The sequence below is a fragment of the Rhea americana genome, unplaced genomic scaffold (assembly GCF_003343005.1).
Source record: "Rhea americana isolate MKP2758 unplaced genomic scaffold, rheAme1 scaffold_68, whole genome shotgun sequence".
NCBI classification, from domain to species: domain Eukaryota; kingdom Metazoa; phylum Chordata; class Aves; order Rheiformes; family Rheidae; genus Rhea; species Rhea americana.
This window is the reverse complement of record NW_028186845.1, coordinates 685,295-752,993: the sequence shown is the minus strand read 5'-3', so window position 1 is coordinate 752,993 and position 67,699 is coordinate 685,295. Positions and strand designations below refer to the sequence as shown.

Sequence of the window (67,699 nt, the reverse complement as noted above, 5' to 3'; positions counted from 1 at the left end):
AGGGACAGTATCGTATTCCCAGTGTTACATACAGGGAATTCRATCTTGGGAGCAACGGACTTGGTCAGAGCCAGGTTTGAGTTGGGGCAAGGAACTGAGCTCTTCCYTGTGTACTCAGAGAGGTCTGGATCTTATTTAGAGCCAGCGGATACAACTGCAGAAATTTAATTAACGTTATAAAACCTTTTAAACAGAATTTGTGGCAGAATTGCCAAATCTGCCCTTCAATGGGTTGGATGCCTAARTAGCCTCCGTAGGGAACTGTCAGAAAATAACAAATATTTCTTTGCCCAGGCTGTTGTGAGGACCATGGAGGAAATCAATCTGGCACTCTGTCCTCCTTCAGGGTAGCCTTGAACCMTAAAGAGAAAATTAATTGGCAGCCAACTCCCAAAACAAAAATCTAGGGACGCTCCAAGGAGCTGGAAGTTGCTTGGATTGAAGCTGGGAGAAAGGTGATGAGGTACCTCAGCCCCCCACAGGAGCACCACATCGTGATGGGCCATCTGGGCCATCAACATCATCTGCAGGTGATGGATTTGGTCCAGGGCTATGGGGAGCCCTGAGCAGAGTGAGGTGCATAGGAGGTCTCCTCCATTTGCAAAATGTGGACAGCAGTTGTTTATAACAAGGAAGAGTGACCATCTGCAGCTGTGGCAGCCTGGAAAAATAATAGTAAAGGAAGTGGCAGGTGGAGAAAAATATGCACCCAGTAAGTTCCTCCACAGGGATGAAAGGCAAAATGAAAGGGGCAGATGGAATTGCTCTGTTGAGATAATTATGATACCTGCATTTTTCAAGGACTCCCTTCCACTTYGTCTTAGAGGAGGGACCTCATTCCTGGCAGGCCAGCATGCCACAGGAACAAAATTGCTTTCTTCTGCAATTGTATCATCAAAATCCAGACGGGACGTGCTCAAGCCATCCAAAAAACAGCTTAACAAAAATGGCACTTCTTTTGGAATTAGACAGAAATAGAGGTGTTATATTAATAGATCATTGCCAGATGTCAGACAGCTTTTTTGTCTCCCTTGGGCCGATATAATACAGGAGAAATTTCTATCTTGCTCATGGAGCCCCTTTTCACCATCCCCTTCTTAGATACCATTTCTTAAAAAGACTTCACTGAAAGGTACAAGTCTAACAGAGAATACAAAAAGGGAAAGTGTAATTTAGTGATGGATTAATTTAGTCTCAAGGAGTATTATTATTAATGTCTGAGATCCTGGTGTTTATTGACAGGTGCATTTGCTCTACCCATGCAAAGACCCTGCTTGGGGTCGGACAGTCCTGGGTTAGAGCTGCGCCTGTCTCTGTCATTGCCGCGGGGGTAACAGTGGTGGAAAGAGAGAAAACCCTCTGCTCTGGGGATCACCCAGGCAGCGGCTGAAAGAAGTCTCGGTCTGCTAACGAGCCGAGCACCTCTCATCTGTGTTGGGAGGCAGCAAACAYGGAGTGAAAGCTGCTTTTGCCTAATGCTTATGGGGGTCTGGGCAAAAGCCACCTCCAATCAGTTGTCTACAGCAGGTTGGGGTAGAAATACATCAGCCCTGAGGCCAAGAGCTGGCATAGAGGGAAGGCACATTCCCAGATTTCCTTACCTTCAAGGGGCCTATTAGAATAACGGAGATTCTGTTCTTCATTAGCAAGCACAAAGGAAATTAGTTGTTTCCACAGCATCAAAACAGCTAAATCAAGCTCAGTGTGCTTCAGTATCCTTAGGCCTGACTTGCTGGTGTCCAGCACTGTGGAGAGACAGTGGGAGCAAGAACTAACCTTTGGAAGAACAGACACTGAAGCAGCTGCAAACAAATCCTTTAAGGACTCTCCTGACATAAATAAACATGGAAAATAAATGATGTCCCCGGCACTCTGCCCTCAACTGATGGGAAACAAGCTGCATTAACATAGTAGTTCAATAACCTGGAAGAGCTTCAAAAGAGAACTGCTTGCAAGTCCCATGAGCTAATTCGAGCAGGGGAATGGGAAGTGTTGTCTGTAACCRTACAAAACAAGATTATAAAATGTGACAGAGCACTTAACAATGGGGTGAGAAAGTGCGCAAAAATCGAATTATGAGTGATGATATTTTTCGTATGAAGACAAGCAGAAAGGAGAGGGGGTATGTGGGGTGCGTGTAAYGCTGAAGGCTAGGGAAGGACCCTGGGTTTCTCTGCTATACTTTGCAGCTGTGACCTGGGAGAGTTGCTTACATCTTCCATCCATCATACAAGTAGCAACAGTGCTTTCTGCAGGGGAATGCACTGATGATTAAGATGAGGGCACATAAAATCTCTTGGGAGTCTTCAAGATGTAAATTCCATCCCTAAAGGTGCAGAAATAAGTGCCCAGCATATGAAACAGGCTCTCTTTTTTGTCTTTATTGTGTTTGAGCTTTTTAGGAGTCATCTCTGGCTTCTGGGCACAGGGAGCTGAAGCAGATGCAAGATTCATAACAGCCTGATTGGGATCAATGTGCTAAATTGGCTGCATGAGTACTGGGCTGAGAAACGCGTCTAAGAGACCCTCTGCTTCCCTGGTGCAGCCTATTTTTCTTAGGGAAACCCTGGCCTTGTGCATAGTGGTGTGCTCRTGCAGCACGCGGGGCTTTGCTCAGCACTGGGGATGGGTGATGACAGCGCGTCCTGTCCCCAGAGGCACGTGTGTAGCTCTGGCCGCCTTCATCCCAGCAGAGAAATTTTGGCAGGTAGTTAGTAGTTGACAGCATCCACAAGTACCTGTTAAACACTAAGCACTGCTCTTCAACTAATTGCCAGGTTAACACGCAGGTCCTGGACTTCAGAGGGTCTGTGATTACGTAGCCAGTCCTGGGATGGGGACAAGAAGAGATGGGGAAGCAACGGCGAATGTCTGGCTCCATAAAGCATTCATTTTCCGGGTGTCCTGCATAGGCACGGGTAGGCACGGTGCTGTGGCGTCCAGTGTGGAGAGGCTGCCGACGCTTGGGGTTGTTGGGTCTTGAGGTGCTTGAGTAAATGTTTAATGATGTGGGAAGCGAGCCCTCCACCGCATGGGAAGGGTCGATCGAGGCCAAGCTGCGCCAGGCACACCTGTGAAATGACTTTTACTTTTCCCCAGACGCAGGCACCTTTCCTCTCTCGAAGAAAACAATACGGATTTTATTTTTCAAAGTGGTAATTTGTCAGATTGCAGAGCAGAGACCTGTGAGAATGAAAAGCTCACTTTCATTATAGGAACCTCCCCAGGCTTTCACGGGTTTTGTCTAATTCCCACAGTCCCCTGGAGCCATTTAGAAGTGACAAACCACTTCTCATCTGGCAGAGGSAGAACCTGGCACTTGCTGGGCTGACAGAAGAATTTCTGCCTGTAGGTTTTTCCCTTGCTTTCTGCCCGTGCTGGAGATTGTGTTGGGGAAATGCTGCACATCAGTGTGTCGGACACTGTTTCCAGCATTGGGAGATGTGGCTTGCTCTGCCACCTCCTCCCCATGACCTTATGCAGTCAATCTCTCACCCACGTTGTCCTATTCTACAGATGGGAAAATGTTGATTCTGTTCTTCTGGGAAGTCCTTTGACAAATGGAAAGCGTTGTGCTATTGTGCTTTATAACGACTGGTGGCCACCGTGCCTTTCGTCGTGCAGTTGGGGCGAGATGTGTTCCTCACCCTGCGTAGCTGTTCTCCTCTCTTCTCTCCAGCGGACRTGGTGGTACACCTGCTCAGCTGCAGCGTGGGCTGAGAGTGTTTGCGGTGTCCCTAGCAGAGACCGTTGCATATCTGATTTCAGACCGCTGCCTTCCTCTATTGCTGAGTGCGTCGTGCTGCATGCTGAGCTGTATGATGGGGCAAACCAACCCCCTGCTCTGGAGACGTGCCGAGGGGGGAGCAGAGTGACGTGTCGGTTGAGTGCCTTGCAGGGAAGCCCTTGGAAGGTGGGRTTGGAGCAGAGGGCCACCGCTGTCGGCGCCCAGTGGCGGCCGTGCTGCTGCGCCGCTGCCGGGAGGGCGAGACGGGAGCGGGCGCCCGCGCGAGATACGGCAGCGTCTCGGGGCTCCTGCCGCGAGCCCCCGGCTCCTCCAGGCTGGCTGGGGTTTTTTCATCTCTGGGGGCAAACGCAAGCAGTAATGCCACCCTGAGGGGCAAGAGCAGAAGGAGGAGAAAAGGAGCGGCGTGGGGCATCGCGGGGAGGAGGGCTGCTCTCCCCAGCGCAGCCGTCGTGGGCGGCCGCCCCGGCTCCGTGCGCCGCAGAAGGCCCCGAGCTTTGCTGCCAGCCCGTCCTGTCCTTCCCTCAATCCCGTCTGCCTCCTGCTTCCCACCGCGTCAGCCTGCCTCTTGCTCCGGCCTTTAATTAGACAGGACAGGGCGTTACCGTGGATATTCAGCGCTCCCTGAAAGCTCGGCTGTTAGGGAAATGTGATGGCTCGGAGGGGTTACCGCTTCCTTCATTTAAACTGATGCCATCCTCCGGCTTCGCCAGAAAATTCCCTTTGTTCGTTAAAGGACCTGTCTGCTCAGGCCCGGATGGCTGCTTTTCTCTCGGCTTTATTCCTTGGTGCGCTGCCAGCTTTGCGGCGCGGGCTGGGGGCCGGGGCAGGGCGGCGGGACGCGCGGGGCCAGCGCGCAGGCGGCGCCGGGGAGCCCCGGCCGGCAAAGCGGGCGCGGAGGAAGCGGCTCCGGGCAGCCGCGGGGCGGACGGCACCCAGGACCGTACCCACCTGCGAGGCCTCGCCGGGGGGAGGGAGCCGTCCCGCTCCCCGCGGAGCTGCTGCCCACTGGCTTTCCCCAGCTGCCTGCCCAGAGTCTGCGTCTCGCCGGCCCTGCCGAATCGATGCACTTGGCCGCTCTGTCCTGTCACTCGCATCTCCGTGGGGTCTTGCGTGGGCCCTTGCTGAGCTCAGGAGGCTCCTGTCCTTTCCCAAAGGGGTTTTAATCGTTTTGGGACAGCTTCCGTGAGATTTAGGCCACCTCGTGACAGYGCTGTGTCTTTCTTGCTACAAATGAGCCAAGGCACTTTAGCAACAGCTTTCTGTTGCTAAACTCTGTAAGTAAGATATTTTTWAAGCCACTCTAAGGATAGCAAAAGCACAAGGCCAGCAGCTGGTGGGGGTACGGTGCTCAGKGCAACCCGGTGCGTTACCACCGCTCAGCTGAGTTACGGTAGCTTCCTGCTGGTTGCAAGCACTGCACAGAGTCTCCTGAGTTACCTGGGCAGCAGCTTACGTGCGTCGTTAAAGTTCCTGTGTTTGACAGCCTTTTCCTCTTTCTAACATTGTGCTAGCACTGCTCCTTTTGTTTTGACCTTGTATTAGCTCTTGATTTCTATAGATGTAGTAGAGTTGTTCCGTGCTTGTAGCGATAAGGACCTGTGCCCGCAGCAGGGACTAGCCCAAAGAGTCCTCGGGCACTTTGGCCCACGTGTGTAATGGAAACGAGTTGGGGTTGGGACTTGCCAAATATTTAGCTGATGCAATAGGAGTCCAGGACAAGAGGCAAAGGAAGCTGTGCACGGCTGAGAGCAGTGGGAGAGCTTTGGGCAGGCTGGGGGAACATCGCCGCCCTTGCTGGCATGGTTCCCCGGTGCTGGGCTGAGCTATTTGAAGGGAAGAAAGCCAGATTCAGAATTGCCACACCACTCAAGGAAGGCATTTTACTATCAATGAAGGCCTAAATAATTTTACATAGTGACTTTTAACATTCAGGTCCACTTGAGAAAAGCTGTTGTTTGGAAGAAGGGATGGTCTATTAAAGCACCGCTCAATCAAGCCAACTAACAGCAATTCACTGCTGCAAAGGTTGTAGAGGCAAAGCAGTGTGGACTTGCTCAATCATGCATTTTGCAGCCCTTTTTTCTCTCCACCTAAAGCTCCTTTCACAGGAGAGATTCGTGAGAAAAGCAAATCTCCAAAAGTTTATTTGGTGACTCAACTGATCTGTGTCTGTTTTGATGTCTTCATGTGGAAGGAAGCTCAGAATATTCTCACAGAATCACATTTTAACTTAATTCCTTTGCTGCTGATAACATCACAGAAAGATCAGTGGTCTCTTCATTGAGAGGGTGGGAGTGTATTTTATGGAATCAACCTCTTGCTCATTTTTACTGCATGAGAGGACACTGTTGTCAATGCCATCGTGGGGCTGAGCCTCCCGTTTCTATGTTTTCTGAGAGAGCGGCTGGTGCGTGTCCTAGGTGTGTGTTGCCTTTTTCTGTAGGAGGGCAAGTTTGGGGCCTGAGGAACAAGGCATATTCGTACTGCAAATGCCACCTCCGTGTGATCAGGGTTCTGGTGGGATCAGCTGTTGAGGTGCCAGACACCTTCTTCCAACAGCCACCATAATTAATGGTTCCCTCTTATCTGGAACTTGACTCCTTTCCTTACAAAAAGCAGCACTGACACACACACACACTCACACACGCACACACACACACACACACACCCTCCCCAGGGAAGGTTTTGGAAGACTGTGTCTGATGACTGACATGAATTTTCCACCAGCTGAGCAGCATGACAAGGGTTTCATCCCCCCAAATGTCTTCCCTGTGGCGCATTCAGCCAGCACCTGAGGTGTCTCCTGGTGACSCCCCAGTATTAGCAATTTGCCCCTGGGCTGCAAATGCCAACTGCCTGCTCCARCCACAGGATCTGCATGCGTGACAGAGCTGTGGACTCACACAGGTCCCATGCAGGAGGCACCGCAAAGCCTTGCTCCAGTAACGGGAGCAGCGTTCTTCTCCCCGTGAGCTATCGRAAGGGCCAAAGAAAGCTGTGTTGTGGCTAAGCCAGGTAAAGCATGTAGCTCCTGAGGTACCGGCACTACCAACCTCTCCAATCCCCCTCACTTGCTACTGCTGTTCCTGGGGGTATGACCCCCTCTTTGCATCCCTCTAGGCTAGAGTTTTAAAGCTGGAAGCTTGTTGCCAGCCAGGTGCAAGCAGGACAAAAGAAGGTGTTTCAGGTGCAAAAAATGCATCTTGTGTGGCTAATGCAATAACCCCTTGCAAGCACGTGAAATTTATACCTCATCTCTGCGGAGGGGCCCAGCACACAAGTTCGCTAGTGTTTTGTCTCAGCTTCCCTTGATCACACCTCACACCTATGCTTGGATAAACCTCCTTAATTTCTCTCTCTCTCCGTCTCTGATTTTTATCTGAGCCAGAGCAAACATATATGTCATTTTTCCTAAGAGAGGAAGAATCCTCAGGCTTATTTATCTCCCTAATGATCTACATTAATCACAATTCCTCCCCCATGACCACCAGCCCTGTAGGACCAGAAATGCAAATGTCTAAACCTAGCAGTAATTACCTTTTCCCTCTCTGTCCCACAGGGCTTCACAGCTAGATCTTCTCCCACCTTGCTACCAGTCCTCTGTTTTGCAGATGTTCAGCACTTAAACTTCCTGCTTCTGCATCAGCCCTAAAGATGAACTTCTGCACTCAAAAGCTTATCTTGATCTGTTTGTGGGGTTTCGGGTTTTTTCTGCCTCTGGACRTTAATCAAGTCAAGCATTACCTCCTGAGAAGGTGCAGCACATGAAGGTGCAAATCTGTTCCCTCGCCAYGGGGATGTGAGCACCACGGCTGCTGCTGTGCAAGGGGCTGTAGAGCTGCTGCCGCTCCCCCAAGCTCCGGAGTTGCAGACTGGTGTCACCCCAGCAGCGCTCGGCAGAGGGACTCGAAGCCAGGCCGCGACAGGGTACAGGGCAGTAAGACCTCCGCATCTCTGGAGGTCCGTCTCTGTCTTGCATTTGTTACTGGTTGATCAACAAAATGGCACCTTGTGCCCTGGTCCCTGGCACATTTCTGCTTTCCCTTCCCCTGATGCCTCACTGACTTCCCAGAAAGGACTCTTGACAATAACTTTTTATCGCCAGGTGATGAGTGCACTTAATTTAATTCCTTGCCCATTATTCCAARGCAATTGCAAGGCAAAAGCCTCTCATTAGAGCGCTTGGCCACAGCATGGGCCAGGCTTCAACACACTGCGTTATTGGTCTCCCTGCTGAGGTAGCTGCTTATTCAGGAGCATGCCAGAGCTCTGGGGGCGGCTGGTCTCATGGCAGCACTGAAAAGTAATTGCCAGGCTTTTTACGACTGACCTGCTAATGAGGCAGACTCCAAATACGAGTACGTTCACCCCAGACACTCCCTATTCTGCACTTGCTGGCTACAGGGATCAGGAGATCTTTAAGATATTAGTTTTGACCTATAAATCCCTAAGCAGTTTGTGACCTACCTACCTGCGAGGCTGCTGCTGCCGCCCCAGGCTGTAGCACTGCAGCTGAAGTAAGCAGACGCGCATTCGCGCGGCGGGCCGTGATGGGGCACGCTGTCCTTGGCRAGGGCTGGGGTTCGTGTCCTGCTGGGCAGGCAGGGCGGTTTGGGCTCACCGCAAGCCAGCTGTGATGCTGCTGTGGTTTAGTTATGGTGGAAAATTATTTGCAATGTACTAAATTATGTTAAGAGTGTCTGAATGCATGTTCTTGTTTATTAAGTATTTGTATAAATCCACCTCAACGCCCCTGGTGCAAGCTCCCACATATCCCCGTTCCACCTGTGCTCCTGTGAAGGGAGCAGCATGCTTTTCCCATGGTGACCTCTTGGGTTTTGTTTTCCCTTGGTTTGGGCACATCTTTGCCCTTGTAAGACTGAACGGTATATGCTGCCCTGGTTGCATCTGCGATGTGAAGCAGTCCAGAGCTATTTACTGCAGAATCTTGGCATCTGGGCAATTTTGCTGTTATGCAAAATTTACCACTGCACAAACAAAATCTGGTTTCCTTCCTTTAGCCATAAGGCTGGTGACTGATAGCTTTCTCCTATTCCGCTGTGTGTAGGAGGCAAATTGATTTCCTAGGAGGATACTTCTACCCTGCGTCGGCTCATGATTCAGAGTAGTCCCGCATCATGCTCCCTGAAGCCATCCGAAAGGATCGGTTGTTGGGTTTGATGGGTTTTGCATTGGCTGTTCACGGCCTTCAGGAATGTCCTGTAGCTGCTCAGACCTTTGCCTTCCCACCTGTTACAACAGGAGTCTTCCATCTTTCACAAAAGGCTTTCAAGTCMTCTGATGAAATGTTTTACATAAAAACAGGTACCGGTGATTGCTTCGTGAAAATGGACCTTTTGGGGCTGGAGGTGACACAAGCCAGTGAAGTAGGCGTGCACCGCTCTGGCGTGTGGCAGCCAAAATGCAGCCGCAGGGAGCTGGTGCCAGCCAGGAGGGGAATTGCAGAGGGAGGGAGCGGAGGGGCGGCCGGCAGGCCATGGGGACCGCGGCGGTTTCTGTCCCTTCGGTGAATCCGCGCGGTGAGGAGGCCACAGGCAGTGCCAAGCCTCCCGAAATGCGTGCCCTGGGCAGGCTCGCCAGCGGCTGCTGGGGGCTAGCCAGCGTGCCAAATTCCTGAGCATGAGGGAGGGCTCGGAGCAGGGATTTTGCTGTGAGCCTGCCTGTGCCTTGCCTCCCCACTGCTCAGACGCCGTCAGGCCGGCGGCCCTGGCCCACCTCCGCTACGGCAGCAGAAGCAGCGCCAGGTCTGCATTACTCAGCCATCAGCAGAGAGCCAGCGTTCCCGATAGGTGAGCAGTGAAACAGCTAACGACTCCTGCCATTTGACAAATGTTTCCTGACACAGCCTGGGAGGTCATCTCATTTCCCCCAGAGCAATTTGTCTTCCCTTCCCCAGAGCTTTTGCATTCAAAGTGCGTCTTGGCGTCTGTGGCTTTGCTGGAGCCAAGGGAGACGGCAGAGCTGCAGGCTCCTGCGAGATGCCGCCTTTAGCTGCTGGGTACCTTTCGCGGGGTCTAGAGGGCAAGGCAAGATTGAATTCAGCTCGTTGTGYGCTCTCCGCTCAACATCTGCTCCAAATGCGGGCAGCCCAGAGAAGCTGGCTTTGGAAAAGGCCCTCTCCTGCTGATGCCTGCACACTTGATAGGGTGAAAAACAAACAAAGGGTCTTGGAGAAGAGTCTGGGGTTGGTGCGGCATGAGAGGAAACCCTTGACCCGTGGAGGCAGCAAGAGAGTGGTCCTAGGTCCGTATGGGGCCATGGCAGTGGGACCAGCCTCTGTCACTGCCAGAAGCCTTCATCCTGCTTTTCCCTGTGGGAAAGGGAGCAAGGCACAGTGAGAAATTCTGAAACCCTCTGCAAAAAGAAATTCAGAACTGGCGCTAGAAGAACTCCCCAAATGCCGTTTCTTTCCTCCTTTCCCTGCACTGCACACCAGGAGCAGCCCAAATCTGGGCCAAGCCGACACCGCTCCGGTTCTGCGAGCACAGCGCCCAAGTGGGCCGCAGCCATCGCCTGCGCAGGACGGGAAGCGCTGGTGGCATGGTGCAGGGGCTGCTGCCCGTGCCTGGGGCTCGTCTTGCAGACGTGGAACCCCTCCCGTCCCCGTCCCTCCCTGTCGTTGGAGCAAAATCCCCCCTCTGGTTTGGTTAAAGCAGCCTGGCCCGCTGCGCGGTGGCACTTCAGTGGAGAATTAGCTTTCTGAGCACTCCTGTTGAGAATAACTGGTCTGTCACTACCCATTTGCCAATATTTTGAGTCAGATTGAATGTGACAGCTGAAGAATTTGCATAGACAAAAAATCCTGATCCAGAGAGCAACTCYCTCCCTAGAAACACCACAACAGAACTTTGCTCTGTTGATCTCTCCCTCCTCGAGAGAGGTCCTGCCAGAGCCCACCAGGATGGACATGGGCAACATGCAGCAGGCAACCTGGAWGAGGCGTTTGCTTGGTGGATCTGTGTTTCTCAGTCTCTGCAAAGAGCGTTGCGCTTAATATTGGATGTGCATTGAGCACAGGATTGAAACTGCTGCAAGCTCCAGGCAGTTTTGTCCAGGAATCAATATTTTTTTGGCCTATACTAACTAAAATACTAACTTCAGCCATTTAAAACAAAAGAAAACAACCAAAACCAAAACAGTCTCTAAGCAACCAAATAAACAAGACCTCTAAACCAAGATCAAGTAAGACGGAATAGTCTTGCATTTTAATATCAGAAGAAATGCAGTTTCTTAGCTTTATTTCCCTTGTGAGAGGGCTAAGTCACTTCCAGCCTACACCAGCCAATGTAGGCTCATTTCTGAGGACATATTCTGTTAAAGGTGCAGATAAAAGTGGAAAGAAGCAGCAGGAGCCCTTGGAGCAGAGCAAAGGGGCTTGCACGTCCCTGGAAAGGCAGGACGAGGAGTTGGGTGGCTGCGTTAGAGGTTTCAGCAAAGGGAAGCTGCTGAAAAGCAGTGGGGGAAAGGCTGGAGGCAGCTAAGGGACATAGGAATTGGTGCCGAAGGGCTGGACTGGTCACTGCTGGTAGAGGAGATGATGCTGGTTGTAGGCAGCAAGGGCGGCCCAAAGGTGGTTGATGGGTGCAGAGTCCTCAAGTGTCACTTGCACTTTTTCTGCAGCAAAGCCAAAGTCTYTGGGAGAAATAAGAGGTGAGAACTAAGTCTTGGAAAAGCTAGGCACTGTTCTAGGAAGAGCCATGCCATTCAGAAAGCCAATGTGTTTTGGAAACAATTCATTTCGTGATTTTTTTCTCCTTCTTGTGCTGTGAGATGGTTGGGGTTTGTCCAAATAGCTCCCATGCGAATGAGAGATGGGGGTCTGCATTTCACGTTTCATAATCTGTGTGATTTGATTAATTCAGCTGTATGCTAGAACCGCATGAAATTGGCCAATTTTGCTGAGGTTTAAAATAGGTTATATCCATCTCCTAATGTCAGTTTTGCAAATAACCACTTGGCGGCTTCTTAAAATGTGAAAGATAGGGGATAGGCTGCATACTGCCAAGGAGAAGGCATATTTAAAAGAGATAATATGTCTTCTGTGTGAGCTCAAATGAGGAAATAGATGTTTGTAAAGCTCTCTAAAGCATGGTTATGTCAAGAGCAAGAAGATCACATTTGTTTTTCATTTGCATGCAAGGTGAAGAAAGGACAAGGCTTTTTTYCCTTCTCCTCTGACTGCTTACAATCTGCCACCATGAAAACTGGTGATAATTGCTGCGAAATGTCCCTACCAGCTCAAGGTGTAATTTTGAACCCTGAGTAGCTTTCGCTCTGAGAGAAATTCAAATAACCTGATTTTGACACCTTGGCAACTCATCACTGGCACAAACAGGGAAATGGAGAGTGGGTGCCAGCCGCAAAGCGGCGTCGATGCGGGCTTCGCGCGACCCTGCGAAAGGGCACCCGTCGCCTGTGCAGACACCCAAGTGACTCGCTCGTCGATTCACCTTTCTTTTGGCCATCAGTAGTAATTGGCTTTTGCACCTCTGGCTGGGAAGTGCTTTAAACACTTGTTCTTTTTTTTTCCCCCTTTCCTTTCCAGAAGATTTTCTTATTTTTSAACGAAGAAATATGAGAATATGTTTGGAGCTGTAGGATGAACTTTTGGTAGCAGCAGGGAGGGGAGGCCGTGTCCGCGGTCCACGGCTCCTTGTTGTGTGCTGGCGTGTGTGGCACGCTGCCTGCTTCGAGCTCAGCAGCCTCGCGGCGCTGGGGGGCAAGCCGTGTTTGCACCCCGCTCCCGGCTGTGGCCCACACGTGGGGCGGCTTGCGGAGCCGTGACCGGCCGGTGGCGGGCTCCGTGCAGCCAGTCTGGTAGGACGCAGCCTACTGCCCCATGTTTCTGCACGTCTACAAGTCTCCGTCTGCCAGCCTCTCTGGAGCAGAGGAAATGCCTCTGTAATTACCACGGCTTTGATTTTCCCAGCGCAGATTTCCCTTGGTGCCTTTGAGGTCCTGCCTGCACAGATAAGCCCSTCTGCCTAGGCTGCTGTCCCAGCAGGGCCAGGGCCTCCCTCGCCTCCCCTGCCTCCATCACCATGCAAGACRCCGGCTCAGGCGGGTGGAGGACACYGTATGTCACCTCTGCAGTGCTCTTTCATGTGAACATCTCGGRGGGGGRGGKTGCAAACGTTAATTAATCCAGCCTGCCARCTCTATCAGTAGGAGAATTCTAATAGTAGCTCCTCTTAATAATGCATAAACTGCATTGGGGTGGGTATTGGTGATTTTGAAAGCACCTCAGCTGGTGATTTTGGGGCAGGGTGGCAGGGATGGAGCCCCCAGGCAGGAGAGTGCATCAGGACGCATCATCCCAGGGCCACGGTGCAGAGCAGGCATCCCCTTTGCTGCTCGTCCCTTTGCAACTCCTTCTGGTCTCCTGGTTTCCCGGCTTACCTTGTAGCTATGGTGCTACGAGGCTGTGCTTTCACACCAGCACAAACTGGGATTGGGAGCTCCACTCGTTTGAAGGCGTGTGGGAGTTCGTGCCCCGGCTAGGGGATGCCGTACGGCTCTCTTGGGCCGGCACAGGCAGCGCGGGGAGGTGCCCCCCTTGCTGGCAGTGCAAGGCACTGGTTTGGTTTGTGGGAGGGATTTGGAGRAAGCTCATGGTTCAGATGAGCACTGAGCTTACCATCCGGATCCGCTGCCCACACTTCATTTTGAAGCCATTGGCTGTGAATAGATGCTTCGGCACTGTGTCATTGCACCAATTTTGTCTGTTTTCAGCACTCAAAATCATTACGTGTTTAATACTAGCGATGATTTCATTAGTGCCACTTGCAGAATCTGATGTTAGGTTGGAACACATCTTTACTTCTGATCTCCCTCTARGCACAAAAGGATTGAGCTGTGAGCGTGCTGCCTTCTGTGCCATGCACGGAAAGGTRGAGGGAGCAAAGTGTTGCTGCACAACAGGAGGGTGCACCTGCCTCCCCTTTCCAGGGGAGCACATTTGCCTCCACCTCYCCAGCTTTGCTTCTGAGCAGGTATCCTTACATTTTGCACTTGCAGTTGCCTTGCACTGAACATTTAAGTAACAGGGGGACTGCCCTGTAGGGAAGCTTACTGGAAGCTAAATATCCATTTGCCTGCGGGGGCACTGGTGCGCTCGACGCACATTTGCGGTAGGAGTGCTGGGTCTCGGGAATTCCCTGCATCTTTCCCCTTTCACAGAGTAATGCAAAAATAATCAGCTTAAGCACATCCTGCCTCAGTCACGGGGAAGGGAAAGGGTACGCTCTGATGGCAATCACACTGATCCCATCTGATAGCTTAAAAGCACTGATTCAGCAATCAGTAAAATAAGCGCTTGTGTACTCTGCTCAGTAATGATTAATTTATTCACATGCCTAAAACTAAGCACCTGCTTAAATCCCATTGACCTCAGCRGGTCTTAGACAAATGCTCATTGCAGCAGGTTGAAAAATAGAGATAGTGCTTGCACTTCTAGGCTCTATTGTTTTGACCTATACATTTTTAATAGTAAGTCCTGCTGTGGGAATAAATGCAGTGAAGAAATGAAAAATAAAAGCCTGGCTGTGAAAATGCCTGTGGTGAAAGTCTTGTTAGTTCCATTAGGATAAGGATTTCACCTACAAATTTGTCTTAATTTTACTTTATTGGAAGCAAAAAGGGAGGAAACTACATGAAAAATTGTGGTGCAGTGCTGTATGTATTGTATAATTAAAAAAGCTAATAAACATTGTTAGAAAAATCTASTTGTTAATTAAGCAAATGGTGATTATGGGCTAGGAGTACTACCAGCATTTCCTCCCAGTGTAGCTGGGAGAGGAGGATCTCACCTGGCCTTTCCTGTGGTTATTTAGAAGGGGGCTGTGGTGGTCAGCACTTGGTATCAGTGTTTGAGACCATCCCTAACAGTACTTCTTCTCTTTGCTCAGYGCAGTTTGACACAGTTTAATGACACTTCTCCATCCTAAACTTGGTGTCTTGGTCCCAGAGAAAACCAACAGGGCAACGTTCTCCATGTAGCTGGCTGTGAGTCTCCASGGCAGAGGAGAACCGTCTGGCTGAAGGTTTATTTTCTTTCTCACTGTTCGGCTCTTAGGCTCGTGTTGCCAACTCGCTAACGGGCTCTCCTGTCCTTGACGTGTGCCAAAGACCTCTCTTGTATATTGATGGCCACCAAGAGATGTTTTTCTCTCACAAGCTCCTCTGTTACAGCTTCTAAATGAGCATGTGTAGCTTGGAGGAGCTATATAGTGTTACCTTCTGGGTACACTGGCACAATGTTAAAATGCCAGATGCTGAGAGAGATTCCAGTATCCCTGTTTTAAAACTGCTGCTCTTGGAGGAATTGGTGCCTTTTTATGTATTGAATTATTTATAAATATTTTTATTGGTGACTGGATTTAAGGATTAAAATGTATATGTGAAATAAAGGTTTTCAATAATGAAATAAGATAGCAAAAAGATAAAGCCATTATCTGCATAATTAAAATGATGAATAGCTATTGGATTTTACGTAGCTGCTTCAGCATCTCAACTAGTTTATTAGACTGGCTAATTAGCCTGGAAACTCTTGCCAGGTTGGGTTTGTGTGCGTCTTCCTGCTCTTGCTGAAGATGCTGCAGAGCCATCGGAGCAGCAGCCTGCTCTGTCCCTCAAGGATGTTAACTCCTGCTTTTCCGCACCTGCCCTGTTCCTCCTGTTATTTCTGGGGCTCAGACAGTGGGACAAGACAGAAGGAATAAATATTAAAACCATTTAATGATCTTTTCTGTTGGATACTTTCCTTAACATATTCCTGGCTCTAGGTTTCAAGGAGCTTGCAGCCTTCTGAGGGCACRTTGGTAAAGTTTTTCTATGAGAAATATGAAGTATTTTCTACTTGTCTATTAACTAATCTGTTCCTTGGCATGGCACAGGGTGAAGCTCACACGTGGTGCCGCGGCGGGAGAGGTTGGGAGCACGTCCCTTTGGGTGGGGAATGCTCCCTCCTCGCCCGCAGACGCAGGGCTCAGAGCGTGCCGCCGGTGGGTGCCTCTGCGTGCAACTCAGTCGAAACTCCTTAAACAATATCACGGGGCTACGGGATCATGCATCAGCCACCTAAAATGCAGCATCTTCCCCCATCATGCATTTACTACCTGCGGCAGGTTGCCTCCCCTATGCGGTGGCTGGGATTGCTGTGGATTCATGGTCCCACAGACATGCTCTTGGATGGAGAGGCCCTCTGCCTATGGCCTCCTCCAGAGAAGTAACTGGCCCTGCCAAGAACAAAAGGGATGATTAACTATCCCAGCTAATTAACCAAGGTGGTGGGGAAGAGCAAAGTCTGAGGCTGCTGCTCAGGTTTTCTCAGGAGGCTTCTGGAGATCTGAGGTCAAAAATGCCACAAAATGAGCTTGAATAATGATGTCCTCAGACCACTCTTTAATTAAAGGAAAACGTGTTTTTCGCCACTTGCTGTATCAAGTCCCAGCTGGAGCCTGCAATGTGGTGAGTGAGCACATGAAAAGAAACAATCTCCTGCAAATTTTTCATTTTCCCTTGAAGCCCAAAGCCCCCACAGTAGCTAGACCCTGTGCTCAGCCATGCTTCCAGTTTCCATTACCTTAAGCAACATGAAAGACGTCACTGCTAAGCCTCCCAAGTTCTGAGAGAATAATTTAAGCTTCTTTAACCTTTCCACATAAGATCAGTTTCAAAAGAAGTCTTGCTGTAAAGTCCACTGTTACATAACGTTAAAATGCTCTTACGCACTCCAGGTCCAGCTGTGCTAACGGGAAGCCTCCAGCCTCCTGCTCCGACTTCCCGGCTGTTCCTCGCCTTGCCACTTCTCACCATTTTTCATGTCCCCACAGGCTGTGCCTGCCCAGACACTAGGAGACRCTGGCTTTGCCTCTGCAGCCCCAATCCAGAGGGGGCATTTGACTGTGTCTGGTCTCCGGGTGGCTGTGCCAYCACAGGCACAAATTAGCATGTGCCGATCTCCCTGCTGTGACCAGGGCTTGTTGCGCCAGCCAGGGAACGTCCGGCTTGTGTCTGTCCGCTCTCCACGGCAGTCAGTGCTGCGAGCAAAGGGCAAGTGTAGCCCTGGAGCAGCARCGAGAGCACAAAGCAATGTGCTGAGATGGTTTTTCTTGCTGTCCAAGTCAAGCATGTCTTGTATTTACTGTGCTTATATTTGTTACGCTAATAACATTTGTTACGGATAGTTTTCCTATCCAAAGAGCTTGCTTGCATTTCCTAGTAGGAAATGCAGCTGTTTGTCTCTCTGTTGATGTACTTACTGTTGGAAAACCTTTGGTGTCAGGTTGCCCAAGATGGCAAAACTTTATGTCAGATGCTTTGGATGCCACCAGGAGGACAAGCTCTGGTATGGAAGGTGACTGTGATGCCATGCAGAGGCTGTGTCCCAAGGACCTTGCCTTGAACAACCACCAAGACACGGTGGGGATAGGACCGAGGCATCACTGCTTGCCACGGAGTGCAGRCTTGTTGGATGCTCCTTGGGGTGTGCTGGCTTTTGCAGGTGGGCCGAGCTCCTGAACATGTGGCCCTCCATGTTCCTCCGTGAAGGTCAGACTTTTCACAATACCATTTCCCCTTTTAAMCTGCACTCACTTTAGAAATTTCTGCAGTGTAGCTTTCTCTTGCAGCTTTCCACTTAGGCCTCTCTTTGTTGGGGTTTCTCTGCTGACATCTGTCTGCAGTTATCAAGCAGTCTGTGATGCTTCTTATCAACATGTGAAAGCTTTCTTCTCCCCCTCTCTGCCTGTTTAATCATCCTCCTCGCATGCTGCTTTTTGGCACATGCCAGGGCTTGAAGAGRTTGCCTTATGGAGCCTTTTCACAGTAACACTCAACCAAACTGGTCCTGAAGTTGCTTTGTCCATCACTTGCGCTGTGAGAGCCTCGAAGCTACTTAAATACTCCCTGCAGTAAAACACGGCTGCTTGTAATATAGTAACTTATACATGAAGTGAACAAAAAGTCCATTAAAATACGCCCTGCTGAGCTGGTGGGCTGGTATTGTAGGCATCTGGTTGCTGCTTGCTTTGTGGTCACGGCTTTTAGTCAGATTAAATTGTGTCAGAGCAATCTGAATATATTTTCTTCTGTTCCTCCCTCTCCATCCATTTGTCAGTGGATGTCTTTAGATGACATGTTTATACTCCCTCCATGTGCAAAGACTGCCTGTGTTTTAGGCGAGGTCTTACTGGAATGAAGGAGAATGCAGAAAGAAGMAGCAGCTTCTCAGAATTCTCTCACTTGGGGTAAAGCGGAGATTAGGGTGTCCAGATCTGAGGGGGAAATTCTGGGACCTTTCGAACCRTGGGAATTCTGCCCCTGGTGTCAGAGGCGCAAAGATTTCACGCTCGCTTTGCTTGCCATGTTTCTCCCAAGATCTGCCCTAACATAAAATGAGAAATTATGAACCGAGGTGGCTTTGAAAGGATAATGCAGGAGTTGCCAGGATCAGCAGATCTCCGCAAGCTGGAGGTGTACACTACCTTGATGCAAGGACACTTGCTGCACCTTCCCAGCATCTCCTGTTTAATTACACTTAAAAATGAAAACAACTGTGGGTCTAGCAGTGAACCTCCTTCCTGGCCAGGAGTACAAATGRCAGATGTGTTTATCCAGGCCACTCAAGTGGACGGATAGACTCGGGTGCAATAGCTTAGCATCCCAGTCCAGGAACCTGGGCTAGGCCTGGGATCAGAGCTACACCAATCTGATGAACGGGCAGAAAGAAATATAATGTGCTAGCGGCTGGCACTCTCTCCCTCTGGGTCAATAAATCCTGCCTGACGTTTGTACCATCTCCTTTATTCCACTTGCCTGGAGAAGGCTGTGCTGAGTCAGGGTCCCAGAAGAAATGCCTTTGCCATAATTGCTCTAATCAGGATCCAGCAGGAAAGCGTTSCTGCTTGACTGCTAGGAAAGCCTTCAAACACACAGGAGCAAACTTGTTATTTTTGACAGTGCTGTTAGATTAGTTTGGGAAGAGCAAAATTAGATAAGATCTTGCTGTAGTGGAAGTGCCAGATTGCACTCTGTGCTGGCCCCCCAGAGAAAGTCCGTTTATAGCCATGTAATTGAGAGAAAAATACAATCTTTTAACTTTTGCTATCCTCACTGCTACAGGAACTTCCTCTTTATCTGCACTTCTGCAGTAATGAATAAAGAGGTGCTTCCAGCACGGGGTCCTTAAATACAGCTCTCCAAGTACTCTTATGGGCTCTGCCATTGGAGACCAGGTCTCTGGCAATCCTGGGCTATAAATCGTGAGGATACAGTATTCCAGGAATGTGACAAGAGGGAGCTTATCCCAACCTTTTCAGGAAGCTCAATTAATGTAATATATTTTGGCTCCTGTTTGCTTTTTTAACCTCTCCACTGCAATAATTAGTGATTTATGGATGCAGCTTTCTTCTGCATGTTTTTAAGTCTTGTTTTCTGCCCCCTTTCCTMGAGCTCTGGTAGCAGGGAGGCATTCAGGAGTGAGGCATTTTTTGATGGGGATGGTTTCAGACAGGAGAAGAGGGTGTTTCTCACATCTTCACTGATACTTGGCGCTGGGTCTCTGAAAGACTTCTAAATAGAAACCTAATRTCTAAGTATGCTAATAGTTGAAGACAGCTATTACAGAGGAAATAAAAGCCCCCCCAAAAAAATCTAACAGTCCCAAGATGAGTGGTTCCATGTGTGTTATGCAGTCCCTAACTTTGTTGTRTCCTAAAGCCCCACATTTGTGGGGAAATGAGAGCTCCTAGGCCATCAAGGGCAGGTAAGGTAACCTGGACCTGCTTGCTTTCCTTATGGACTTCTCTTTATTTGGGCATGCTGAAGAGAGTAATGGTCTCCTTTCTTCCATATGCAGTTGGACTGGCACAATTTGTGACTCTGTCTGGAGCCTGCCTAGCGATTGTGGTATCTAACTGGCCAGCACAAGAGTCTTCAAGGGTCCTCATGCAGTCCATTAGCAATATTCTTCCTAATTAAGGCAGAAATTAAAGGAATAGCTGGCAAGAAGAGCATGCCCTTAGCAATCGTGTATGCTACCTGCTTCACCCAGCACCGATAAAATCAATTGGGGTTTGGCAGGACTTCAAGGGAGGGGGGCCTGGCAGGGTCCCGGTGGTGCTGGAGCAGGCAAGAGCTCGGGTCTTGCTGCTCCAGGTCCAAGTCCCTCCTTGGCTCTGCTACCTCCAGGGAAGGGCAAACATGCTTCCTTCTCTCTGCCAGCCGCATATCTAACAGTTTATGAAATGCTGCTTCTGAAAGAAAAAATTCCTTCCTGGCTGTTGTCAGTCAGTAATTAGGGCCTGATATATATGAGAGGATATGATTTCTTTCTTTTTCCTCATGCCATTATCTGGGTTTGCATAGCTTGAAATATTCCGGATACTCATAAAATTATCCTGGCCTTTTTAAAAGTCAGTACTAGCTCCTTAGTAAAACCATGAGCCTACAGGCTGGAAAAGATGCAAGTCTTGCTAACTTAGTGAGAAGGCATTAATTCACAGCACATATACATAACGATGGTGTCCTTACTTGCAGGGAGTCCTGCCTGCAAGATATCTTCCCTTGTCTACAAGATGGACTTTGGACATCTTTTATTGTTCTGAAAGCTCAATTTGATGGAAAAATTGTCCAAAGCCAAGTGAGGTCTTTATTAAAGCAAGAAGAGAGATGTGTCAAAATTAAGTGCCAAGGTGACTAAGACTGGCCAAGGTTGAATAAAGCTTCTTCTCTCTAGGTTGCCTCTTTAAAGCCAGCCCACCTCTCCTGCGGAGACGACGACTGTGATGACTGCTTTTTTGCCAACGGGGGGTAATTTTAGTCATGCTCCAGATCTCGGAGGTTGAGCCACCTTTTACGGAAGGTGAAAGTCAGATTCACCCTATCTAAAACGCTCTCCTCTGCTGCTGTTGAGGCTGGTGGGCTCTACGGAGGGGCCAGGCGCTGCACGGACCCTAACGCCGATGGTCCCTCCTGCCCAGGTGGCAAGAACTGAGGAATCATATGAGATTTGTACTCCTGCCACAAGCAGTAGCCCAATTAGAGGCTTTAAGTCTCCGGGGTTGTCCAGCTGGCTCCATCTGTGAGTGTTAAGCGCTCACATAACGCTGTGTTTGGCGACGCAACTCAAAAGCCAAGGACGAGCAGGCGCGGACACCGCGAGGCGGCGTAGAGCCGGGAGCGGGGGCCGAGCTGCCTCCTCCCGGCCCCGCTGCACGCCGGGGGCCTCCCCGGAGCCGGCGAGGGACCCCGGGACAGCCCGGGAGCTGCCGAGGACCGGCGTGCCGCAGCTGCTCTGCTCGGTGACTCCCCACCGTGCCAGGCGGCGGCCAGTGAGCCCACAGCTCCTTTGTACAGCAGGACAGCGACGGAAAAGGTACCAACTATGCTCATTTAAAAACGAGAGAGGAAGAAAGGCAAAGGAAAGCCTTCTTGCTAAATCCTCCTCCTTTTCTGTGCAGCCAGCTCTGACATAACCTAATTACACGCAGCCGTTCGCATGCATCCCCGTTCACAGATTACCCATGCAAACGCGGTTTCCTTCTAAAAATTTACAGGACGCTCTCTCAGGCGAACCCATTACTTTTCCCAAGGGACTTATAAATGATGACATTAAGTACAAAAAAGCAAGCAAAACAGAGGCTGTGGGGGCTTCGTTAACCATTACGGCCCTGTGCGTGCTGGCATTGCGCCAGCTGACGGCATTGCTACTCCAGCATCTCAATAGCAATGTTCCATCAACTGAAAATCTGGCTCTTCTTTTTTTTTATCTTTGAGGATGTATTTGCAACATAAACATTGTTTTATTATTAACTTGAGGCTTTAACCAGGAAAACAGGCTAGACGATAACACATAATGTATAGCACCACTATGAATAATTACTGAGAGGCTCTGAGGATCAGCGGTGAGGGCATCTGCCGGGACTCTGGGGACATCAGCACTCCCTGCGGTGTGACCTCGAGCCCACCTTTTCTCCTTCTCATTTCGCTCCCTTGTGCCTTGTCTCTTGTCAGCACGGAGCAACGTCTCTGGGGTAGGACTGGCTCTGGCTGTCTGCGTGTAGCATTTGTGCGCGACTGTGGGGTGACRGGGTCACTTAGGACCCGGAGATGCTACCACCTACTGAAATGCATTATTATTTGTACTCACTGGCTGTAAGAAGATTAATTTTCACGCCTCTAGRTTAAGCAGTTAAAGAAATAGGTGTTGAGCAATCAATGCAAAAACCTAAATTTGCATTAATTTAGGATTTTACATTTTGATTTCTTGTATTTCACAAAGAATAAAATTGACTCAGTTTAATAGCTTGATCACTGAAATTGTCCTAATTATGCTTTGAAAGCCACATCCCTTTGAGGGGCTGTGTCCTACCTTTGCTGCCACTGCAGTTGTTTTGCTTGGGGACAGCTGTCTGCTAAAGTGGGTTAATTGCACAACTGCGGATCAGCTCGCACTGAGCTGTCTGCATCTTCGCGATGGAAGAAAATAAAGGATAATATCTACACTGATAGCTGTGGCACCGTGTAGAAAAAAACTAAACAAAACAAAGCTGGTTTGCTCTCATGGGTAGACARCTCTCCGTACCTAGCCTACTTGAAGCTGTCTGAAATCTCTCTSTGTTACATTTAGAGTCTGCAGCTAGATGTACCCAAAACATCTTCTAAAAGGCAAACCTTGAATTTGTAGAAGGTTGTGGGTATCGAGAGAGGTTAAATTGTCCTATTTCCTTTGCTCGAGAAGGAATAACACTTATTTACTAATATTTTTATAGCTCTSCTGTGCCAGCTGCAGTTTGAGCACAGCAGTGTTTTTCCTTTCCCAAGGAAAGCAGGAGGAATTTAAYGATGATAAGGAGGAACAAGGCTTCAGCGTGCTCGTTACTGAAAAGGAAGTCTTCACCTGCAATTCTGAGCAAGCTTGTTGCATGGTCAAGGCAACATCTCAGTGAAGCAGTCAGTAGTACCTGGCCCTGGTGCTTTGCTTTATTCYCTCCAAGGACCCACTTGTCCTGTAGTTAATCTCCTCAGCCTTTCTGGTAGGTTTTGTTGGCCTTTCTCCATAATGGCGKGTGTCTCAGCACCGCTGCTTGGAGGCCTGAGTGCCAGGGCGCCGTAGACTTTGCCGCGCGTCACTTCTCCTCCTCCGAGCAAACGTGTGCAGCTAGAGTCTGGGGCGTTTAGCAGCGTGAGCTTTGGGAGTGGATGTGTTAGCAAGTCGTGGGCAGTTACTCTAGTCCAACCAGCAGCCCCAACAGCCTCGCTGTGCAGCTGCAGGATGACTCTTGRTTACCTGGTTCCACGTGGTTCAGCAGATGAGATCGCTCTCTTGGTATGTAGGGCAGGAGACAGCAGGCCTGGACAGTTGGCTCCCATAGAGTTAACAAATGGTGCTTGATATATGTGACCGAAGAGCCTGGCAGCCCGCTCAGCATGCCGGGGCATGCTTCTGCTCCTGATAAAGAGCCGTCCCGGTGCTGCAAGGAAAGTGACTGTGCTCGTGACATGATGCAGATGGTCACTTTGACATTTTCAATCAAATTTGTTGACAGAGCTTGTGTCATGAAGCTGAATGAGTCAAAATATATGGGCCTTAAAAAAAAAAAAAAGGAAAAAGGGGAAAACAAACCTGGTGTGATTAAATGTATCCAATTTACCAGATGGATTTTCTGCTCTGCTGGGCAGGATGGTCCGTTCCAAGAGTTTTGCTGCATTTCACATTCTGTTTACGTAGGAACGCAGAAGTCCTCTCCATTTAATGAATTTGATTTGTATCAAAAGTTAGCCTGCGTATTTCCTGACATAATAAGTCTCAGGCAAGGGACCGTGGGGTAAACTTCCACATAAATAAACTTCGGCAGCGGAGTGGCCGCACCTGCCCCGTCCTGCGACAGCCCCCGACATCCACCGGCCTTGCGGAGGGGAAGCATGTTTTTAGCAAATGGTCAGACGAGATAAAAAATGTCCGTCTGCTTTTATTGCTTCGGCTGTAGGTTATAGGGGMGAGAAGAAGAACAGGCCAAGAGTGAAAGGAATTGTGGCCGAGGATTAAAAATAAATGTGCTCGCGGAAACGATTGGATTAGATCTTTTTAGCGCGGTCTCAGTATGGGGCTGGGAAGCTGAAACCCCTTAATCTCAGTATCTGTCTGCCACTGCAGCTCCGTCCGATAGGTATGTAAAGTGTGGCTGTTTACGTGCAGAAAGGTGAAGGATGCCTCCAGCTGTGTCAGCCTCTACCAACACCACAAGGAGACCACAGCAGATTGGGGATATTTTCCCATTAGAGCTTTTTAAATATGTAAGTTTTGTAATCTTTTCATTTCATCATTTGCCGCGCGGCGGGGGAGAGATGGTCTTTGTGCATAAACGATCCTATTTTCAGCCGGGCAGGGAAGGGGACGTGCAAAGGCGCAGGCTGGAGGGCGGGGGGGGAGAGCGCGCTCGTTCGTCGCCAGCCCGGAGCGTCTCGTGATGCGCAAAATCACACGCTCTGGCTTTAATTCGCACGTCGGTGCGACGAGGAGGGCAGCGAGCGGAGAGACCCCGTTACAGCTGGGATCAGACTTGGATCCAAGGCGCCGTGTCGGTCACAGTGCCGGGCCACACGCTGCCCCGCGCGTCGCCGCTCCGCGCCGGGAGCGTGGACGCGAGAAGTCAGGGGTGCCGAGCTCGGCCTCGCTCGCGGAGACGTTTCCGAGCAGCCTGCGGCTTCACGCGCCCTGCCTCAAAGCTGCCCCCTTCTCCGCGCGGCGCACAGCCGCTGCAGGCATTTCCCCTTCCCGCTGATGAGCGCATTCCTACGCTTTCCTACGGGCAAGCTGGAAGATTCCCAAAATAGGGGCATCGGTGGTGATGCTTCAGCCGGTAACGTGTCGGGGTTGGGTTGGATCAAGCAGTGCAGCCCTTTGCTCTGAGCGCTCTGCTCTGCCGGCGGGGTGATGAACTGTTCTGGGGGAGCAGAGGTGACACGAACCGTTCGAGGTCTTGCTTCCAGAAGCGGGATGGGGTTTGGGCACTGGTTCTTTCCTCTGAGGAACGAGCTGGAAGCCAGTCTGGGATTCCCACACTGTGCGGCTGGATTCRGCGATGGATGATGTGAGAACGAACTCGTGTCTGCAAAGCACAGCCGTTTGCTGCTGCTGGTAACCCAGCGACACTCCGCTTTGCTGTGCGTGCCTCAGTTTCTCCACTGGTAGAAACTGGGACCRGTAAGTGTTGCGTGAGGGTCCTGCRCTTTGSAAACGCCTGCAGAGAGCAAYGCGCAGGGCGCTGCAGCCCCTCGGCGCGGCCCCGGGGCTGGCGGGCGTCCGTCCCGCCGGGCAGCCAGGGCTCTCGGACCCTCGCGCCGCTCCCACCGGCTGCCGCGGAGAAAGAGGGACGCGYCTCTGTGTCGTGGTGCAGGGCGGCCGAGCGCGCGTGGGACAGCCCCTGCCCCGGCGTGGGTCACACGCGTTTCTAGCTATGTTAGCATTAGCTAAAATCATGCAAAAACTCCCCTGTCGGCAAGCCCTTAGGTGTAATGAGGCCGCAGGTGTGAACCCTTGTGCTCCTTGGGGCAGCRGAGATGGGTGTCAGCTGTGCGTTGCTGGGAAGCACCCATGGGCCCTCGTGGTAAGGGTGAGGGCTGGTGCGGTTGTCCTGGCCTCTCGGTCTCGCTCTGCTGTTGCTCGTGAGCCAGTTCCTGCTCTTTGCCCGGCTGCTGTGGTCTGGTACGTCCATAAGTGGTGCTGCACAATCYGATGCAATATGTGAAGCCTGAGAGATAACAGTGGGTGTATGTAGGTGTGCATTTATTATTATTTAAATTAGCACTTGGGGGGAAATGAAAGAAGTGCTGGTAAAAGCAAGTTTTGCATTGTGTGGTTCAGCTAGTTTCCCAAAGTCAGATACTGCAAGATTTTAGTCACTTGGGGTAAAAATGTTCTCTGTGTTTTTGTTTTGTTTTTGCTTTGTTACGGCTGCTTTCTGCAAAATGGCTTTAGTCATAGGCTGTGATTAAAACAAGTTCCCATTGAGAGCAGAGTCTTCCTGGTAGCCCCAGGAAAGTGCCCTGGACTAGTGAGAGCAAGTTAAATTATTCATCGCCATAAGTTTGTTTTAATAATTGAAAACTTTTTGTTATGTTCTGTAAATTGTCCAACACTTCATCATGATTCAAGGGGCTTTTTGTCTGTGGTTGTTCAGGAGGTGATTTTTTTTCCAGCTTGTACAGCCTACAGGTTACTGGTGAAGTACTTCTGAAGGGTTCCTGCTGCTTAATTTTCCACCTTAGGGCTGGTCACCTGAGAATTGTGATATTATTTCTTCTTTTTGATTTAATAGCCTTGCTCATAAACAGAAGACTTTTTTTTTTTTTTTCCTGTTCACTGGTTACCCACAGCATCAGTAATTGTTCAAGACACTTGTACAGCTAATAGAAAAAGCCTGTCAAGAAGAATAGCTCATTGTAATATTTCTCTTTTAAAGAGATTGTGGGAAGCAGCAAATACATTTTTACTGTAGTTGCATGGATCTGGGGACAAGAGGCATAAGCAGGCTTAATTGTCCCACAAATGGATGCTCTATTTCACACCTCAACAAAACTTCTGTTTTATTGATTCTTTAATGTCGCAATATTTTTTTTTATTGCTTAAAACTGAATGGGAAGATGCAACCAAGGCCTGCTCTAAAGGCTGCTCAAGTAAGCATAAGGACCGTGGCTGTTGTTAACAGACCTCGGATCAGACCGGAGCGCAGAAGGTGGTGTAGGAGCTTTTGGATTTCCAKTCTGCAGAGGACTATAGGATTTCTGCTATCTCTTGAAAGGAAAATTGAGCCATACTGTGAGCACCTTTAAACAAGCGGTCCGTGTCCTGAGGTTAATCTCAAAACCAAGTGCACCTAGCTGGAGGGAAGCCTAGTGCTGCAAAGGGCGGGGGAGAGGCCAGGGGCCGGGCAGCTAAGGAGCGGGGGGAGGACGTTCGGCCGAGCTGACTTACCAAGCTGAAATGCTGTCGGCACCTCCGAGTGGGAATGCAGTTAAGTCACGCTGGAGGTCCAACTCTGAAGCCTGGGATGGAGGCTGAGCGGGGAGGAGGGACACGGACCGGCCAAGGCAAACCCTCCCGTTACTGGCTCTGCTGCAGAGAGGGAGTCCAGCCCGGACTCCATCCTAAAGGAGATGCTGTCCTAATAGAAGATCTAATAAATGGAGTTGGCGAGAGGTTTGTTCTGATGTATAACAGTCTGTTCAGTGAGCTACCAGACGTGGTTTGTTTAATGACTGAAACCGAAAGACRGGGAGCTCATCTCAGTGAGACCGGGAGAGAACGTAGATTAACGCTATTGTTTTCTCAATGCATCATTGCACTGYGAGCAAGTGTGCTGTTCAGGTCCATTGAGATGGGTAGACTCCTTAGGAGAAAACAGGACCTCTGAAGTCACCCTGTATGAGAGCCTTGCCTTGTATCCTCAGTTTGGTAAARAGCAATTAGTGTTTCTTTAAAAATATTTTATCATTTCTGTGCTCATCTTGGTCCCAACCCAGCTGGAAGACAGAAAGTATTTGAAAGTTGTCTGTAAAGTTTGCTTTGGTGATGTCTGCAGCCCACTGAATACTCAAGAGGCTTGGAGATTTTGATGGAACGTCCAAACATCTGTTTGCTGAGATGAACCAAATCTCTGGAGCGTGGCTTCGTCAGAGCGCAGAGGAAGACCTGCCACGTAGATCGGCTGCCCGCTGTCCTGCACAGCCTGGTGCCGGGAGGGACCGAGAAACGGAGACTCCTAGCACAAGATGTTCCTGCTGGAGGGGATCCCTGCAGGACGGGAGACCATCTGCCCTCCTGCCAACCCTCCACAGGCGGCGATGAGCTGAGGCGGAGGAGCGCAGGGAGGGGACGGATCGAAGCACTCCCTGTTCCTGCTGTTGCTTTAGCAGATGTTTCCTGAGGAGCATTTTCCAGCTGGCTCCRTTCACAGCAGCCCCCAGGCTGCTTCAAACTCCACCAAGCCTGGTGCGAAATCATCCTGAGAACCAGGGAGAACCACAGACATGCCCGTGTCCTGTGCCGTGCCCGTAAGACCTTGAATTTGCCAAGTCTTAGTCTTAATGTTTCTTCATAGAGATTATTYGACTGTAGGGAAAACGGAGCAACCCCACTTCTTAATTTAGCAGGGAAAGCTCTTCCCTCGGTTACATGTGGAAGCAGAGTTAATTTACAAATGCAGRAGAAGTATACTCGGTGTCATTTAATTTAACCCTTTCGTGCTGGGTGTGGCGTGAGATGCTGATGCGATGCTGCCCAGAGGCGAGTTGGGACGCGCTGCCATCAGCGCTCCATTACAAACACGGTGCTGAGGCTCAGCCTTGGTAGCAGTGGTGCAGGTGCTCAAAGGGGTTTTTTAAAGCAAGTCCAAATTCTACTGCCAGTACTTAAGTACCAGATGTTGCAATGATAGTTACTTACTGTGAGACCCAATAAAATACAACATTGGTGGTGTTTACATCTCTCCAGCGGTGCTGCTGGCCACTGGGGCCGTCGGAGGACTAGAATTCGTCACATTTAGTGTGAGCACGAAYGCTTTCCTTTCTCATAAACAGATCTCTCGGCTTTCAGGGGGAATCAAACCTGGCATTTGCTGTTTAGCTTTCCTCCAAGCCAACCCATGTCTTTCCCACGCCGCAGGCTGGCCTCTCTTGGGCATCTGGGGGAGCTGCCGGGTAGCAGGTCGTTGCTTCCCAGCCCCGTCGTGGCCGTGGCAGGGACAACGTGGCCCTCAGGCTCTACCTTGTTGGCACCGGTGGGATCGCCTGCCTCAGGAGCAAAACCACRACCCAACTTTTGTAGCTTCTTTAGGCGAGAAAGCAGAACAGAAAGCATCTGGCTGGTGGCATCTGTCACCTAGTCATGCCGCCGCCACGGGAGGGTGGTTTGAGCCCATGGCAAATGCGGCTCCAGCTGCAGCCTGTGCGAGAGGCACAGGGCTGTTTTCATAAGGTTTGTGCAGCCACAGGTCACCTGGTTTTGAACTGTTTTTTCTAGCGAGATGAAAGAATTCAAGTTTGGTCATTTACCTGTAATCCCATTGTAGTTCAATAGACTATTACATGTCAGAGATTTCTTCTTTTCTTTTTTAAAATCACTAATTAATGACAAAGGGTGTTTCACCATGACAGACAGCATTATGCAAAACCGAGGCTGATTTAAATTAAAAAAAAAAATCCCATTGAAACTCTTTTTTTGACGGTCATAGGAAGTTTCAGTTAAAGAAAAATTTTAACATTGTTCATTGCCCTCGAATGGAAATTTTGGAGATATGATGAAAACTCCCCAATGTATTAAATCTCCACCCAGAAAAATACATTTTCATATTGAAAATACAAAAGAAATTGTGCTTAGTTTTTTTTTTTTGTCAGTTTTTCTTATTCAGGAAAGAAACATAAACCAGCTCCAGTAAACATTGTTCTGTGCTGCCTGYTGTCTATGGATGAGCATTGATTCTTTGATCTTCAGTTCAAAGAGGTTGAAAATGCTCTTTCTTTGGTCCACAGAGAATTTCTGCTTCTACAACATCCCTTGATTAATTTTGCATCTCTGGAAAAGTTCTCGGTATMCATCTAACCAAAGAGACAATTATACCTTGCGTTAACATCTGCCACTGAGTGGGTGAAGGTTGTTCCCAATCAAGACAATCTTATTTTGTGCACATCTGCACTTTGGAGTAAGTCGTTCCTTGAACCCCAGGAGAACAGGCAGCGTAACGTGAGCAGGACCCCGCAAACGAGCGTTTAAGGTTACCACGAGACCTGATCACGTACGACTAAGTGGCGTACGCCGGCTGACAAGCGAGCGGTGCCGGAGCTGAGGTGCTCTCGCTGCTGGTTCCTTCCTGACCTGGATGCGCCRGGGGTCCTCAAGCGATGCGACTCTTCTGCTGCAAGCCTTGCCAAGGGACCTGCTGTCTGCAGACGTTGTAGGCTGTGCCCTTTTGCAACGCCACTGTTGTTAACCTAATCGAACATTTAGGGCAGGAGGAGGGAGAGGAAATCATTAGCAGTTGCATTCACTTCTCCCTTGAATTCTGTTCACAGCGTCAGCTGGAATTAAAGAGCTGTTTGGATTCGAGTGAACTCCTCCAGCATCAACTAATGAAACTGTTCCCACAGTTCAGCTGGGGAGGCGACCAAAATCCTGGTTGTAATCCAAACTGCAGTTTTTCACCTACTGAATATGAATTAATCAGCTGATTTTGYGTATGCGATAGCTCATTAGAGAGGTGTGTGTCAACCTTTGGAAGGTTTTAGTGGCTTTGCGTGGCCCGTAGCCGCTGCGTCGCAAGAACAGTCCTCGGAGTACCGCAGCACCGTATGCATTGCTCTAATTAACGGGCATTGTTCCTAGGGTCATTTGAGCTGAAAATTACTGTAAAARTTTGAGTACTGTATAAACCTTCTAAAACTTTGAAGAAAAACTCAGATGGCCAARGGCAATTTCCCTTCAATCTAGCTTGTGGTGGTGTTTTTTTTTTTCCTTTCTTTTTTCTTTTTTAAAACTTCCACCCTACGTAACAGTTTCAGTGGAGATAAAGTGAAGTCTAATTCAGAAGTTAGTTCTGGCTGCTTGAGTTGTAGCTTTATTTTACTAACCTGGCTCATAAATTTTGTCGGAAGCTGCGTTTGAGCTTTCTTCGCGCGCGYGCGTGAAGGGAGGCGATGCCGACCAAGACCTCGCCGCGGTCTTGGCGAGTTCCTCCCGCGCAGGGCAGCCGCGAGCGGCAGAGCAGAGGAGGCCGCCGGGCTGCCAGTTCTCCTTGCCAGTCTGGATGTACGTGGAAGACGACAAAGCGGGAGCCTCGGACGCGGCGGGGCGAGGAGCCGCTCGCTCGCCCGCCGCCCTTCCCCGCGGCCGAGGGGCCGCTGGAGGGAACCCGGCTGCGGCAGGGCCGGCGCCGAACCGCTCGCCGTCCCGCGGGGCCCCCAGCGCCCCCACTGCTCGCTGTGGGCTTTTCCTGTGTGTTTATGCAACACGCAAGTGAAAAAACACCCTTTTTTTTTTTCCCCACCTCCCTTTTTTTCTTTTTTTTTCTTTTGGCTAAGCTTTAGAAATGCGATTATTACAAGGCAGCAAAAGCACTAACAGGCTCGTGTGGAATTTTTCTGTTTGCCCTGGTTTCTGTTGGGCTGTTTATGCTCTCATTATGCTGAACTATTTTGTGTACTTGTAAATGCCAACCTGCGACCCTTATGAAGAGATCAGCAAGAAGAAAACTTGCTGACTGAGTCTCTTCTATTTTTTTTTTTTTTTTTGCCTGTGGCTGTTGAACGAGCCCATCGGCTTATATAATATTAATGTTTGTAAAAGCAAACCTACAGAGCTCATAAATCTTCCATAAAAGAGGGACAATATCTACATTTATTTCAAAATGAAGCAGGTAGCTAGGTGCTAGGACAAAGGGGTATTGACACAAAGGAAGTGGATATCTGAAAGGAATGGAATTACCGTTTTAATCTGAAAATTGGCTCTGTTTAAGCGATAGCCAGAGGTTTCACTGTTGCTGGAACCAGCATTTTGCTCTGGGTACGGACATCACTCGACCCAGTAGAGCCCAGTCCCAAGCTGCCGCCATGGCAATAGTGCGTCTGTCCYGAGCGTTCGTTTCAAATTGACTGAGGGGGGRAAAAAAAAAAAGTCTGAAATTCAAGCAGCATTTGTTCACAGGGGAGGGGAGGGATTTGTTAGCATTTTTCCTAACTCCATGTCTGGTCCAAGAAAAAAAAAAACATAAATTCTGCAGTTGTGGATTCTGTTAACTGTTTTTTTTAGGGCRTTAAGCAGGTTCATAAGTCTCTGCCACAGCAGTATGGGAACCTAGATGAGAAAAAATAATATAGCTTATATAAACATGCACCTGGAGCAGCTTTGCAGAGAGTGACGCTGTTGGATCAGAGTTAACACAGTCACTTTTCAAAGGCAAACTGCACTTTAAAGCAGTTACTTTAAAGCATGTTTTATTGGGTACCACCTGCAGCRGGACTGGAGAGGAAAAATGGGGCRGAGYGCTAGAGGGGAGGGAAAAACCTCTRKTTTTACAGAGCAGCCCCTCGTTTCTTGTGTCACGTTGTCCTTAGGGGTTTGTCACCGCTGTCCCGTCCCCGGCGGGTGCTCGTGAGACGGCAGCGCCCCGGGAGCCCGCGGGGGGCTCGGGGCGCTCAGCCGCGACGCCTTGCTCCCCGCCGGCGCAAAAGCGAGCGGTGCCGTGGGGGGAACGTGTTTCCGTGCATCTCCAAAACTTTTTGTTTTGCTAGCTGACGTGCCACCTTTTGACTCGCCTGATGGAAAACTTAAGCYGCTGCCCCACGAGGCGAGACCGTTGCGGCCGCTTTGCCCGCGCTGCCGGAGCGGAGCCCGGCCGACGCGCAGTCCTGTGCGGGGCCGGCGGGCGCCGGGGTGCCGTGCTGTCGATAGCCGTCACGGCCCTGCTTTCTAGGGGAGATAGCTGTGCCTGTCATCCGCTCGCTGCTGATCAGCACGAAGGATCCTGCTGGCAGCTGTGTTTACCCGCCGCAGTGTAAGGAGAGGTTCCGGTGAATGGGCATCTTCAGATGCTTTCGCCGTGTAAGCAATTCCTCCTTTTTCTTTCCCCAGAGCCTGAGCACAAAGGTAAATCCCTAATTCTGGGCTGRTTGATGGGGGAGCTGGATCAGAAGATCCTTTGTGGACTCGGGCATGGTCCATCCCCGCTTCTCCCACATTGTCTTTGCAAGCTCTTGGAGAAAGAGGAAGAATCTGTCATGCGGGTCCTCTCCTGGTGGTGGCAAGGTGTTGGCAGTATCGCTGGGTCTGACTGGCAGCCYCGAGGACTTGGGTGAAACACAGTGGGAACTGCCTGCCCTGGAGAGTTTGCGGTGTGATCAGATGAGGCCAATGAGAGATGGGAGGCCAGGAGATACTATCGCATGGATTTCACAGATGAGGAATTGGGGGATGGAGGCACAACTAGGTGGTTCTCAGGAGAGCTCAGCATGAGCCCCAGACCAAGTTACGTACCCTTAGCACGAGGTGTGAAGCGAAGCTGTGTTCGTTTCCAGCTCATCTCAGAGATGGAAGCACAAGGGAGATACTGGYTCAGTCTGAAATTTTTGATGAAGTAATTTTTTCCTTTCAAAAACAGGGATTTGCTGAAGCTGAATCTTGGAGGATTAGGTCAATTTGTTTAACTCAGCACATTTCTAAGCAAAATTTTTTATCATGTCGACTCAATGACTTGGGCAAGAAATATGTTTAGGGAATTGTAATATTTCAGCTCAAATCTAATGAAACTCTTTCATTTAAACATYTAAGCTGATGAGGGTTGAAAAAAGCTTTTCATTTAAAAAAGCAGTGGAAATAAGGGAATTCTTTGTAGTGATCTTCCTGAAAAAAAATTCAAATTTTTCATTTATAAAAGTTAGAGTTTATCTTTTGTCCTAATTAAGGACAGAAAATATCAGAAAAGCTTTCACAGGACACACAGATAATCAGCCCGATAATTCTRGCTGGTCTTCCTCGTCTCCAAATCCAGCTGCATTTTCCCTAATCAAATTTTCTGCCACAGCAGAGGTATAATGTAAAAGTTCAATATTATGGATCAACTAGATTATGAGGAGAGAATAAACTGGCCAGGAGTCTTACAATGGAAGAGAGATGAATAACAGTGATATAACAGAGGTCTATAATATTATGAATATTATGGAGAACCTGAATAAGGAATAATTTAACATGATGGTCTAGGTGAAAAATGATGTACAGGAGAATCGCTACTTGCAAGGCATATCAGATGGATAGCTCCTTGATATTTGCCCCTTCCATACATCTTTTCTTTAGGAAGCCTCCACTTTGCTCTAAGCTGCCTGGGTGTTAACACTCCTTCCCTTACTTTGGATTAAGGCAGAGGGCAACTCTTTCCCTTGCTGTAGCTAGATCAGTGGGGCCATGGCGAGACCAGTCCCTCTCCTCTTTTTTTGCCTCTCCCTGCCTGCAATGGTGCATTTGCTTTCCCCGGTCTTTCGTTTCCACCTCATTCTCTGGGCAGGCCTGAGCAAAGCTAAATTATTTAAATTTCTAGTGTACAGAAGACTCCACTATCATTAGAGGACAAATGACGCTGTCTCCGTGGTGGAGGAGAAACCAAATTAAACCCTACTATTTTTCATGTTTGATGGGCTGACTGTAGAGCTCCACGTCATAGCTGATTTCTCATGAACAATTGGGAGCAAATTGTGTATCTAATTTGTCACAAATGTTTTTGCTATGCAAAGGGACAAATAACATCAGTGAGAGAAGATAGAGAAGAGAGTGCTTGACCTGGCCTTCAGGCTAATGGTGAGAGGGGACATGAGGAAGGCTGCGAAGCTGCTAACGTGGTCCCGGTGAGATGGTCACTAGTGGAGTTGTGCCATTGCATTAAACAACAAGAAATGGCAACGTAAGCAGCTTTCTCTGGCTGTAATAGTACGCCAGCAGCCGGCTATGAGAGAGGGTGAGGAAGGGACTGAATTGCCARTGAGAAAACCCAGTACAGGACACCCCGTTCCTCGGTGGAGAACTCTTAATGCTGCTGACATAGCAAGCTCAGAAAGGTCTATAATAAAGCTTTGTAAATATGAAATCCTTTAACTGGACTGCAGGAGAGAGGCTGAGGATGCTGTGGCATTTAGGGTGGCTGTGACAGGTAATACCGAGAGGAGAGACATTCAAATCTTAGTAATAAGCAGGCACCGACTTTTGGCGTTGATCTGACTAAATACATTTGTGACGTGTTGACCGAGGTGAAAGTCTAGATCAATACCAGTCTTGAAGAAGCTCAATATATCAACGTTTATTTGATACAGATAAAGGAAATAGAAGGTAGGTATTTACGGTATTCTTTACATGTGGTTTTATTCTTCATTGATTCTTCTGCCGAGATAGAAGATAGGAACAAGAACAAATGTAAGGAAGGATTTAGAAAGACAATTCACAGACCATTTAAGAAGCTCTTGTAAGAAGGAGATTTATGGTATTATTTTCATCAGTTTTAGGTTAACAAGAGGAAGAGAAGCTCTCTATGAAAGTGCATTGTCCGTTGAAAGACAAATTTCAATCAAATAATAGTCCTGGTTCTAGTCAGGCGCTCTTGGCAGTGCGATTGCTGACGTGTGGCTGTGCCCTGCTCGCTGTGTGGAGCTTGTTTGGGTTTTGGCAAGGATGGATCAGTGGGTATTTTGCAGGCCTCCTTTTTTTCTGATTGTAGAAATATAGGTACCTGGGTCTAAATGCTTTAAGGCACCTGGCAGAGGGGTGGTTAAAAGCGTGCTGAAATGCTAGAGAGGACAGCACAGAGAGAAAAGCCATTTATCCTCTTAAATAAATCAGTCAGTCCTGTCTGGGGTTGTGGGTGATTCAGATTTCAGCTTCCTCCATTAAACAAATCCTGGCATTCCTGGTGCTGCTTGGGTGAGCATGACCGTGTCCCATTTATCCAGCTGAACAAATAATCTAAACTTGAGAACCACCGTCTCTGTTATCAGTGGGATATTTTTACAGCGCTTTTTTAAGATTTCATTTATGCCTTTATTCTGTAACAAGGCTTATCAATCACCATGAATGACTTTCTAATGTAGGTCAAATTTTAGCCTAAAGCTCTCAAACAGTGTTTCGTTGTGCGGCTGCGGACGCCGCGTAGGAGCTCCCAGCCCCCCAAGAAGATCTCCCTTGCTGGCGTAGTCGGAGGCGAGCGGCACAGAGCAGAGCTCCCTTTCGTGGCAGTTCGGCTCCCGGAAACTGGGATCTCTGCATCTGAAGGGTGCACGTTGCCTGGAAACTGAGGGGAAGAGACAAAGCCAAGGTCCCGCAGCACGTGTGACGTGGTCGCCCCCGGGGAAGCGCCTCGTCRTTTTGAGTCTCCGTGGCGTTTTCTCTGCAGGGCTCGGTTGTGTGCAAGCRTCGCGGTCGCCTGTTCTGGGCCTCGGATGACTGCTGCTGCGCTGGGGTTTGTCTAGCTGGTAACCGAATTGCTTCTGGCTGCTGCTTAAGCAGCCTGTGAATTTCAGCAGGAATTTGGCTCCAGCCTGTGGCTAAGGGGAGGTATTAACTTTCTCCCACAACTGTTGGTTCAGTTTGGTCTCTGTGAATGTCAGTGCCTGATGTCCAACTTCATGGTTGGACTTTGTGTCAGATCAAAATTCTGCAATGAAATTCAAGGTGAAACAGTTCAACCTCAGCCACCAGGCTGCATTCAGGGGACTTCTAGCACCTGGTATCTGCTCAGATCCAGCCATCAGGTATTAGGGAGAACCCCCCTCCTCCTTTTTCTGGAGCTGTGCTTCCCATGGCACATGCCATCTGAGCAGCCTGCAGGAAGCTCGCTGTCCTTTGGATGCCCAGGTTGCCTTACCAGGTGAAGGGAGTCTCTGCCCTTGGTGTCTATGCCATCTTGCAAGCTAAGGCACAGTGAGAGGACCCAGGTCCTTCAGCTCCTGGGGGCCCAAAACAGGCRGAGGAAAGGAACTGAAAGTTGCAGCAAGACAATTAATGTCACAGCAGGGCAACTTAGGTGCAGCCACCAGAGGAGATACCTGAAGGTGTCCTGGGGGGAGAGGTGGACCACTTTAAGGACTGTCCCTGGAGTGGAAGAGGTGCAAAGGGCATCTGGCCATCACCCTCTTCTCTGAGCCTGAAGGCACRAGGAAAGATCCCCATCTCTCACTGCTTATGGGAAGATGTGACCTTACAGTGATACCTGCTGGGGTCAGCRGGAAGCTTGAAGCACAGGGATCATGGTCAGAGGGGGTTGAACAAAGTAAGTTGAGCAAAATGCACCTGTTCACTAGCCTAAGTTGGAAGTCAGGGAGGTTCCTCTGTTGAACCCAGAGACTCTTCCTCAAAACTGCCATGAGTTTCAAATTTGAAATGAAGCCTCAAGTGAGGTGGGATTTGCCTGGCTCCGGTCCTCCCTTTTGGGCATTCTGTTGTGCTCTGTGCTCAGCCCTGCAACARGTTTCCCCTAAGAACTGCCAGTGTCCAAGAGAAGAATAGAAGATGACTGTATAGTCCCTCAGGTTAGGACTCTGCTCTTGCCATTATCAAAGATAGTTTGCAGCCAGACGGGAAAATTAAATGTCAACATTGGAATGCATGAAGGTCGTCGGATCCCATTACTTAAGTAATGTATACAGATCTGTTGTGACACATTCATTTGTTAACACAGACCACACGGTTCAATAGGGAAGTCAGGTATAAACATGTAAATGGGAAAGGTATTTCCATGCGGAACGGACGGGACCTTCAGCACCTCTGTGTGTGTGTGTGTATATATATATATATGTATAACATATATATATACATTTCTTTCCTTTTCTTTTCTCATCACGCCTTCTACATGTTTCACAGGACTGGCTGACAAAATTTGGTTATCTGCCTCCTCCGGATCCTGTCACAGGACAACTGCAGACCCAGGAGGAGCTCACGAAAGCCATCACTGCCATGCAGCGGTTTGGAGGTCTCGAAGCAACAGGGATCCTAGGTCAGTTCGAAATGAACCTTTTATCTGTGGTGCACAGGGATGGCTGGGTGCAGAGGTGGCTCTGAATAAGTTTGAGGAGGAGAGAGGATTGCGTGCTCCGGTAGCAGTGCGTTGCGGAGTGGCAGTGTTTGCGGGAAGATCTAAYGCGTGTGTAACATACGGCTCCGTTAGCAGTTGTAAGAGTAATTAYATGGCTCAGGTGCTTTGTTGCCTTGTGCTTTCAACAACCTGAGGCAAGCAATTATTTCACCAGATCCACGAACCCTTGGGGTTCCTATCATGCTTAAAATAGCTCTTGATGTGTTCAAAACAAAAAAAAGGGGGGGGGAAGTGGGAGGGAGGAAGGCAGAGAAACTAAGGCTGGTAGGTCATTTTGTTCAAAGCCTTAATTGCAGCACCAAACTCAGTGAAACAAAAATTCTGRTGTAACCCTCCAAGTTTGTGCATGCAGCTCTTCCTGTATCCTTCATTAGGAAAAGTAGCAGGGGAGGGAGAAGGATCACCGCAGCACCACCCTGGCCACAGCTCCTCTCGCCCCCTGCTCCTGCCCATGGTGTTTTTGCAGTGAACGGCTGCACGTTCTCCTAGTTCTCCTCGGAGAAAGCGAAGCCAGGGCCACTTGCAGCTGCACAGGAGTGGCCTCATGGTTCAAGCATGAGGCTTGCATGTTCAGGAGTCCATCCTGGTGGCTGCCAGGGATTCCCTGTGTGACYTGGGTGTGCATTTAACCTGCTGCTACCTCTGCTTCTGACTCGGGAAGGTGGAGATGTGGAGCAGCTGTGGATGGGTGGAAAAGCTTCTGTTGTTCCTACTGGGTATATTGAGTTGCAAGGGGTTGTCACAGTGCTGGAGCAAGGCAGTCTTTCTGGTTAAGCATTTCACAAGCTGGGTGCTCCAACATTGCCCGCTGTGCAAGGGCTACTTGGGTTCCCACCATGCTCTCAGGCTCTTCCTGGGATCACCATGGCTAGGAGCCAGGCCCAGTGCCCCTGCTGGGTTTGGCSAGCCCTGGTAGCCCCAGGTTGTTGGCCCAAAGCCCTTGGCTGCACCACTTGCTGGCCCAGGCGGCTGGCAGGGGCTTGGTGATGGGTGAGTTTTGCCTGGGCTGGTGACYGCATCTGGCTGTCATGAAGCACCCACAAGCGTGGACTATCTGAATCAAAGCCAGGCTGAAGTGATGCATGTTCCCTTACTCGGCCCTGCYTCATTTTTCTCAACATTTGCATTGAAAGAAGAGAGGGAAGAAGAAAGCGAGCGTTATCCGTGCCCTGTCAAAGGCTGCTTGTTTGCTCTCTTCCTCTCCCGGCTGGCGAGCAATCGGCCCTGTTGTGCCYGGGAAACCGCCGAGCCCGACGCCGGCCAGCCTGCGACCTCCCGCAGCGCGGTCAGCTTGCTCTTGCTGCTGCTATTTAGGAGGGAATTAGAGAGAAGCTGCTAATTAGCAGGCGCGCCTGCCCTGCCGGCTCCCGGAGCTCCCTGGCCGCCCTGCCTCCCCTCGCGCTGTCGCCCAGCCCTTCCCTCCCTGCTCTTCATTAAGCAGCTACAACTRTTTTTTCAGTCTGCTTTGCTGCAAGCTGCAGGAGGCCTGGGAGCAGGCACTGACTCACCTTCCAAGGGGAGYGCCAAGCACCTGCTGGTTTGGGAGTGGAGTTCAAAGTGGGACTCGCAGGCAACCYGGAGTAGATGGTGGGTTTGGGTTTGAGCTTGAAAATAAAGTGCTTAACTAAAGACATGAAACCAGCACTGGAAACTGGTGATTTCAGATCATCCGCCTGCTTGTCAGCAGAGGAGACTGTTCCTTCAGTTTCAAAACTTAAAAACTTAAAACGTGCTGAATTTTCTCTTGCCATCAACAAAGCTCTCAGTTTCCCCTAACACAGTCGCTACCGTTTAACCCAGGTGCTAGTCGGCGGGCCAGGAGAGCACACAGGAGCGCTGTCCCCCTGCGCAGCCCCGTCGACGTGCTCTTGCAGCCGAAGGCCGGCTCGGGTGGGCGCCCCGGTTCGGCCGGGGCCGCCGGCGGCGCGGGGAAGCCACCGCTCCCGGGTCGGCGAGCCCCCAGCGTGGCTCCGGGCCCGTCGGACGCGCAGCAGCCTGACTCGCTGCCTCGCTCACCGCTGCATCCGGAACGCCTCGCTTCCCCTCTCCCCAGGGGGATTTTTAACCCACGTTTCCCAGCTCTGGGAGCAGACGCAGTGGAATTATTTTCAGCACATTATTTCCATGTTTTTTTTTTCCTTTAATGTAGATGAAGCCACGCTGGAATTAATGAAGACCCCTCGCTGCTCTCTCCCTGATCTTGCTGCCTCGGAGACCAGGCAGAAGCGGTATGCTCAGGCCGCGACCAAGTGGAACAAAAGGAACTTATCTTGGAGGTAGGAATCAGCCTTCCGCACACTAAATGTTGCAGCCGAGAGCTGGCGCGCGCGGCCGAGGTCCGCGCGCGGCTCCGGCGAGGCTCAGCGTGGCTCTGGTGGAACGTGTCCTTCCATGCTCCCAGGACCCAGCACGGTCTCTATTTGAACTCTCCTGCTGCCGATCCCAGCTGGGATTCCCAGCGTTTGCAGCAGGTTTGGCTCCCTGGAGCGGCACGGCCGAGGGTGGATTTGGTGGTGCGCGAGCTGGGCACCGTTTGCTGTATTGCAGCGTTGCAGCACTTGTTTAAAGCTTAAGTGCCTGGGGACACTGCTGTCTCTGGAGCGGCTGCCACAGGTTTGGCTGGGTGCAGGTTGTTCTTGTCTTGTCCCACCTGGGATCAGAGGTTAGGAACGTTTTGTGCGTGATGGGGTGATGTGGTCCCTTTCTTCTAGCCCCTGTCCCAGAGGGGGCTTTTCCCCATCAAGTCCTTGGGTGACGAGTGTGGCAGTGTCTGAACATGGGAAATGTGGGAGCTTATGTCCAACTCCCAAGCCCACTGCTTGGAGCTCCCCTCGATTCGCTGCCCAACCGAGACCCGTGCTTCTGGAGGCTGCTTCTTCCTCCAGCAAAGACCATGTGCAATATTGGTCATTCTTCAAAGAGCAGCTGAAGAAAGCCAAGCACCATGAGAGGCTCACRCTGTCCTGAAGACACATGCTCGTGGCACGGAGGGGACGCCTTACCAATAGGACACTTTGATCCTGACATTGTCCCCCGAGCACGGCAGTTACCAGTCTTGCCATGCCTGTTCCTGTTGACAGATGATGAGACCATGGCCTTAACGGGGATATGGTCTGCTTGCAGCCTCTCCTGCTGGGACCTTGTTCTGGGGGAGAATAAGTGTATTTCAGCTGCTAGCTTCAGGAACAAACAGTTGTGGCTTATGGAAGAGCTTTGATAATAGTTTGGGAGAGGGTCCTAAGGCATTGGGATTTCTGTGCTTTTACCCATCAAGTGAAGAGAACAGCCCAAGGAATGACCCCACTGAGTTATAATCACAAAAGCACTTGGAGCAGGACCGCTGCTGCAGCCAGAGTACGTGGTCCGGGTGAACCTTGCAGCTGCTGCTGAGCTGTGCATTGCTGTYGCACCACTAACAGTTTGCAGGGCGGCTGCCCAACTCCAGCCTGGGTAAGTCTAGACAGAGCTGCAATCACGGCAGGGCTTGAGCGTGGTGACTCTCACGGCAGGATTMGAGCCATGCTGATGTTATGTCCTTCATCTCAGGCTCGAGAGCAACATAAGAAGGGAAATAAGGTCGATTTGTGGTGGTGGACTCAGCCYCGGGACACAAACTCTCTTCACTTCCCCTCTGAGGCTGAGTGGTTCTGCTGCAGAGGTTGCCATAAAAAAGGGTTTTAGGTCTGAGACAATTTTATACGTATGATATAAAAATTCCATCTCCTGACAAACTCATTTCTGCTTTTTATTCTTTCATCCTTTCCAAGATCTTGGCTGTTGTTCAGGAAGGGGCTATATTTTGTAATTGGAGGTTGTATAAGCCAACAGGAGGCTACAGCATTATACTCCAGTGTGGTATTTACATCCAGCACTTGARATTAGAATAACTTTTTTGGAAACTGTCATGAAAATCTGCCAATACAGGCATAAAGTTCTACATGCCTACCTTTTACACCTTGATTGGAGGCTTAAAAAAGAGCAAACAAAACCAAAAATTCTTTTGAGCCATGCACGAGAAAAGGAAAGAAAGCCTGAGCAACTGCGAGGCTGGAATGAACGGGCAAGGAGACCTTGCCCAGCTGCGCGGAAGGGCAGCGCCGGCAGGGCCGCTGCGGGCGGGGAGGAGGCAGTGCCGTGGAAACAAGATCTTGCCGGGCTGAACCTTCCTCCTCTTACCCGCGAGCACAGCTAACCCGGTGCACCCGGGAGGCGCGGGGAGCGCAGCGGGGCGCCTGCATCCTCGCACCGGGTTGGAGCGTCCTAGAGCAGGGTCAGACGCGCTCTCTCTGCTGCGCCTTGCCTCCACGGGAATCCCCGGGATATCAAGACAGAAAAATCTTTGTTTCATGAAATTTTTTTGGTGTGTTGCCTAGGTACCAAGGCACTCAGTTAGCTGGCTGGGCTCGGGTGGGAACGGGATAAATTTGGGGATTGTTCGCGGGGGGGCTGTGGGGAGCCGTGTGCTGCGGATGCCCTCTGCCAGCGCCGGGAGCCACGGCCCCCACTGGCTCCCTGCAAGGGCTTTCCCTTGGGTTTTGCAGCCCATTTGTGTTAATTTTGCTTCATCGTTTCCAGTTATACCTTACAGAAGGGGAATTCACAGGCAAGGTGCTCCAAGGCGGTCGAGGCTGGCGTGGCCTGGTGGCACGGCACCCCGAGGACCAGGGAAATGCACCGTCGGTGTCAGGGCTCCCCCTTAAAATGCGCTAAGCGCCCTCGAGGCAGAGGGACTCAGCCAGCGCCCRGCTCTCGGAGTTTACTGGGCTTTATCTCGCTGAACTCCCAGGGCGACGCCGAACCGAGCTGACTTCCACCAATTTTTTGTTAAGGACAAGTCCTCCGTGCCACTTCATCCAAGGTGCAGTCTTGCAAGCTGCAAAGTTTAGGGCTTGGGGGCTTGGAGCTGGAGCGAGGCCTCGTGGTGGTGGTGGTGGCCCTGCAACCTCCGCGAGCGTCTCCCAGCCGCCCGCAGCGGGTCTGCGCCGCCGGCKGAGCTGGGCCGCGGATCTGCGGCGGCGAGGGGACAGCAGCTCCCTCCCGGCCAGCGGCAGGAGCAGGGGCTGCCGCCGAGCGGGCGCCCCTCAATGGTGGTGCGGGGCCAGGGCGTCCCGCCTCGAGCGCCGAGCGTCCCGTCCCGGGCGCGAGGCTGGTTCCTGCCGGGCCGGGCCGCGCCGCCAGCAGCGCCCGCGGAGCCCGTCGCACGACGCGCGGCCCTCGCGTCGCCGGAGCAGGCACGAGGCCGCTCGCGCTGTGGCGACGGCGGCGCGAAGCCGGCTCGCACGGCCGCGGCCGGCGCAGCTGCTCCCCTCCCAGCCCGAGAAAGCGGCTGCGGAGCTTGATTTCGCCTTCAGCTTCTGCCCGGAATCGGTGGCGTCCCGTGCGGGCGTGCGCGGCCCGGCCGCGGGCCGCCGCCTGAGGACGCGTGCSTGCGAAGAGGCGGAAGGAGCGGGAGGCCGGCTGCGCTAGCCTTGGCAAAACGCTGGGCGAGCCTTGGCGAAAGGGGCCGCGGAGAGCGCGAGCTCCGCGGCGCTGCCTGCCCGGAGGCCGGGGCCGTCCCCGGGATCCCGAGCTGGTCTGCCAGGCGACCCCGGGCGCTTCGGACAGCGCCTACGCTTGCCRCTGTCCCCTCTTCCGCCCGCTTCGGAAAAATCAATTTGGGTTTATCAGGCAATCCGCGATCTGTTGTGTTCGGTGGTTATCAGCATTTATTTTACTCCTCTCTAGCTTCAGGCTTGCGCAGCRTGAAGGAGCGCTTTCATTAAGCGGGAATTGATTTCCCGTGCATCACCAGTGCGCTTGCTCTTTTGTCGTGGCGAGGGGGGAAGCGGGGAGGGAACCTGGAAATCCAGGTACTCAGCGGTGCTCGTGCTGGTCTGTGGCAGGCAGAAACCTCGGTCCTCTCTGGGCTCTGCTCATTAACCAATTCAGGCCCCAAAACTACTGTGGGATGGAGCCCGGTGAAGGCGCTGGCAGTGCTTCCAGGAACTGGTTTAAAGCTGGCTTGCGGCTGTCTGCTCGAGATCCTCTTCGCAGGACGGCCTCCYGGCGTAGGCGCCGCGGCGCGGGGAGAGACGGGCTGCAACGGCCGCTTGGGCAGGCGTTTGCCGCAGYGTGTCCCTGGCTGCGTTGCGTTAGATCTGTTTTCTCCTGCCCGGTTTCCGTCTCGCTCAGCCACGATTTTGCCTCCTTTAGCGTTTCGATCTGGAGYACCTCTTGTGGGAGTTGCTGGAGGAGGAGGTTTCCCTCCAATTGCTCAAATCAGGCTTTTACCAGAGACTGGAGCTCTTTAAGGGGAGTCTCAGGAGGGATTAATGTCCAGGAACAAGGGGCGCTGATCTCCACCGGCTACCTAAGCACCATTATACTACGAGTAATATTAATAATCAAGGTGGGAGGAAACTTCTTTAGCCTTGTACGCGTCTGCGTTATGGTAGAAATGTGCTGCTTTTTCGGTGGGACTCGCTGAACATCCTGTTGATACAAYAGTCTTCTCCTAATCTCATTGAAAACAATTAGCAGAGCTCCTGCAATCAACTCAGATTCTGAACTGGAAATCCTGATGAGATTCTCTTGAAAAATTACRGTGGCAATGAATAAAGGATCAGGGATTTTTCATTTACACGTGCTGCATGCTAATAAAACGTAGGTCAGCTCAGAGGTGCAGGACCTTTTATAAGAAGCRAAATAAGTATTGATATTGTTTCTGCCTTAATTTAATGTTTCTGGAGTTAGGGATTAGAATATTAATATTTGCCTCTTCRGACAATGCTTTTCATCCGCCAGCCTTTTACAAGTGAGATCAGGTTTATTATTCTCATTTTTACAGCTATGGAAAGCAAGGCAAAGGAAGGGAAGATGGCTCACGCAGTAGAGCAGAGCTTGAGGCAGGACGAACAGAGAGTGTTCCTGAATCYGAGTCCCATGCCCTGGGCACTCAGACCTTGGAGATGAGGTCTTAAGTCTAGGAATAAGCATAGTGTTTTCCACACGTGTAATTGTTTATCTAGTTGACATTAAAGCCACAAGGGTTTACCTAAATCTGGTGGTGTATCCTGGAAGATGAAGACACTTCCTCACTTAGTTAAAGASCGTCTGGAAGCCAGATGACCTTTTTCATGTTGCGGAGGTTTACAGTGAAACCTTCAATTAGAGCAATCAATTATATGCTATGCTGTTAGTGTGGAACCTGCTCTTCATSTAGCCTCAGCCAGCCTCTTCTGTAAATCAAAAATTGTCTGAAAATTATCTTTTCTAATCCTGTGCTTGTACTGTTTGTACCTCAGTGCACCACTCTTGAAACACAGAGGTRTATTAGCAGTTGAGGTCTCTCTTTCTCTAGACTAGTTTACGGATAGCAAAAGCGTAGATACGACTGATTTTTGCTATTGTGGCTGTGATATCTTCTACCTGGTCTGCCCAGTTCGTTAACAGCATCTCTAGCACAGGCTTCCCAAGGTTTCTGGAGAAACTAGCAGGGAGGTTTCTTGTTGTCTGCTTGTTCTCACAYGTCCAAGGTTTTTTTTCTGTCCTGAATTTAAACCCCACTGACTTTGCCTGTGTCAGGAAGTGGTACGCTTTGGGCTGTATGTCTCTGGGGGCRTGGGATAAGAAGCAAGAGTTTGCGAAAGGAAGAGCAACCAGCCTCTGCAGCAAGTTGTTTGCATTCCTCTTTGTTGATCCATAATACCTCCCAAGTTGTGACACAACTGTACACAAAATTTTTACTAGTTGGAAGAGCTTGAGCGACATGGCATCCCTTCCCGACACCTGTAATCGCCTCTGGAGGTTTAGTYAAGTCATTACTTTGCACTGGTGCTGGGGAATGGTGTAACTGAGTGATACTCTCTGAACTATATTGTACAGGAGGGCAAGTGAGATGATCATAATTGTTGCTTCAGCCTTTAAAATCTGTCAAACCATGAATATTTCATGAATGCTTTGGTTAGTGTGCTGGTACACAAGAAATAAAGTGTCCATTATTACTAGGATAGAGCTAGCCAGAAATTTTCCAGCAGAATTGTTTTCTGTCAATAATTACTCAGTCAACAGTACATTTTCCAGGAATTTATTTATTTTTTGTCAAAATTGTCAATGAGAGATTATCTAAACATACTCTTTCCGAAGTCAGGATGCCTTGCTGCATCTTTATCTTTTCACCTTTTATATTAAATCAATATTATTAGGAATTCTTTCTCGAGGTTTGGTTACACATGAAACATTGACTTTTTTCATTCCAGTGGAGAGCAAAAGGGAGGTTTGAATTATGCTGCTGCAGGGCAAACCCTGACACACTGCTATTTCCAGCWGACTTTTCTTCCAGGACAAGGCAGTGTTGGGGACTGAATGGTGTTATCCCAATGTAGAGTAAACGTATAGYCCCCTTGATACATGCAATAGTGCAGTAAGCCCCAGCTTGAAYAGCAGTTTTCCTACCAAGAAGCAAAATAGGCTTCTCAACTGTAGTGCTCCATCAGATATTGTATCTACCACAAGCAATAGGTTGGAGGATTTTCAACAAGACCTGTATAAATTCATCCTTTCCTCTTCCTTCYTATTATATATTGCAGTCTCAGAGATTGCTGGCAGTGTGCAGGTTTCGGAGTTTGTTTTATGCCTCCAGCAGACATACCAGAGAATATATGGAAGCAGCAAATCCGTCATGGATTTACATGCCAGTGTAGCAAAAAGGAACAGTGAAGTGCTTGTGGTTGTTGCAGGAAAACTTACGGGCCAGCCTGTGCATGGTGCGAAGGCTTTGGAAGTAAATAATCTTTGTATTTGGATTGTACTTGGAACAAATAAGTAGTGAGAAAGTAATTATCAATAGATCTGAAAGGGAATCACACAAAAAAAGTTTGGGCAAGCTCTAGAAGTARAATCATGGCTTTGTGATTTCCAAGGATGGGCAAGGTAGTAGTTGTGAGCATAAGTGAGAGTGTGTCTGTGGAAGCGGAGCTAGTCGCTCTGGAATGTAAGTGACTCAGAGACTCACGAACACACACACATAGTGTGTGTTGAGGCATTTCTTGGGTGAGCTAAGAGCTCTCTAGGCTCTCCGCAGAGGTCACAGCTAAGCCAGACATCTGCAGAGCCCTTTCTGATGGTGTGTAGAGAAGACTGAAGGTGTGGAGGAGCTCACTCTGAGAGGTCTCAGTCATAAAGCAATCAGCAAAATGCAAAAAATGCTCATCCTCTGTGTTACTGTCTTTTTGTCTCTCTCTCAGGGTCCGCACCTTCCCAAAAGAATCCCACCTGGGCCATGACACAGTCCGTGCCCTGATGTACTATGCCCTGAAGGTCTGGAGCGACATTACCCCACTGAATTTCCACGAAGTGGCCGGTAACAATGCCGACATACAGATTGACTTCTCCAAGGCAGATCACAATGACGGCTATCCCTTCGATGGGCCTGGTGGCACAGTAGCACACGCCTTCTTCCCTGGAGACCACCACACAGCAGGAGACACTCATTTTGATGATGATGAATATTGGACCTTCCGATCATCAGGTATGTCRTGGTAAAATAGCTGCAGTCAAACTCACAAACTGACAGCTCTTCTCTTCTGCATCGATGTTTAGTGTGATTCTGTCTCTATTACACCTTCACCCTGGGCCTGGGACTCCCCAGACCTCCTTCTGGTTCCCTCTTCAACTTTGCCAACAAAACACCACCACCCACTGTCGATGACCTTTTGTTTGCCCAGAAGCCTCACTGATATCTCTATATTTCTCCCCATCATACCCATAGTTGCAGGTTCCTGTTCATGGGAAACTAGGGCATAATGCCTTTGGGACCCAGTTGTCCCCTCTGCTGTGCAGTCGCTGTTCATTTGTGGGAGGAGGTCTATGAGATAATGAGGCAGTGAGGTAACTCGGCTTTTGCATGGTGACATCCAAAGCTGGGCTGGGGAGAGCCAGCCCTCTGCTAATTCATGGATTAAAACTGGTCCTGGCACAGCAGAGGATCCCAGGTCCCAAACGCTGCCATAACCCTTCTCTGATCTCTCCCACATCCTATAGCTGCTTCCTGTCTTGGAGGATGGAAGTCCTGATGCTAGTACTGACTGGGCTAAAAGTTGCCATTCTTAATAGAAAGCAATTAGCCTTCCTGCTCCCTAGGAAGAGCAGGCAGAGCAACACCAACCTGATCTCCTCCCTGGCCTGGAGGGGCACTGGCATATGTCTGTGAGACCTCTTGGCTGGGGACAGAGTTTTCTCACTCATCCTTTTCTGAGTGGCTTCACTATCACATGACTCAGTTTCCTGGTTTTAGAGGATCTTATTTTTAAAGGATATTTATACTGACATCTCTGGAAAGGGCTCTGAGGACTACAGAGGGGAAAAAAAAGCTGTACAAGCTACATTTGTCCTGCCATCAGTTGTCCCTTAACTGACTTCAAGATGATTATAAGTTACGCTTTTATGGGGTTTCTTTCTTTATATGTCATCTTGTCTAGCTAACAGCACAGTTTTAACAGGTGGAGGGACCTTTACAAGTGAGTGTGTCTGTAGGAGATCCGATCTCACAACCGTTGTGTTGGGTGCACTTTGACAGCATGTTGATGCTGCAGTCACCAGCTGCTAATTTTCTTGTCATACCACCTCTCAGCAGCATCCAAGGGGGCTTCTGCTCCCTCAGGTTAATGTTTTCATTTAGACCTAATCATCTTCTCTGAAACCAGCTAATATTTTCTTTCCTTTCACCCCTTTTCTCCCTTCCCTCCATTTAATCATGTTTCTCTCCCCTGAACAGCTCCTCACCATTCACAGGCAGGAACATTCACCAGACCTCGTGGAGGACAGGGAGCTGTGGTTGGCTGGAGTTAATCCTAAATGTATGGAGAACTCGATTACAGAGACATCCAAAAGCACAAAATGAAGGTTCATGCCAGCAGTTCCCATTGGTTCCGTTTCCTGCAACACTTTTGAGCTCTTCAGTCTAATAAGTGCTGGAAGTAGTTTATTGGGTTTTCCTCCTGCTGCATTCAGGCTCTGTCAGTCATTTGGCTGATTCGTGGATGAATTCGTTTCCTCCAGTTCCACGGCGAATTGATCTGTACATTAGAAGATCCCAGAAAATAGTAAGCTCTTGCCGTTGTGGAGGCATCTGGTCTTGAAGGGTTCTCTGCTTCTCTGGCCTTTTTGCATCTTCCCATGAGGTGCCCCAGATTTCGCAGGGCTGTTCAGTGTATGAACAAGAACCAGTGAACTCCTACTGATGGACTGAGCTCCTGTCCAAACTGGGGAGGTGCAGGCACCTCTTGGGTACACTGCTGCCTGATTTGCAGCAGGCTTATGAAAGTATAACATTTTGTTTCTTCTCCTGATGGATCCTCATGCAAAGCTTCACTTCTATCCCCGAGGCTAAAYCTTGAGCTGGAGTTGTAGAGGCTAAAATCTTTCCTGCTGCTCCAAGTGGAGCACTAAAATGGTACTGCCTCTGACTGAGGCCTTTGCAGTAGAAATGTTTCAACTGAAATTTTCCATCTGTTGGTTACTAGACACTCGCAAGTTCTTGCAAAGATGAGTAATAACCTTCATGCCTGTGCTCTTCACTTTGGGTGACTGCTTCAACTGTCCCAGTGCTCACAGGTAGATCCAAGGTGCTGCATGCCCAACCCCAGGAAGCCAGGGCAAGCTGAGCTGGAGTCCAGGCTGGTGCCAAGCAGAGGGTCTCTCCCCACAGAGACCTGGGRAACATCACCACAGTGCAGCTGTGAATGTCCCTGTGTGGCTGAGAGGATGCTGTTAGTGTTGCRCTCCTATAAAACTAGATCAAAATCAACCTGTTCCTTAGTTCTTGCCTTGGATTGTGTAATCCCAAACAGTGTTTATTACAAAAAAGAAAGAAAGAAAGAAAAAGAAAAACAAAACAAAATGGCAGCTCTGTTTTACAGATGTACAGAGCAGAGTGAGCACTGAAGTCTGGTAGCTTGTCTTAGCAGATGMATTATTAGAGTTGCCCTCTTTGGTCCCGATGGTCCTGAATGCTGCTCATTCAAGCACAGTGGAAGGAGCTTCCACGCGTTCGCCTTGGTGGAGTGGATGTGGGGAGTGGGCCAAAGGCCGGCGTCCCCCAAGAACCATTCCCTCCAAGCACGGCCAAGAGACAAGGGCATGAGGCTGACGACGGGAAAGCTGCCCTTCGTTGCTAAGGTGCGGAGCTATCTAAGCTTCATCTTTTATTTATTTTATTCTTCCTCTAGTGATTCAAAAATAACAAGTTGGTAGGTGATATAAAAATATCCCCAAGGTTGTCAGTTTGGCATTAAAACGTCAGAAAGCATATGTCTTGTTCTCTCCCGGTGCTGAGGAAAACAGCACAGGTTATAAAAAAAGCAACTGCTTACAGACACTGTAAATAATAGTCATCAAGGAAGAAGGAGAATTCTGCAAAAATATTCCCCAACACCRTAGGCCCAGTGGGGAGTGCAAAGCATTACGCAGGATCAGCCCACGGCACCTTCTTTGGGAGCTCTCCTCCAGCCCCTGCCATGGCTCAGGAAGTCGGGGACTCCCCTAGGCTCCACGGAGGTGTCATCTTTCCAGCCTCCCTTCCTCCTTATTACAGTACTTGTGATTGTGAACTTTGTCACAACCACACTTAAAATCAATCTTGGTATTGCCCTGCGGCACATTGCTATGCAGCGAGGAGCCAGCGGTAGCGTGTGTGCTCAGCCCAGGCTGAGCCCTGCAGTGTGAAAGCCCCAAACAGGATCCGTCCCCTATGGCTGCCAGGGGAAGTTGTTCTTTGGCTTTGGCAGCATTGAAGGTTTAAAAATGGACACCAGCCCATGCTAAGATATGACCAGAACAGCTGAGGCTCCGAAGGGGACCACTCACTGCAAGGGTGGTGTCTATGTGATGCATGCGATGTCAGGCCCTAGGGGTTAGATTGCAAGTAAGGGAATTTGGGAAAAAAAGAGTAGAGTATGGAGGAACAACCAGTAAAAAGTCATTGAGGAGGTATCGTTGTTAAATAAGTTCTCTCTGAAGGACTGTAAGGTGTGTAAAGATCCAAGTGTTTGCCTAAAGGAGCAGGCCTAGAGTCCAGAGCCCCTGACCCTCCTGGTGAAGTCTTCAGCAAGATGTGGAAGGGCAGAAGATGGGCAAGTCCTCTGGAAACAGCTTCACATGACCACTTGCCCCTTTTGCCATACCCTGCAAGGACAGTAGTTAATGGGCAGCATGGTGGGAGACTTGATGATGGATGAAAAGACAGCTCTGCATTTATAGGCATCCAGGAAGTTCCTCCACTGTAGAACTTGGCCAAGGCAACAGTGTGTGATTCCAGCAGCTGACAGGCAGGGAAAACCCCAGCTGAAAGAYTGAGCAGTGCTGGCATTGTACCTTGGCAGGCTGGCTGTGGTCCCCGCAGATGTTCCCTCCTACTCTGTCTGGCAGTGCCTAAGCATGGCTCTGCCCAACTCTTGCAGGTCCTTTGGTCCAGACAAGGGCAATACATGGCTTTTGCTCAGTATTTCAGATGTTGGAGAGCTTCCAGTTAGCCAAGGCAGAAGTCTGGTATTCTGGGCATCACAAAGACTGCCTGTAGCTGCTACAAAGACGTGAAATACAGGACACAACTATTCTGGACCAGCATCTCCACCTCTGGTTAATGGGAATGATAGATGGTCTTGCCAAGCATGCTGTGAAAGTCGTTCGTCCAGCTGTTCGCAGGTGCCATTAGTGATCGGGGAATTAGAGAGCTGCTTYTCAAACCTGTATCGTACCGAGGACTTGCACTGTGCCTGATGTCTGGCCTTCTTTCCCTTCTCATGTGATACACTTTGGTTTCCTTTTTTTCAACTGGCAAATACTTTTTTTTAAAAAAATTTCACCAATTCCAAAACATTTTTTTCCAGTTAATGGGGGGGGGATGACCATGTTAAAAACCCCACTCCAAACCCTACATCCAAGAAAAAATTRAAATTGTTATTGTAAAAGCCTGTAAGGCCTTCACAGGTGGAAAATAATGTCATAATCACAATTTTTCTCTTATGATAAGCAAACCCTTTCCCATGCAACTCTGAAGCTGTCCTGCTCCTATATTAGACCATAATCTTCTAGTCTGACTTCACCCAGCATACATGTATGTTTTCTTTTAYGGTCCATCCAAACCCACAAAACACAATCAGCATGTAATGACTTACATTTTGATTATGTTTTCATTTCCAGATGCTCATGGGATGGACCTATTTGCTGTAGCTGTCCATGAATTTGGCCATGCCATTGGCTTGACCCACATCTCTGCCATAGAGTCTATCATGAGACCCTATTATCAAGGTCCAGTGGGGGATCCTTTGAAGTATGACCTACCTTATGAGGATAAAGTCCGAATCTGGCAACTGTATGGTAAGTCTGTGTCCCTCACCCACCTATGGCCCATTTCTGCCACAGAATACATTGGAATAGCTCTTCTCTGGGGCAAATGGAGCATGTGGGGAGGATGGTTTTCCCCTCTACTGCTTCTTTGTCTTTGCGCACAGGAGTCAGGGAATCTGTGTCCCCCACAGCCAAGCCTGAAGTAAGCAAAACAGACAACCATCCTATCCTGCCGGAGCTGCCGGAGAACCGTTCCACTGTCCCGTAAGTCAAGCTCATTTCTGTTCAGCTGTTGTTGATATTTTCGCAAAGGCCACGTAGTACTTACAGACCACTTAAGCATCAGGATCTTGTCTGCTCGCTCCAGCTTTGGTATTTCCCTCCAGACTTTTTGTCTGCCGATAAATACACACCCAGAGTAGCTCTTCTTCCTTGTGTCTCCTGATCATCTCCTGCATATGTTGTTGCGTTTTTCAAGCAGTGTATGTGGAGACTGGAGACTGGCCAGCCGGCCCATAACTGAGGTGGTTAATAGCAGCAGTGAGTGACAGTTGCTATTTATTTGTTAGCTGATTTTTATTATTCAAGGCATGTTGAGAAATTTTGCATCGTTGTGGAATGCTTTGCGTTTTCCTAATACTCCAAATTTCACACGTGTTAATGGAAATTTGTCCCCATCACCCTTAGGTGAACTCATCCTTGCTGAAATTTTAATCAAACTTCTTCTGCAGTGTCCTGATTTGTGCATGCATAACTTACCTAAATCTTTCYACGGTGAACAACTCCTTAATGTTGGGAGTGAGTACTGAACAAGTGACCTGATAGCCTGACTCCAGCACAGTTTTGAATTAGCAAAGATCTGCTYGTATTAAGTGTGTCATCAAGCAACCAGCACATCCTCATTTAGGAAAGCTCTGGATCTAGATCATTAATAAATGCTGGAATTACCAAATCGTTCTGCTTCTAGGACAGCAGAAGGGTTAGAGGGGAAGCATCCTTTTGACACTGAGTAAATACGTAGAAGTTAATGGTCATACACATTTTTTGCCCAATGCCAAGGGTGTCCCAAGTGAGAGCAGCACAGATGGARCAGGTCACTCAGGTGGTGCTGGCTTTGTCTCCTGTCCGCCCCTCTYGTCAGTGATTCCTTGAGGAAGTTAATTCACTTCTCTAGGCCTCGGTTCCCCCTCTGTAAAGAGAGGATAACAACAGCATCCTTTCTCACAAAGTGAACCCGTGAACAACTGGATCGCTGCTACWGCAGCGGGGCCATAGCAGAATCTGATCTTGAAAAAAACCACTGTGCTGCAGTTACTTCTTCCCATCTGGGCACCTTCTCCCCACTTTGCCCAACTTGGTGTTATGCCCGGATTGTTAGTAGTGGCTGATGCCAAGAGTGTGTCCCAAACACTGGCCTTTGGCAGTATTAAGAGCTGATGCTCACTGTATCCTGTTCCCTGTAGTAGTGATGCCACCTAGAGCTGGCTGAGTTAGTGCTGCAGCCGAGATGTGCTCTTCTAGGCCAGCAACGCATCGGCTTAGTCTGGAGGCTCTCTGTCTCCCAGACTGTCCTGTGGCCAGCCTAAGTAGCCATGTGAATTTGCAATGCCATTGGTAATCTTTCTTGCTGCATAGTTTCTAAAGGAGCATGTCCCGAAAGCTCTGTATGGCCAGCATCTTGGCTGGTGCCTGCATGTGTTGTGTAGAGGACCTAGGGACAAGAGAATATATACATATATTTTTGCACTGCTGTAGTAGATCATGATCCTGCAGTGCCAGCAGGGGAGCAGGAAACTCGTCCACCTCCAACACCTTTCTGCCCTGTGTGACTGGGAGGATGAAATGTGCCTCAAGAGGGCTCTGAAGCTGATGCTGCCAACCTAACACAGCTCTTCTGTCAGCAGATTAGATTTATGCATGCCTTTCACCCAGAGCAGCTTTTTTTGTGTATTTTTCCAGCATCTTCTCCTTGTTCTCTATCAATCATCATTTTTCACTTGGGCTTCATAGCTCTTTAGGTCCTTCATACTCTGTGCCTTTCCCCCCACCTTGTTAAAAGCAGCTCAGTATCTCAGCCTGTGACTTGSCAGGTGGCTTCCCCCATACATCATGTGGCATCATCTCACCTCCAAGTCTCTTTGTTTAGTCTTTACTGCTGCCTCACTTTCCAGCTTTCTTGCCTCTAACTGGCTTTTCGGAGCTCAGCCTCCAAGCACCATCATTCCCGGCCTTTGGAGTCACGTGCCTCTTGCCTTTTTATTCATCCAGTGTCCCGATGCTTCAGGGCACCTGGCCTGTGTCAGGACACATAGTGTCTTGTGTCACTGGGGAGCTGCAAGCCAGTGCTGCCCTCAGCTACTTCAGCTAGTAAAGGTGGAATCTGTGTTCCTCAGCTCTTCTCAGCAATAGTCTCAGGTGGCCCAGGGAGTGTTTGCTGCCTTCAGGCTGATATTTGTCCAAGCCCATGCCTTGGAGATGCTCCATGCACATAGCTGGGTACACGGAGTGTGCTGGGAGAGCAAGGGATAACAGATGCAGTCTGTGATGCTCTGCACAGCTCCTCAAGAGTGAAATAGCTCCTTCAACACAAGAGCCCAGAGCTGCAGCGCAGGCCGCTTCAGCTCGGGCATTGCAGAGAGCTGTGGCACGTACGGCTGGGAGAGGCAGCTCACGGGCTGGGGCGAGTGGTGGCAGCGCTGGCTCGCCACAGGGTGCCACGGGGTGCTGGACCGGGGCTGGGGTGCCTCCGTCCCGCTGCCAGCACAGGTCCGTTCTCACCCAGCTCGTCTCTCTGCAGGCTCCAGAGGGATGTGCCCAACAGATGCAATACTCACTTTGATGCTGTGGCCCAGATCAGAGGAGAGGCTTTCTTCTTCAAAGGTAAGCGGCTGCTCTCACTGCGACTGGTGTCAGCGATGCTACGGTTCACGTGCCTGAAGCCCTACAACAACATACATATGACGCTGCCAGGCTAGCTTTGTAACGCTGCAAAGGCAACGTCAGCCCGTCTGGAGCATGCGAGTAGGATAAACTGGCTCTGGGTTCACACACTGCAGAGTACTTCTGGGTCTTGCAGAGACCACAGACCCAAGCAATACTTCTCACAGACCACTGACACCTTTTGGCCCAAATAAAACTTTTGAGACCGTTAGTCAACCCACCAAGGCCAAGGACAGATAAGAAGGAAGTTTTAATTTAGATGAGAAGCCATCTCTAGTGCAGAAGGAAATGCCAGTCTTGGCCCCATTAGACGTGGGGTGATGAAGGAGGTGCCAGTGCACAGGATGCCCAGGGGCATGCAACAGCGCTGAGGAGTGACAGGCAGAGATTGTGAGGTGCGGGGCAGCAGCCAAACTGGGACTTTTGGGGAGGTATTGGAATGACTGGACAGTAAATCACACATTTCTCTTTATCCAAAAAAAGGAGAAAGTCAGTGAAACTAAAAAAATAAACTTAAAAAGAATAAAAAATAATATTCTTTAACAGCATATAATTAAGATAAGGAATCTTCAGCTAGGAGAAATTAAGGGTATGACAAGGTTAGGAGGACTCTAGTGGGGCACTAGCAAGGGAGAGAGATCAGAGGAGTTTCTGCAGTTGCACTAATGGAGGTAAGCCCTTGTGTGTCAGGTCACCCACTAGTCACCAAGCGAGCAGCGCTCCGGGCTTTGCCTCTTTGAAGTGGCCGTTCTGGTGAAGATCTAGCACTGCGCTTTCCACTGTGCCGCTTGTTAATCCTTTGCACCCCACTGCCCGGGACTTCAAAGCGAAGAGCTAAAATCTGATATTTGCATAAAGTCAAAATCTTGGCTGAACTAAGGATTAACAGAACAACAGCTCTCTATTGCTTTTTTTTCCGGATGCCTTTGACTTCCCTTGCCTCCTACGCTTCACCGTCTCTGCTGTTGCTTGCTGCTCATGGCTCGCAGACAACACGCGCACGGTTACAGAGCCATCTGGTTCTGTGTTAGCAAACAGTTGCCAACAGTGTTCCTCCGGGGTGCCCGGCTGTCTACGAGGATCCCCTCGGTGCCTTCTCTGCTGGACTCCACGGGCTTTCTCCTCCATCTTTCCAGGATGGAAAAGTGCCCAGTGGGCACTGCTTGGCATCCTTGGCTATAGTTAGGCTATTCCAAGCCAACCTAGCACAGAAAACAGAAGCTTCTCCTGCAGGGATTGGAAGCAGCATCGAGGCCAGCGTAGACCCTCTCTGCGTAACCCAGCGAGGCTCGGCGAGAGGGAAGGGTGGCAGACAGACTCCGGAGAGGGCGATGCTGTTGTGCCCTTTGGGGAGCRCAGGGCAGAAGAGGATGTTCCCCTTGCAGCAGTTTGGTTTCCTCCCAGCAAATTCAAACGCTGTCTCCAGAAAGCCCCAGGGAAGAAGGGACAATAAGAGACAAAAACTGGTGTCTAGGATAAATAGCCATCTTCTTCTTCTTCTTCTTTTTTTTTTTCTTTTTTGCGAAGAGGAACAAAAAAATCAAAGCTAAAAAGAAATCCATCTCAGTGTCTATTTTTTTTGCATATGCTTATTTTTGCATATGCTTTCTGTGGGCCAAAATGCCCACGGTGCCCAACTGCAAAGGCCCCGGGGTCAGTGCACGCAGCCCCTTGGGGCTGCAGAGTGCACGGGGCTGCCGTTGCCCTTCRGAGGCTCCTGGCACCACGCGGCCCTGGCTCATCAGAGCCCCCAGGCGCTGCTGTCAGATGGTCTGGGGCACCGGGGAGCAGTGACATTGCTTCCTGGGTAGGATTTTAATGAACACCAGTCACGAGCGCTCTCCATCAATGAACATTTTGTTACGAGCTGATCTAGCTGATTTCCTAGCCGAGGAGAAGCATCTCCCACTGCGATCAGATGCAGGGACTGACATTCCCCAGGGCTCCCAGACTTGTCTTTTATTCGAGGCAGCAGTGGGTTCTCCGCGCTTCTGAAACTCGGCTTGCTTTGATTTAGGTGCCTCGCTGCAGACTCCTGAAGTTTTAAAGCAACTTCAGCCTGTGTGTGTGTGCGTGTTTGTACAGCGCATGSAGCAATCTTGCCAGAGGCATCTCAAGTACGGAGAGCATGGTACACAGCTGGAATCAAAATCACCTAGTACTGAAGAAAGCAATTGCCTCAACCCATCATCCATATAAAATGAGACGCTTGGGACAGCAGGCCTTTACACTTAGCTTTCATCCTTCTCAATCTGACAGCTTGAAGGGTGGTTTTAAATTACACTCTTTAACTTGGAACAAACGTGTTTTTTTTTTTTTTTTAATTTTATTGTATTTTTGCATGCTAATGGCAGCAGTTCCCCTGCATGTCCGGCTTTGCCTCGTAGGTCTCCACGTAGCTGCAGCACTTTGGCAAGCCAGCTTGGCCATGGCAAAACATGAGTGTGGGTAAACTGGGGCTGTCATGTTAAGAATTCATTGCTACCTCAATTACTGTATTTTTGGCTTTTTCCTAATAGCCTATCCAAAAAACAACAAAAAAACCTAACCATCAACCCAGTCCATGTCTGACTTTGAATATAGATTTAGACCTTGTTTGCTGCAGTTGTGCACCTGCTGAGCCCAGTGCTGGGAAACGGCTAAAATATCAAAAGCACTGGGGCTTCGCTTGCTGTGCCAAATTGGCACAGAACACTTAGAAGTTTAGATACATATCTATACAGAAGCAATTACACCAAGCTATATTTGAYATTAAAAAACAGTGAAAATCTGGCTTTGTCTAGTGCCTCTCTAATTAGAAATGCAGAGATCATCTTTATTTAATTACATGTGTTTCCATAGATGTACAATGGCCATCGAGTTTGAATACTTTTTTTTAATGTTCTTAAAAGGAATCTATAATTATGGCAGTTCTTACCGCATTTGAATGTATTATTCATCCATAGGTTTCAGTCAGATAGAACAAATATGCAAACTGGAGCAGAAGAACGAGAATATGATATAAATCCTTATAATTATAATAAAAAACCCTCTCTGCAGATGTTTAAATGTTGGAGTTTTGCCTCCTGCATTATTAGGCTAAGATCCAATTTCCATAAAATTTTGAAAGACCGTGTCACAATCTGCCAGCTCTAGAGAAAGAACGGAGCATCTTGAATACAAATCCAAAGATGCATCTTTGGTTTCTGTTGTTAAGTTTCCCCTGGGGAGCTGATGCAAAAGCAGATGTAAATAACATGTGATAATTTCTAACAGGAAATAACAAATATGAGACAAAGTTGGGAGTTAGACATCTTGCTTTGACTCAGATTTCACTGTGTGGAGCTCTCCAGGGAAAAGGCAGCGTGAAGCATGGCTGCAAAAACACAGGCTGGGAAGCCCAGAAATAGTGAGGACAGTGTTCGAGTCGCCACTGAAATCATTAAGACTCCCCTGGAAATGGGGCATCCTTTCCACACAGTGACAACCTGTTTTCTTTTCTGTACCCCAAAAAATTCAAAAAACACCCCCAGTCACCCTCTGTTTTGGTAGAAGCTGCAGCAGCTTTACTGCAGGTGTGGGAAGCGTCCCTGCTTGTGCCACCAGGAACCGTGGCCCTTTGGTGCCCCTCCAGACCCATGTCCCCAGCTTACCACGTGCCTTTAGATTGTAYCCAGGCACATTGGTTTCATCTCCTTTTCTGTTCTTCCCTGGTCCTGCTTTATTAATATAGTTTCCTCCCCCTTTATTTTCTTACTCTCTTTCTTCATTTAAGAAGCCTCTGATGTGCCAGTTAGTGTTTTATAAATTTCTGAATACTAAAACAGCTGGGCACCGCACTGAAAGCAGGACAGCAGCCGTGGTCAGATGCTTTGCAGAAAGCCATTGGTGCGCTGGAGAGGACAGAYGCAGGCACATTTCAGGGTCTCTCCAAAAGCTGTGCTAGTCTGGCTAAGTTTTAGCGGCTCCAGTGATCCTTAGRCTGCTGTTCCCATTCCCAGGAAGTCCCCGTGCAAAAGCAGCGAGGAAGGAGATTGAAGCCCTCCTCTTGCYGTGGGTGACCTCCAATTCAGCGGTGCAGCAGCACTGGTGGGAGCTGTGCTCCTCAGGCGGGACTGCGATAACTGCAGTGCGGTGTCCTGGAGTTGTTGCGGTCCYAGAAATTAGGGATTTCTCCTAAAGGCTGCCAGGGATACGAAGAGCGAGTAGGTGATGGTGGGAAACAGGACACTTGTAATTCATAGCTCCCATCCTGTGCGCTTTGCTTTCYGCTCCTGATTCAGCCCGCAGCTGCCGTCTCTTCCCCCCGGCGAAGGCGTGTTGCAGTGTGGTTCAGTAATGTCCAGTCTGTTCCTCCAGGCAAGTACTTCTGGAGACTGACTCGCAATAAGCACTTGGTCTCCCTCCAGCCGGCCCAGATCCACCGTTTTTGGCGGGGTTTGCCTCTGAATCTGGACAGCGTGGATGCAGTCTATGAGAGAACCAGCGACCACAAGATCGTGTTCTTCAAAGGTGAGAGCAAGCGCAGGGATGCAGCTACCCCATCCCCCCAGAGACGCGTCTTCCCGCGTTCTAGCTCTGCCTCAAGGTAACGTTACGATTTGACCAGTCCTGCAGATAGGGGAAACTCGGGTCGTTCGGGGAACGAGATGCTCCCGGGCGAGACGGGAGACCGGCTTCCAGGCCGCAAAGGCGGTCCGAAAGCAGCAGCCAGGCTCCGCGGAAAACGAGGCAAACTTGGTTTAAGAAGGTCTTTAGACAAAGCTAATTGAAATCTTCGCTTTTCAAGAGACAAAATGAAAGCAGAAACTGCCGTGCCCCTCTGCTTTACAGAGTTTATTTTCTTTCCTTCTTGCCTTTTCTCTATTTTTAATATTTTTTGCTGGGAAGAAAGGAAGCTGCAGAGGAGCCAAAAATGAAAACCTCCAGAGTAAGGGTTTGCTTATTATATTTCTGTTGCAATTTTCTTCTTAAAATAAGTGATATCATCCTATTATTTGGGGGGGGGGGAAGCTGAAAAGCTGGGGGAAGAGAAGTTAGACCTCTGTTCCTAAAGAAACGTCCTTGTAGCATCTTCCGTGTGCCGCAGCGCCCCCTGAAACCCCGGGGTCCCGCGGGATTCCCGCGGCAGGCTGCCGGCCCGCCGAGCGGGCTGTGCACCCGTGCCGCCGCTCTCCCGGGGCTGGGACGGGCGCCGCGGGCAGCCCGCGTCCGGCGACACGCAGGGGAGGGAGCTCGCACGCGGGGCGTCAGCCCGCCCTGCCCAGCGTGCCAAAGCAAAGCAGAGAATTTCTTCCCAGCCRTCAAATACCGCCTCGCTCGCTCTGTCCCTCCCCTGCTATTTCGTTGACCCCCGGACAGACACCAAAGCACACAAGTTGCCCTGCTGCCGGTACGCGGGCAGCCACTCAAGTGCCTCTTCAAACGTTGTGGAAAGTTGAGGGAGGAAAAACCTGATCTTTGAAGCAGGGTGTGGGGTGCGCACGAGGGCACTGCCGAGACACKGCCCTGCCGCAGGCTACCGCGGAGGTGTCTGCCAAGCAGGAAGGCAGCGGCTAGAGTACTGAGTTGGAACGGAGAGACCTGGGTTCGTTTGCCTGTGCAGCCAGACTCCTYGTGTGCCTCTGGGCAAGTCATCTAGTGCTTCATTTTCAGCTGAAAAWTACAAAAATATTGATAGTGCTCTGCTGCCCAGCGTACGGTCAGAGATGGTGGCKGTGGCTCTATCAAGCACCTTTAGGACAGTGAGCTGCTCAAACGTGGTTTTTTCCACCCCTGCACACCTTCCTTCCTTCTCTTAAAATCAACAGGTCTTCCAGCCCGAGTCACTCCAAAGTGTGGCATGTTCCCCTCCCACGCTGGAGCATGCTTTGCTTTTCCAGAATGTGCTCAGTTTGTCCTCAAAAGCCACATGTAGCTTCGTATTTCTTGCAATTGGATATTGGGCAGAAATCAAATGGGCAGAACACCAAGCGCCACAGCCGAACGCGCAGCGGAGGCGGCTGAACCAGCGCGGTGCAGCGCACACAGGGCGCTCGTGCCCGGGAACCGCTCCAGCAGCAGCAGTTCGGAAGCGACGGGGGGCTCTGCTCCGGGGAGAGGCTGACCCAAAAAAGCAGCTTTTCAAAGGAGATTCCCCACCCGGCTGCTTCCTTATACTCCCCGTTCTTCCATGGCAGCAACTCACCCTGCGGACTGTCACGGCAACAGATAACGAAACATCAGGTTGTCCACGGGAAAGGCTGGTTTCAGCTGTGAAACGGATGTGATTTTGCCATGTGCCTCTTTCCTTTCCTCAGGAGACAGATACTGGGTGTTCAAAGACAACAACGTGGAGGAAGGATACCCGCGGCCCATCTCCGACTTCGGCCTGCCCCTGGGAGGAATCGACGCTGCTTTTTCCTGGGCCCACAATGACAAGACTTATTTCTTTAAGGACAACCTCTACTGGCGCTACGATGACCACGAGCGGCGAATGGATCCTGGGTATCCTTCAGAGACCGCTTTGTGGAAGGGAATCCCCAGCCCTTTGGACGATGCCATGAGATGGTCAGACGGTGAGTCCGTACGCCGATCTGGCAAAGAAAACGCACTCAGCATATAGAGCCTTCTGCATATATAAACTGCTAAACTCTAGGGGTGCAGACACTTTTAGTTGTCTAATATTGAGCTGAAAAAGGCAGCTAGACTTTGAGTCAAAGCTCCCTGTGCTGCACTCTGCTCACTGAAAGACATTGCAAGTTCAAGCAGGAACAAAAATATCCTGGAGCCCTAATAATTGGGTTTTATTAAAAGAACAGAATTGATCTTTTTTTTTTTTTCCAAATGATTTTTATCCTAACATATGTTGTTTTGCTCTTCRCTGAATTTGTTCTAGTTGGCTTTTAGCTAGATAAATGAGAGTGTGCACAAAAATATTTTTTAAAGGAAATATTTCTCCTAGAATTAGGATTGTTAGGACTTATTTTCCAGGGATTAGATTTCTCAGTGGTTTCTGCTCCCTGAAAAGACTATGGAAATTTTGTTACAGGAGATGTTTAAAGACAGCCGTTCACTCAAAATAAAGTGATACTTCTGGGTTTTATTTACTGGTGACCTAACAGTGTAATAGCAACCATTAAACCAGGCAGAGGAGAGAAACATTTCCAGAGGCTTAGCGAACTGAATTTCAGAAGCTGTTGASAGTGACCCACCATTCACTCTAAGAGGAATCCCTTGTAAGCATAGAAAAAAAACGTGCCCAAAAGCAGAAGGTTCCCTGGGCCCAGCTGGGCCTTTCATGGGGGCATACGTGGTGCCCRAGGTGTTTAGACCAGTCCTCTGCTAAGTGGGAAGAACTTAGCACGCAGAGGTAGCTTCTCTCCCCTCTTTATGGATTATTCATCTAAGAATATGAGTACCAGTATACAGCCCAAGCCATTAACAGTTAGGTGAGGCCTTCTTCAGCCTTACCGTGCCCTGTTACCAGACCGCCCACTGAGGGCCTCTGCTGTGGTCACCCTGCACACCCTCAGTGCCAGTAGGATGACTCTGCTGTAGGATGTCCCACCAAAGAGCTGGCATCTCACCATCCCATCTGTCWTGTGGCTCCTGTCTGGCTCAGTCACGTGTGTGAGATCCCAGACAGGCAGGCATCATCTTCTAGAGCATCCTACCACCACCACCAGTATACTAATAGAGGGTATTGGCAAAAAGCAGTGCCATTGCACACGCCTCCGCTCCTTGTGTTTCAGCTGAGGGTGCACGTGCTCCTTTGCTGCTGCAGACATTCCTGTGTGGTTTCTACTGGAAGACTGTCCATCTCCACTAATCTTGCCATTGGGTTTTGGTTTCTTTTCCCAGGTGCAAGCTACTTCTTCAGGGGCAAGGAATACTGGAAGGTGCTGGACAGTGAGATGGAAGCTGAGGCTGGTTATCCCCAGTCCATCGCTAGAGACTGGCTGGTGTGCAGCGACATGCAGTCGGACTCGCCAGAAGCAGCAGGGAGCAGCAGGACTGGGGCACGCTCAAAACCAGGGCAGCACGATGAGAGCCGGTCAGAAAACGGCTACGAGGTCTGCTCCTGCACCTCGTCCTCCGATTCCCTCCAGGCTTGCCCTGTGCTCAGACTGTCAGCCAGCCTTATGCTGACAAGCATGTGGACAGCAGCACTGATGTGCACGGCTCTATGACATCTCATCACACAGACAGGACAACGCCATGGTGCTTCAGGGATGGGAGGTGGATAAAATCCCATGATGCTACGCTGTTGCAAGCAGAAGAAAACATTCCTAGGAACATAACAGAAAAGTTTTGAATTCTCCATGAGAAGTGAACAGTGGTTTTTTGTTTGATTTTTTTTTTTAATTTTTAATTTTAGTTTAAAGATMTAATAACAGATTTTGAGTTTTGCACCTTCCTATTCCCCCATCCGGTTAAAGATGAGAGCAGCCTATAATGYTGAATTTAGAAATGTTCCATACAGATGTGTTGCTTTGAATGTTTGAAAACTGCAAATAGGGGAGGGGAAAGCTACTGTGAACTAATGAAAACAGAATAGATAGTGGTGAGACAGGGGGCAATATCCTGGGAGGAAAGGTAGCAGGGCTAGAGGAGATGTGCAGTAGTTACGCTGACATTTGATAACACGGTGTACACATCCTATTGGATGTACTAGGTAGAAAGAAACTTTGGTTCCACTAAGATTAACTGCAAGGTGATCATTTTACTATCAAATTTTCTGTGGTAACTGATGTCAAGATAACCTGTATCAGTTTCTATGGGTCAGAAACACCTTTGCCTTTCAGAAGGCGGTGCAGCTTATCTTTGTATCCAAGTCATTTGAATTTAAGAGTTTATCTAATAAAATTTGGCTGCCTACTCACAGACCTTGAAGTCATCTGCCGCATCAAGTCTGCCACCTTCTGCAGGGTTTTGCCAGCCCAGGCTCAGGAGCTGCCTTACCTCTATGCAAACAGCAAACCAGCTGGGTGCAGCCATGCACATGAGATGCAGTTACACCCATCAAACCGGTCTCATCCATGCACGTGAACTTCTCAGCTCTTGGAGTTTCCGTTTTCGGTTGTTTTACATTGTGCATGAAGATGGATCTCATTCATTGGTGACTCTATCATGCCTGGCTGCATTGTGGAGGATGGGAAGGAGTTGGGGAGGGCTGCTGCCTTGTTAGCCTGAAACTCTTCTTGATAACTTAACYGAAATTTAGAGTGACAGAAGAGCTGTATTGGAATGCTCCTGGCCATTTTCTCACTGCTGATCCATTTTGAGATATAATTTAGGCATCTGACTGTCCTTGAGAGGAGCAAATGAGATCCTGTGGAAGGAACCATGATACAGCTGTTGAAAAAGCCAATCTAGYGTTGTCATGGGGTGTTAAAGGGCAGAAATTGGCCGCAGCTTCTGGGACACACTATTCCTCTCTGCCTGGCTTCCTTAAGCTCCCACCATGGCTCCTTGCTGCCTTTCTCCATGCCAAACCTAGGGGAGACCAGGCAGTGGTGGGAAGCTGAACGTAATGTCATTGTGGGACCAAAGGCTGCCCCACTCTCCCCAGTGCCAACCAGGGTGTTGCTATTGGCCTGGGTCTAGTGCAACGCCCCCAGTAGAACCMGCTAGACAAAAGGCAGCAGAGAGCTTGGGCTTTGCATGTCTGGGAGCAGTGCTGGTCCTAGCCAGGTCCTGAGTGACAAAGCTGGTGCTGATGGGCCCTGTTTCCTGCTGTCTGGCAGGAAAGATACTCTTCTCTCTCTTTTATTTATTTATTTTTTAATTATTTTTTGGTTCTCCTCCACAAGGGCAATATCCAGAAGTGGCACCTGGAAATCAGAGGATTAGAGGCAGGGATGTGACTAACCCTGCTTCCACAGGTTCTCCAGGTCAACCAAAGAGCCTGTTCTTGTGGCAAGAACTAGTGGTGCCCTCCCTTATGTTGGATATTCACTGTCTGTTGTGCGAACTGGACATCATGAGCAGCGGCTGACACCCACAATCCACGCTCRCATTTTCCAAAGCTTAAGCTCAGGGGCTGATGTGGGAGGCAGGGAAGGACAATTCTCCTCTGTGCAAAGGATAAATGTGTTGTTGAACGGCTTGTTGAATTCCGTGTACCAAGCGGTACAACCCAGGCCGGTTGTTTGCACTGTTACCTCACCCTCCAGACTGGTGTGACCACATTATGCCAAATTCACTCCAGAGCCCCCTTGTCCCCAGGCCTTCCCTACCGGCATCAGGGATGTCCTACTCTGCCATGAGCTTTAGAGGCAGTCACCAYGCTAGAGAGCAAGAAACCCTCCCCTAACCCAATCTGTTGGTATATAACTAAACTATATGTGAATAACGAGCCATTCATGGAGACCACCACATCCTTATCCTGATAACTGAGGATAATGAAGTCTGCCCAGCTACAGGGAAAAAATATGGTTACCCATTACAGACCGTGCCAAGGCCGGTCCACGCAGACCATGTTGTCAAGGCAYTGGTGCCCAAACTCACTGGATTAAAACTGGCTTGGGATGTTTCCAGGTGCTGCAATCCCATCKCTGACTCCAAGAGACCAGTGGAGCCAGGGGACGTGAGGGGTGGCGCGGTCACCTGTAAGCGTGGATGTCCGCAGCACAACGGCACGGTTGTAGTCMGCACCCTGCCGGCAGGTGGAGAAGGTTGGAGCTGGGCATGATCAGGTCGCTGAGCCCCGTTCRTGCCTCCTGGGGGCTCCGAGCTCCCTGTGGCCGTCTGGAGCAGCCCGTAGGCCCGATGTGTCTGGAAGCGCCTGGCTACTTCCACCCCCATTCGCAGGTAGGCAGGAGAGGACTTGGAAACTGCTCTTTGGGTAAAGCCAAGGCACAAATCACCGCACAAAGCTGGCGAACATGGGCTTGGTGCTCGGGGGACCGACCTTGCCAGCCTTGGCTGGTTTTTCTCCTACAGYGTGGCTGAATTTGCTTTTTCCTGGGTGGGGGGAAGATGGGGGGCACCTGGCAGAGGGGTTATAGTGTGGAGGGGACTGCASTGGTGCGATGAACGGGCAGAAGCAACCACCACCAACACTTTCAGCACCCCCATAACAGGGGCAGGACACTTCCCCCCTCGGCTCGCACCCGGGGACGCGGAGGCTGAGCATCGCTGGAGAGCACAGCCCACGTGTAACAGGTCCGTGCCAGGCCCCAGGGCTCCAGGCRCGTGGCGGTGCCGAGACCCCGTGCCCACAGCCGTGCCGCGGAGCCTGGGGTGGCTGTGGCCAGCTGGACACGGCCGGGGCCACGCAGACGCGCTGGCGTTCCCGGCGCGGCCACGGGAGGACAGCAGAGACGGTCGCTCGCAGCCTCCTGACGCCGGCGCCCGCAGAGGCCCGCTGAAAGACRTGCTTGCAGGAGGATATCAACATTTCGTAGCAATTTGCTCTAAGAACATAACACATGAACGTGGCCTCTGTCCTCCGAAATAYTGCTGATGCTCCGCTGCCGAGCTCCCTGGCACCGGCCCTGCGGAGCAATTCCTCTAGCCCTACCTACTACTGCTAGATCAGTTTTTCTCCACAATAATGTGTTTAGGAGTAGCTGAAAAAGCCAAAACAGCACCTCCTCCCCTTGCCTTTCCCCTCTGCCCAACCCCCCCCCAAAAAAAAAAAAAAAAAAAAACACGGAGCATCATATTTATATTGCATGTAGTGCCTTTACTCTCCAAAGTGAGTCTGGCTACTTTCCAAGTATTTCAAGTCTCAGAGGACTTTGTGAGGTTATTTCAGAGTTGAAATACTATCCTCTGTAACAGGACAGATGGGATTTTAAAGCGGGGGGCTTTGGCCACCCGAATCTATAAATATTTAAAGCTGAAAACCTCAGCTTATGGCAGCTGTGCTCATTGCTAGGGCCAGTTCCCATGCCTCAGCTCGGGTTTTTGCTGGCTTTCACAACCCATCCAGGCCCAGGCTCAGCCAGCCCTTGAGGCCCCGTTTTGTTTCTAATAACAAAGCAGCAGGAAAGAAAAAAAAAAAAAAAAAGTTAGGTGGGTAGGAGCAGTTTTCACATGACAAAGTCATGGAAATGCCTGAATTGAGAAAAGAAAGATCTCAGATGTGACCTAGGATTTAACATCTTAAAAAACACAATAAAGCTGTCAAGAGGAGACTCATCTTTACTTGTGAATTTAAAGCACAACAGGCGTCTGTGTTACAGAAGGCTCCTGCCTTCTGCAACCCCCTCTCAGCCAGAAGGGAATACTCAGCCCATCATCCAAAGGGCTTTCCTAAAATGCAGCCTTTGTATTTATTAAGAATGAGATTCTTCACTCTTCCCCAACCCCCTAGTTTAATAAGAAAATGCTGTGCATAGCTGGGCCAGGGGAGCAAGGGGCAGGGATCGGTCCTGGGGCTCAGGTGCAGCTTGTCTRCATGGTGTGCTTCGTCAGCCCGAGGTTAGCGAGCTGCTGGCCTTGCTTCTGCTCCTATGTGGAGCTGCCTTTCCTTGGCAGATGCTGGTTGGGAGCAGGCAAGTCCCAGGCCATCCCAGGCCCTGCTGCCTCACTTTTTCAGTCTCTGCTGCCAGGTGAGCGTGGTGTTGGAGCCAGGTGCTGAGCCAATGCAGCTCTAAGGCAGCTGGGGAGACACCTTGTCCTGATCCTGGCTCTCCGTGATCCCGCAGTTCCTGGTAAGCTCAGCGCTGTGGGTCACTTGCTTGCTTTTCCCTGGTGTTTCTAGATGGAGGAGCTGTCTGGCCCGCAGGGATCTGGCTCAGGCCAGGGGACAGATATGGGAGAGCTGGAAGCAAGGAGCGTGGGGCAGAAGAGTTGTCTATTAATGAGARGTGTTTGGGCTAAGAATAGGAATGAGTATTAAAACTGGACGGTAATGTAGGGGATTCCTGTAGGGATGTGCTAGGGCTGTAAACTGGGAAATAGAGGGGCTGTCTAGGGTCTTCTGCAGTGTAAGTGATTACTGGCCTCCTGGTACTAAGAAAATTACTGCAGGAGCTGCCAGACTAGTTCCCTAAATTTCTGGTCTCACATTTAAAACAAACAAACAAACTTCTGGCTAGCTTTCTTTGCCCTGTCAACAGTGAAACCCTAA

General features: G+C 49.8%; 1 protein-coding gene across 1 annotated transcript; it reads left to right on the top strand.

Annotated features, from left to right (window-relative positions):
• The first annotated feature begins 8,886 nt into the window (after nucleotides 1-8,886).
• Nucleotides 8,887-63,503, top strand: MMP17 (matrix metallopeptidase 17). The gene is made up of 12 exons (XM_085321061.1): nucleotides 8,887-9,073; nucleotides 9,456-9,558; nucleotides 9,666-9,795; nucleotides 37,161-37,293; nucleotides 39,542-39,668; nucleotides 46,617-46,900; nucleotides 51,571-51,747; nucleotides 51,882-51,981; nucleotides 54,515-54,597; nucleotides 58,996-59,148; nucleotides 60,936-61,193; nucleotides 62,479-63,503. The coding sequence occupies exons 1-12, from the start codon at nucleotides 8,887-8,889 to the stop codon at nucleotides 62,805-62,807; spliced, it is 2,064 nt and encodes a 687-aa protein (XP_085177187.1). The 3' UTR covers nucleotides 62,808-63,503.
• The last annotated feature ends 4,196 nt before the right edge of the window (nucleotides 63,504-67,699 follow it).